The following is a 71,593-nucleotide window of genomic DNA, read 5'->3' on the forward strand; positions in this document are numbered from 1 at the left end:
GTGAGTGCTTGAAAACATTTTTTTTGTTGCCTGATTTTAAATGTAATATAATCGCGTTGCTAATTGATTGCATTTCATACATGAAGGGATTGGTTGCAGCGAGGAACATGCCACAGAGCTAGCTCATGTAAGGTATGAGGAGAAGAAGTTAGATGAGCATAGATTGCGAGTTGGTCGCACCATTCAATCACCGGTTATGTTGTCTGATGAGGGGGACAAGGATGAGGACGACATTGGTAGACTGAGTGAGCTCATTGCTCTAGCAGAGGTGGGCTTGCAAGCACAGGAGGCTGAGGACGATACTGGCAGACTGAACGAGCTCATCGCTCTAGCAAAGGCGGGGTTGTAGGTGGAGGAGGCTGAGGAAGACACTGGCAGACTGAGCGAGCTCATCGGTCTAGCAGAGGCGGGCTTACAGGCGGAGGAGGATGACGACACGTTCTTCACTCAGGTCGCAGCAGCCATAGATGAAGCGGAGGCCGCTTACTATAGGTGACAGGTAGGTCAGAGCAACACAGGTGAGCCTAGCCACAGCAACAGGGTTGTAGTAGAGGACTGGTATTCGGATGATGAGTTGCTTACTTAGTATGTTTTAGACTGAGGATTTGGAAGTGCATTTGCCTCTATGTTTACTGTTAGCACGTACTTCTAGTATTATTATGTTGTTTAATGTGGCATAGTATTGAACTTTTCATTATGTGGTTGTTTTCATTATTTATGGTCTCAATATTCCGCTTAACGTTAAAGACGTATTGAAATGTGAACACGTGCTGCAAATAAAACCTAACGACGTACGACATTATATAATTCAATACACGAAACACATGAAATGGCATGTGAGAACATGTACCGAACCTGGGTACAGAGTTTCCTTCGACTAAACTTAACATGCCTTAGGTAATTAAACCAAACAACAAACACATAGATGTGGCCTGTGAATAAGATAAAGTCATCCTAGTAGTGTGGCCACATAGCAAATTGTGTTGCACCATCTCCATAGTAGCCTCCCATTGTTGGTGGTGGTGGTGGCGGGGATGATGGGGGAGGCCCCTTGTTCTTGTGGTTAGGGTAGGTGCAATATGGATTATTGCAGAGTGCCTCCTGTGAATCGGCACCATTGTTGTTGTTGTCCTGCCCGTCGTCCTTGTAACCGCTGCTAACTTCCCTTTCTAGATCAAAGATACGGTCCTGTAGGTAGTAGATGTACTCCGCATGTGGATAAATAGGTCGAGGATCGACCCACCTAGTGAACCCACAGTTTTCTTCGGCCAAGGAAGACTACAATAAGTATGCCGTGTAAGTTATATAGAAGAGAAACATATTGAAGAAACAAATAGTAATAGCAATTACCCATGCTCGCGAGCATTTGAAGAAACGACGACCTCCATCTATTCCCTCGGTGAACATCTGCACTAGGCAGTCCTCACCATGTATGCATTTTGGCCACTCTTCTTTTCTTTCATCGTATCCTCTCAGTGGTGCCTCTTTGGTGAAATCACTTTTGCTCTCAACTGGGAACCTCTCATAAAGAGCTTCCTCAAAGAAATCAGGACCAAGAGGACCCTCCCACCTAATGGTAGTTCCCTTCCCCTTTCCTCTCCCTCTGGATGACCCTCCAGACATTGGTACTGCAACGAAAGAAAATGCTGAGGAGTGTTCTTCTTCCTTGTTGTGTGTGTGAATGAGAGGGAGTTAGTGGTTATTTATAGGTTGAGGGGAGGAATGGAGGCCTCTCAATGTGCCATGTCAGCGATCCGTGTGCCTCTTCACCTCAGCCCTTGGATCAAATAGTAATAAGATGGATGGTGGAGATTGAGTGGAGTTATGCTTCTTTGCATGCCAGTATTATGTCAGTGATGTGATAAAATCACTGATATCCTTGTATCTGAAAAGTCTATGTTTATTGTCTAAAAAGCATAGATTCGTTCACTGTTGCTTGGTAACCCTTGATTCATCTACAAAGCGTATGTACGATATGTTTGGATTATACATGTTCTAATAAATTTACAGTTAATCTGTGTACTACATTTGTGACTTTTTAGCAGTGTAGTATGATTAATGATTCACGGAAAAAATTCACAAGAGTTTCCCTTGTTTTAGGAGCATCCACAGGTAGAAACAGAGACATCATTATATATTTCAAACATTTAATCATCCAAGGAGCAAAATACAACCACAACGAACATCACAACCAACATAATATGTCCTGCATAGTCCAAATAGTCCACAATGTCCATACCCAAATAGTTACAGAAAAGTAAATATAAAATACATAATAGTGTATACTAACAACTACCACATCCCTCACTGCCTCCTACTCTTGCCCTTACCCTTGTGATCGAGAGCGCTCATACCTAGAGTGTAAGGGTCACGCGGACGACATCACCTAGTGCCTAGAGGCGGTGTAGGATGAGTCGAGGGAGCGGCATGGAGCTGAGAGGGGCCAAGCTCCTTGTGCTTCTTGTCCATGTCGTCGTCATCATCGTCTTCCTCGTCCTCGTCCCCTATAGCTGCTTGGCTAGAGGAACCCAAGCCTCCACTGCCTACAGAAGGAATGTACATGTCTTGCGTCGTGTCTGTCCTACAACCACAACGACCAGCCACACAGCGTAGATGACGTGACAGCCTATGTTGTACAAAATTATGTTAACTGAAAGAATCTAACGTATTAATGATATGTTTGAAAGAATATTTTTAATCTTACATCCAGGAAGCTAAGCATGTAGTCGTCCCTGGCTCTCGGCCGAATGCGCTCAATCTCTTCAACTGAGCATTTGAGTGTATTGCCCTGCAACAAAGTTCTCAGTAATAATACTTCTGAACAGATAGCAATAGGTTTTGTTTTCTTTTGTACAAGAATCTAACGTATTATAAGGGTGATACGGCTCGAAGGTGGCACTAACTAAAATAGATAACTCCTAATGTCGGTCCAAGAACGCCTAATGTACTGTTGTGCAACTTAACGTAGAAAAATAAGGCAATTGGCTTACCACTCTGTCCAAGATCGGTCCTGCCTCCACCTGCCTTCCTGCACGAGTCGATTGGCCACGGGTTCCGCCTCGCCCGACCTCTAGGGGCGGGCTCCGTCTCATCGACACCGAGGCCACAGGCTCCGCCTCGCCTGACCTCTAAGGATGGGCTCTACCTTGCCAAACCCCAAGGTCATGTGATCTGCCTCGCCTAACCTCTAGGGACGTGCTCCACCTTGCCCGACACCGAGGCCGCGGGCTTCGCCTCGCCCGATGTCTGAGGGCAGGCAATGCCTCACCTGACCACCAAGGCCACAGGCTCTGCCTCGCCCAACCCCAGGGTCATGCGATTTGCCTCATCCGACCTCTAGGGATGGGCTCTGCCTCACTCGACATCGAGGCCACGGGCTCTGCCTTGCTCGACATCTGAGGGCTGGCTCTGCCTCGCTTGATCCCTTAAGCATGGCTCCTAACGGAAGCTTACGCCGCCGCCAACCACTACGGGCTAGAAAGTACAACCCAAGGTCAAACTTCTAGCATCGTGCAGGGAGCAGTCATGTCTCATCATGACCCATCCCCATGACATGTCATTCTAGGGAACTCACATCACCCATAGTGACAAACGCGTGATCACTATGCTGCCTACTCCCTGTACGGCCACTGATCAGCACGCTGGTTCACCACGCAGCCCGCCGAGGCGGAGTGGGACGTCATGACCCACTGACAACACCAGGGCATGGCATCATCGGCGGACAAGCGCCCGACGTGGAGCTGTCCCTGTCACCACCTGTCATGTCAGCGGGACCCGGACAAAGGAAAAGAAAGGCCTGGCGACCCTAAAGGACTCTCTCTCTCTCTCTCGTTCTCCTCTTTTCTCCCACTATAACCCATGCTTTCCTTTGTCCTATAAAAGGGAAAGCAAGGCACCCACTAAGTGGCATCGCACAGCATCGGACATCAGACCAACGATCGCACCGCATCACACCAAAACCACTAGCATCGAACCTCAAGCACATAGCCGAGCAGCGACCGAGCTCTCGGCACCTATTCATTCTTTCCACCAGAGACATGGGACATGTCCCTCTCTCGCCCATTTGTAACCCCTACTATGAACTTTCAGTGCTAGTAACATGAGCAGCAGCAACAAACTGGACGTAGGGACATTCTACCCGAACCAGTATAAACCTCGTGTCCTCTTAGCACACCATCTGGGCCAGACGTGCAATAATACAAATTTACTCATTGGTGTTTACTCGAAACACCAAAACCATCCTTCCAGAGTAGATTCTTGACAAGGTGCCTAGTACACCAACGATGGTGCAAAGGTGCATACCCCTCTATCTACTCTCGCACAACATTAAGTATGCCCTGGTGCCTATCACATATGACGCCAACCTCCCTACCAGGCCCAACCACATGTATCCGGACTAGCCTCAAGAACCATCCTCAACTGTCATTGTTCTCCTTCTCAACCAAAGCAAATGCCAAAGGAACCAACTTGTTCACGTCACAGGATATGGCTATAAGAAGTGTGCCCTGGTATTTGTCAATCAAGAACGAACCATCAATGGAGAAGACAGGACGATAGTGCCTAAAGGCCTCGACACACTGAGGGAAGCACCAGAAAGTACGAAAGAATATCTGCCTCCCATCCTTCCATGCATTTGGTTTTGGGATGTACTCATAATACATGTCTGGATTCACCGCTTTGATTGCATTGAAAAGAACTGGTAGCAGCTTATACCCATCCTCCTAGTCCCCATATATCATCTTCCACGCTCGTTGCTTAGCCCTCCATGTTTTACCATAAGTTATCACATAACCTCCATACAATGCCTCAACGGTCCTGATAATTGTCCTCACCTTCATGTTGTGTTCTCCCTACAAAATTCCCATCAACCGCTTGGCAATGAGGGTAGATGTCAACTGCTAATGCCTTAGTGTTAGCTCATGGTCAGCACAATTGTGTGGCCCGACAACTTTTGTGATCTTCCATTTTCCGGTGACCTGTTGCTTCCTTGCACAAACCCTCCATGGGCAGCGTTCCTTGTCACACACAATTATGTAACGGCGCTCCGCATATGAATGCAATACCTTATAAGGTCTCTTTTGTATCACTACAAAAGCCTGCAACCACCTCTTTAAAGTAGGGAGGTCATTGAACACCCTCCCATTCTCAATTACCATGTTAGGACCGACCTCAAGAGCTTCTAGGAGCTCATCATCATGTCCTTCTGCAAACGCCTGATCGGAATGAGCAAGATCGCTGAACTCATGAACTCTAGGATCACGGTGGCCGGAAAAGATAAGCCTCAGCATCTCAACATCACTCTCCGTCAGCTCTCCAACAGGGCAATCATCATCAGAATCAAGAGCCCTAGCCATCTCATATGGCTCCGAATCATGCATAATTTCAACACTATTGGAGCCACGGAATCCATCTCCAAAGTGCACTTGCGCAGCAACAGGGGGCACATCCACATTCTCAGGAATGTCTCCTGCAACATAAGTAGAGAAGTGAGGAAAAAATGAAAGAAATAGATGTAAGGAACAGGGTAAGCTCCCAAAAACCATGCGGTTAAGACACTTACTCGGATGATTCTGTGTCAAAGGGATCTCATGAGGAGGATCTGCCACGAAAATATGAGTCTGACAACCATCTCCAACTATCGCATTGGGGGCAGATTGAGCATCGGGAACCATAGGTGCAATCTTCACATGCATATAAGGTTCCAGAACGGGAGGCTCAATGTGTGCCTACTGATCCATTGCTGGGGGAAACCCATGGGGATGGGATTAACTAACACCCGACGCACAACCACGTCCAAACATTGCAGCTGGCTCTTCATAGCCGATCTCACATAGTTTTTCCATTGATCCGCACAACCAATTGAGATCATTTGCTTGAAGATGTTGGGAGGAGAACCTAGGTGCAGTACATCATCAACTGCAATGCCATCATCTCCAAGGCAATGCAGCTCCCCCCGAGTCCTTGCAACCATCTCACTAAATGAAGGCCTATCATTGAATAGCACAGGCACGCTTTGCATGTCAACAAACTCAATGTATCCATAGCGATCGCTTTCAACGGTGCCTCCATGATATATGGTCACTAGGTTGTCCATCTAGTTCAAACATGTAACAAAACACATGTCCTTTAGTCCAAATTAGACGATAGATAGTACCTAACAAGTACTTTCTAACTACAAACTAAGTAAATAAGATAATAACTACGTATATATACAGTGTACTCACTAAATAGCTAGATCATATTTAGTTAACTAAATATATAACTACATATCTAAGTAGCTATCTAACTATATCTATATACCTATGTATCTATGTTTCTATCTATCTACATATATATCTCACTAGATCACTAACTAAATCAACTACCTGAGTCATCACATTAACTAGTAAATAACAAATGTCAACTAAGTAGGTACATTGCATATTCATAATTTTTACCTTTCCAACGACTGATCCACGGACGTCGACGGAGTCGTAGCGGACGATGGGCGTGGGTCAGGCCGACGATCCGGGCCGGCCACTGCAGGTGGTGGGGTCGGCGGTGGCGCGGCCGACGGCAGCGGTGGTGCGCGGCGGGCGCGGGATGCCCGGGGCTCCACGCGGCGAGTCTGGCTCGACGGGCGCGGGAGGCACGACGGACGCGGCCGAGGCCGGCGGTGGAGGGCAGCAAGGCAGGGCGAGGCCAAGGCGAGGAGAGGGCGCGGCGCGGGCGCAGGAACCGGCGAGGGGACTGGGGCGCGGGTGGAGGGGCACTGGCCGTGGCGTGGGCGGCCAGCCGCGGGGCGCGGCGGCCGCGAGGCGAGGGCCGTCCGCGGTGGCGCGGCGCGGGTGGCGGCGAAGCTCGGCTCTGCTCTGCTAGGGCGAGAGAGGGAGAGGAAGAGAGGAAGAGAGGGGTGGGGCCCATAGGTAATAAAGGCTCAGCGCCAGAGTGACTGGCGCCGAGCTCCCTGCCATGTCACCTTCCACGTTTGCGTCGAGCCTAGGAGTTCGGCGTCAGGGACGCTGGCGCCGAGACGTGTTAGCTCGGCGCCAGCTTCAATGACGCCGAGCTAAGGGTCCATATTCTGAAATCTTTTCTTCAGGGGTCTATTTATGAGAAACTTTTAAAAAAAGGGCTAAAATGTAAAAAATTCGGCCTTATTACGTCGTCGTCATCATAAAACTGATATACACTGGCATGTTTGTGATATCCAATAAATGCACGCCAAGTGGTGGTGGTCTCTTTCTTCCTTGGCGGTATAGATTCGAACCTTGACTCTATGGATTTGGTTCACTCTAATATCTCAACACTGCAAATCAAACACTGCTGCTTGTTTCAGCACTGCCTACCGGAATCATGTGAAGGTAACAGAGATCTATCTGTATATATACGGTTACAGCAGGCGATCAATGTCGATTATGCATAGAGAACGAAATGTATGGGCACGCATGCTATTTCAATTTGCAACAGACTATTCATGTGAGCTGTGTGAGCACGATGATTCCCAAATTCCAGTAAGAATCCTTCAACAGATGAGTAGCTAGCGCAGGTCGTGCAGGCCGACCAGCGGATCGGTACAAGTTTGGTCTCACCACAACTTCGGAGGGTTTCAACTTTCAGGCAATGCAAATTAGAGTGCCAATTTGACGGAACACCTTTTTATTAGCCACAAGATGCACCCAGCACCCCGCGTCCAGTAATCACATATGCCACGCTCACATTGCTGTGCCATCCACTCTGTTCACACGGCATCACCCGTCCTCTGTTTTTGTAAGACTGAACTTTAGGATCAGAGCTACCCCTTCTATCTCAAAATATGATATGTACACATATTTCAAGATTCAAGCTTGATCAATAATTAAAATAATTGGTTTAGTTATACAAAAAAAAGTTTGTCCATAAAGAGGTTACATTGGACAAGTCATTTATATCCCTCGTGGTGCAATATTCAACACATATCACGTAGAACACGCCAAAGAAATTTAGCATAAAGACGGTAAAAAAAGATATTGAATTGTTTCTTATTGATAACTAAAAAAACGAGTTTAATTCGCATTCCAGCTCCTCCGTGAAAGACTAGTTTTTTTAGGATAATTCCATATTATTTTTTTGCCACGTCAAGGCCCCACCACGTCCGCCCCATGATTGAGCGCCAGAGCCTAAGCAATGTGCCATTGCGCCCCGTGTTGACTCGTCTAGTTGCGCACGGCACAACGGAACTCCATTGTCGTTGCCTTGGACCATGGCCCCGTACTAGGCTGCCATTGTTGTGCTCGTCCATGGTGCTTGTGCGTCCTATGCCCCAGCCCCACCATGGGAATTAGCCAGCTCGTCGCCATCTCCTGCTCCCTCTTCCTCTTCCTCTCCTTTGTTGTTGCCAACGCTATCCAAGGCTCAGGCTTAAGCTCCTCCGCAGCACACCCTGAACCTCGCCATGCATCCCAGTCACCAGCGTGCTCGTGCTCTCCAGCCGCACTGCCATGAGGTAGGTGGCCGCGCTAGCCGACACATGCGCCGTGCTAGGACACTGCACCGTGTCATGAGCCACACACGCTCCTCCTCTTCTAGCGAGGGCAGCTGAAAGAGGATGTCGTGCTTGCCTCGTCCTGTCACCGTACCTAGCTGCCTTGCTCAACTCGTTAGGCCGGAGGGGAGGGTGCTGCGGATGGCAAGATGTACAGCGACCTGGCACATCCGTGTGCTGGACCACATGGTGGCGGAGGGCGCCATGATGTTCTACGGCAGAGCAGTAGGGGAGGTCTTCGGCCACGATGTTAAGACAGGGGGCAAGATTGTGACGGTGGATGACCTTGACGGCGGCAGACGAGAGCATGCAGGTGCAACACTTAGGCCACGTTTAGTTCCCAAAAAGTTTTCTAAAAAATGCTACAGTAGCCATCACATCGAACCTTGACGGCGGCAGACGAGAGCATGCAGGTGCAACGCTTACTTAGGCAATTCGCAGTGCACCTTGAGGTTGTTCTCTAGCATCACTGCTGTTTATTTCTATTTGCAACATGAGAAGGTTTTGTGTATATATATACTGTTAAAGCAGGCGATAATGTTGCTATGCATATAGAGAACAAAATGTATGGGCGGCACCCATGCTAATTCTATTTGCAACAGACGGCTATTGTGTCAGCACGATGATTCCAAATTCTAGTAAGAATCCTCAGTCCCAAATTCAACAGCCGACTAAGCTATCACCATTCACAGGTCGTGCAGGCCGACCAGCGGAAAAGGTATATTGCAAAACCCCATTTTTCTCCATGTTTTTTTATAAAATCAAAAGGTGATTTACCGTACTTTTAATGACTGATGACTAGCACCTCAACCGGTGTTTTCATAAAGTTACACTCTTAACTTTTTTAAAAATTTTGGAACATTTATTTGGGTCACATCCACTATGGAAACATCCCAATGTCTGAAAATAGAACAAAGGTTGACGATATTACTCATAAAGTTGTGTTAATATGGTAAAGACTAAAGAGTGCAGTGAGAAACCTCATCATCATGTATTCGAAGATAGAAGAAAGAATAATTAGTTTTTTTTAGGGGAGGGGAAGAAAGAATAATTAGTAACACAAGGCAGTAGGGATTATTTGGGCCAGTTATTGGCCCCGTTTGGTACAACTTATCTGGGAAGCACTTCCCAGATAAGCTGCACAAATAAAGTAAAAGCGGCGGTCAAAATAAGCAGCTTCTGCTTTTTAGTATAAATGGGAGCTGTGAGAATAAGCGTGGCCAGAATAAGCTGCTGAAAAATGTGGCGTTTGACTATTGATTTCAGCTTATTTTGATCATAAGCAGCTTATAAGCTGTACCAAACAGACCCATTAACGTGAGCCACTGGGCCGGACCACCCTAGCAACAAATAAATGACTTTCTTGGGCTGGGCCCTAAAGAAGCTCTAACATCAGTTGCCGTGCCAACACACACAAAAAAAAACAGTAATTGAGCTTGGGTTAGAGCTACTCCCTCTATCTCAAAACATAACATGTACAAAAATTTCAAGATTCTTGCTTTTTTTTATCTTTGGTAAAAAAGTTAGTTTAGTTATACAAAAAGTTTGTACCACAAAGTGGTTATATTGGACAGGTCATTTATATCCCTGGGTAGTGCAATATTGAACGCTACCTTCAATATTGAACAACACACCAAATGATTTTAGCATAAAGACAACCGTGCACTTGCTTCAGCTTCTTCCGGCTGTGCGTCAATGGCTGCACCTCCAAAGCTACCTTCTACCGTTCATAAGCTTATGCAGCCCTAGGCCGTAGCCCGCAGCCGAAAGAAGCATAAATGAACAAGTTGTTTAAGATGTTGAATTGTTTCGTATTGATTAACACAAAGGAGTTTAATTTGCATTCCAATTCCTCCTAGAAAGATTATTTTTGTGAGGATAATTCCATTTTATTTTTACCACATTAAGAGCTCAACGGTGTTTTCATATGTCAAATCTCTTTATTGATAAGTCAAACATACTTTATTGACAAGGAAACATTTTCTAATGATCAAACTTTGATTGCCTTAAAGATATATTAGAAGAGAGACATTAGCGGTCAAAATGTGATCTTTAAAACAAGACCAAGTCAAAATATGTCATATATATCTAAGTATAGAAGGATATTACAATGTGAATAATAAATAGATTACATAGTTAACAATAAGAACAACCACGCCAGCAGTCAAAAACATTCATTTGTAATAATGAAACAAGCCTCATGTACTTCGTTTGTTTCTTAATATCTTAGGGCAATGCTCACAATATGCACATTGTCTAAACCACAGCTTCTTTTTACAAAAAATAGAAACACTATCCAACAACCAATGTTGCTGCCGCGTTCTTGCATGTCAAGTGTTGGTTGCCTCCTTGTTTGTTGCTAGTATAGATTGAAATCTCAACCCTGATCCATGGATTTGGTTCACCCTAATATCTCAACAATATAAACGACACACTACATCTTGTTTCGGAACTGCCTACCAAAACATGTGAAAGGTAAGGTGATCGATGTTACTATGCATGCGGAATGAAATGCATGGGCACACATGCTATTTGCATTTGCAACAGACACTTTGTGTGAGCACGATGATTCCCAAATTCTAGTAAGAATCCTCAATCCCAAATTCAAACGACTATCTTGCACAGTTCATGCAGGCCAACCAGCTTATCAATGCAACTTCGGTCTCACTACTTCGGAAGGTTTCAAACACTACTAACAGGGAAGTAGGATTATTTGGGCCACCTATTGACGTGGGCTGGACCACACTAGCAACAAATAAAGGGCTTTCTTGGGCTGGGCCCTAAAGAAGATCTAGCGTCAGTTGCTGTGCCCATTTCGTCACTGGAATTCCACTCATGTTTTAACGGCTTGGCTTCCTTTTTCTTTTTGCAGAAATCATCATGATAGGGTTTCCTTTTTCTTTTCTTTTTTTTTGCAGAAATCATCATGATAGGGTTCTCTTTTACCCTACCTCCATGATTGATGTCTTGTTCTTCTTTGCGACCACAAAATTCGTAGAGTTCTAGCTAGTCGTCTCAACGGTGCATGATTTAAACACTGCACTTTATTTTGCTTCATTTTCGGCAACTCTCACACATTTTAATTCCAGTCATTTGCCCCCTCTTTCTCAAAGTTATATTCTCCTTATCCGGATTTCATGAATTATCTCAAAAGTAACCCGATCATCGTCACATCTTTAGCATGTGGACGATGCCATCTATATCACTTTATTCATCCATCCTTTGGCGTCAGAATTGCATGCCGTGACTGCTATATATGCTGGCTAGTTGCCCATATGGAAAAACAAGCACTATAAGTCTAAGACCTTAGGGGTTTTTTTTTTCTCACTTTCATTCAAAACGTCTGTGACAAAAAAAAAAAGATGAGCTAGTTGCCCATATGGAAAAACAAGCACTATAAGTCTAAGACCTTAGGGGTTTTTTCTCTGACTTTCATCCATCACTTTTGTCCCCTCCTGTTTACTTTTCTTCCTCTCCAGTCTTCACAGCATGCATGGACCCATCATCATCATCATTTGGAGCCCTGCCAAGTGCCAAGAACCTCAACATCTTGATGGCTCAGCATCTGCCAATTTTCACCAATGGAGAAAACACAGATGCAGAGACTTGCACATCCAGGACCAGGACGATGACAAAACAGGAGAGAGGACTCTGGACTTTGAACCTCTTTGGGTGCCAAGAATTTCAAACTAGTCCTGCACTGCAGCATTCATGGCTCTCCACACACCTGGTCATTCAGGCAGGCAGAAACAGCGATGTCACTGACCGGCTGATCAATGCAGGCTCTCGGTCTCTCCACAAATTGGGCAAGTTTCAAACATGGATGGAAAATTATGCATTTGCGATCTCTTTTTTTTAAATAAACAACAGGGTGGAACATTGTATATTACTTAGCTGTCATTTTCATAAAATGGAACTGATGAACGATGAAAAAAGACAGTATTGTTAGTATTCGCACTCTAATTTATGTGTGCCCACATAGTTCAAGACTCAAGTCTCTTCGCTTCGTCTAGATTGTTCCTCTTGGTTAGTTGACTACTGGATGGTTATGTTTTCGCCTAGGGTCGATCGATCATAGATGGAACTAAATGAGATGCGGCATGGTTTGACATGAGCTCCATGAACTCACAATAGTTTCCAAGGGAGTCATTTTCTTTCTCTATTTATTTTGGAGACAAATAAAAAAATGTTTTGTCACTCTCCATTTCTTCCTTTCCTATTTGTACCTTTTTATCTACTTTTAATGAGCGACCAGCAGTTATCCAACTGTTTTCAGAAAAGTTACACTCATTTAACTTTTTGAATTTCTTATAAATAAAAAGGAGGAAACTACAAGCCATAAACCCATAAAAAAACTTTTGGTGTCACATCCACTATTAAGAAAACAGATATGCCAAATGGTAACCTGACAAGCACACATCCCTGTTGTATATATCCAAAAGAAACGAGAGAATCAAATGGTTAGGAGGAAAAGAAAGAAAACCGTAGATTTTTTTGCGGTCTCCATCCTTACACAGGAGTAGACTTGTACATCACACACACACACACACAGCAGGGAAAAGGGTGTGCGAGAGTGGATGAGATGGATTGGAATTTCATTTGCAAGAGATGCCAAGGGCAATCGTTAATTCAGACCTAAGATAATAGACTTTGTGGGCGCTTGTCACCTCAACTCTTCTTTTTTTTTAGTTTCTTTCCTGGCTTTCTCACCTTGAGAGGTATGGCTGCTAGCGTCTTGCATAATCTATTTTGGCTCTAGTAAATGGGATTTGGTGCCATGTCTCTTTTGCATACGACGCTTCCAACTTCTAGATAAATGTCATGCCTCACGCGTACTTAATTTCCTTCCACTGTTCACACTGAAAGCTTACATCCTGACATTTTCTGATGTTATATTCCCATCCAATCAATTCATTTCTCCATTCCAAAAGAGTATCTGTATCATCATGAAAAAAAAAAACTTGTGACTTTTACTGCAGCAACAGTTGCCTGAGAAGGCAAAAAAGCAGTCACTCCAGAAATCTTAAGAAAATGTTATCTTTCCTGCCATTTGTTAAGAGTAGGGTAAATAAAAGGGTAGAGGCTGCTGATCAGGGTTCAGAACAACTAACGTCATGTAGTAGTTTGCAGAGATGCAGAGACAGAATGTCATGTTTTAACTGACGTCCAATACTAGTAGTAGATTGCTGCTTGCTTTACTGAACATAGGGTTCTTGGAACATACTCATCGTGGTGTTGGCCGCTGCAATGCAACCCGCACCAACTCTCGCACTAGGAGGATTAGCGCTTTTGTGGCCAGGCCAGGTTTCCTGTCGATCCATGTGAGAACATTGTCCACTGGGTGTTGCCTGCCGTGGCTACACAATCTTGAGCATCAAGTGACAGGCAGGCAGCAGGTAGTAATCCTTGAGGGAAAAAAATAAAGGGTGACTACAGCAAGTGGAGTAGCAGTGGTTAGTGCTCAGAGGTAGCTGGGATTTGAGGCTGGACACTTTGCAGTTTGCATATAGTAGATTAATAGTACATGACATTGCTTGCAGCTGGGTCCACTTGAATTTAGTTAGACTCATGTATGCATAAAGCAACTACTCAGGTATTTCTGAGTAAATGTTAATTTCGTAATTATAGATCCATATTATTCTGAACTGAATTTGTGTCAGTCAGTATATGAATAGTACAGATCACCAAGTCATAATGGTAAGAGAGGAAGACACAAAATAACATTTAGGCTAACTTTTCATCTAGCAATTCAGTTATCAGATCAGTAACTACTTACTCCATTTGTCAGCTTGTTTGTGGTACAAAAGGAAATAACATCCTGATAATAATGATCCCTTTTGGACATCACGTACATTTGTCAATCTCCTCTTCACTGAAATTTCAATGAGAAAAGATAAACAAAAGAGGACTATCCTATCAGCAGCAGGTACTGTTAGTACCGTACTAATCTTTTGGTTCAATAAAAAAGGTAATATGAGACTGGTCAGGTTAGGAATAAGATGAATCTCATTCTCACTAATAATGCTCCTTTTCTGCTGGGTCTCCCCAAATTCAGCATTGAAAAGACGGCAGGATATATATATATGTGTGTGTGTACAATGAAGCATTTTCTTTTTCTTTTTCGCCGTTCAAAAGGAGTTGGCGCCCTCTCACTTTGCTCGTGGGCTTTGATTTGATTAATGCAAAAGTGCATGCATGGTAAAGCAATTTGAGCACGGCCATCTTCAGAATCAAAAAGTGAGTACTGTACTACTCTGGTCAGAAACCAGAACCTGCAGTGGTACCTGCTAATCTTCTTAAGTGCAGTACAAATAGCATGGTTTTTTGTTTGCTAGTAAGTAGTACTTGCTTAAAGAACAATAATGAAGCAATTATAGAAATTGGTTAGAAAACACTAACTAATTGCTGGTCTATCCATGGAGAGAGGGAGGCAGGCAGGAATCTTGTGCAGTGTCAGTTGGAGGTTGGAGTTGGAGCCTCACTATCCTTGCAGTTTACAAAAGAAAGAAACAATAGCAAGCTACCATCAACAAGATAACACTTTCAGGCCTGCTTGGTTAGGTTAGGTTGGGCATATTAATTAGGTGATTAGGACTGCACCAAGTGCCATCAATTCCTACAGCCTAAACTGTGGACCAGGCTTCATTAACATGACGCTTAAACCTACCTACGGTACAGTGGTAGTACTAACAACAAATTGTTAGGTGAGAATTGAGATGATGGTCAACTCCCTTCCCTCGGCCTGCTGCAGCTAGCTAAGCCAACGCATGGGGCAGACAGACAGGAATCAGAAGTGGTCTTAAGTCTGCTTAACCTCCCATTCCCATGCATGATGCATCACATTAATCAGTGGTGTTTAAAGTGCGTCCTGGCACTCCATGGAAGCAGATTCCAACCGGCAACAAACGGCCGCACCCTGTTCGCTTTGAACTACTTCAGCAGTACATTTTATCGAACCAACAGTATTTTTCTCTCATATATTTCAGCGAAACGCCTGTTCGTTTCGCTGAAATTTGGCTTATATTGATGATTATGCTGATTTACTGTGGGAGAAAAATACTATTGGTTCGTTGAAATGTACTGGTGAATAACACTAAACAACATCAACCGCTGGGTTCTGTTAGGATTCACTAGTGCTAATAGTTAGATAGCTAGTAGCTAAAATGTTTCTAACTATTGGCTAGTTAATTATTAGCAGGGTTGTTCTGATCCACATGCTAATAGTTAGTTAGATGTGTATATGAACGTTAGCGCCTCTTCACATTGTTGCCACCTGCACTTGCTAATAGTTAGCAGGTTTATGTTTATTAGCAATGCATGTTTAGATCTTTACCTACTAATTTTAGCTGTAACTGCTGGTGCTAGTAGAATCCAAAGAGATCCTTAGCAGCTAGAGTAATAGACACCCGTTGCTTGCTGTAACACAATGCCACTATGCAAAATTCAGTGATGCTGCTTGACTGCTTGTGCTTTCCCAGAGGAGAGAGAGAATCATTAGGTAGCAGGAGACTAGTCGCTAATTATTAGTAGTATAATTACTCACTGTTCCTCCTATCTCTTTCTCTCTCTCTCTCTCCTGCACATGACACCCGTGCTGTGTCTTCTCTCTGCTCTCTCTACACATATGACCGTTGGGCCTGATGTGCTGGCAACTGGTACACAACGGACGGCTACACGTACATATGACCGTTTCCAGAAGGACGGACAGGAAACGGGTCAACGTTACGTTACTACGCTTCGACTGGAACGGGATTCGGTTCCTGTACTTTGTTTTGCGCTGGCTGCAGTTTTCGAAAGAACACCGTGCGCTCGCTCGCTGGTCGCTGCCTGCAGACTGCAGTGTCAATCAAGGCATCAACTGAAGAAGAAACTCGCCGTCCTCGTCGTTCGTCGTTCGTCGTCCTGCCCTGCTAGACTGTTGCACGCACTGCATCTCTCTCCCTCCATGGCCATGGCCTTCACCCTCCACTGTCTGTCTGTTTCTCTGAGCAGCCCATGCCTACCCCTCCTGCTCTGTTTGCTCAGCTCATGATGTGGTGACTTTTTTAGTAACCGTGCACATATTTTTCTTTCTTTTCTTTTCTCACATGTTATAACGAGAGACTGCAGGTCTGTCCATCAGGTTTCTTTAATCTTGGCGGATACTGTACTCTGCTATTTCTTTTTAAAAAGTGATTTTTAAAAAAAATAAAAATGCATTTTTTTTGCCTTGTGCCAAACGTAGTTCCTAGCTGAGACTGAAGTGAGTGCAGCGGCAGCAGCAGCTGGTTGAATGCAGCGGCAGTGCTGGCAACGGTAAAAAGAGGCCGAGGCCGAGGCCGCCTCTTTTGTCGGTAGCTTGTTTCTTGTGCACACACGCGCAGCAGCCGTGCCCTGGCCTTGGCTTTGTTTTCTCTATGACAGTGGGGCCCCTGCACTGCACTGCACATGAGACGGCAATCATCGTCCACAGCACAGCCATACCACGCCAGCTTAGGCATACAACAGTTTTTGTTGCATCCGGTTTTAAAAATAAAATCAAATACACACTATATGTGAGTTTAGGAAGTTAAATCTCACATATAGCTATAAATAAGGGTAATATCATAAGACAATGGTTATTACATAGCGTATTAGTATAAAGAATACAACCTCAGAGTATAGACAGCGGAAAGACAGCTCTGATCTTCAGGTGAAGTCTCCACTTCCACAGGGACAACTGACTGGTTGATCACAAGTCTAATTCCTCCAAACTCTAGCAATCTGGTACCCATCCGGGATTTTTATCCGAATAATTAAAAAATAAAGCAAGCGTAAGTACATGTTGTACTCAACAAATATATCATGGGGTTCGTGAGGTTCAAAAGGCCGACACTGGTTTAACTGCGATTAGCTTTTAATAAGTCATCTTTTAGCAATTGAGTGGCAACAAGTTTATTCACAAGCCCATATAAACACATGATCAGGTAAACATGAATAATAAATAGCATAAACAATAATCATTAGTGATCGTCTTCATCATTCGTAATCATCAGTGTTCATCATCTATTCCGTAAAGGTTCCAAGGCCGCTCGTGACCGTGAGCACAGCTGATATATCAGTTTTACACTCTGCAGAGGTTGTACACTTTCACTGTGAGTCGTGATTTACCCTTTTGCCTGAGACGACCAACCTCTTGACCCACTACCAAGGAAGGTCGGCAGGGTTCACTATAAAGCCTTTCAAAGGTTCATCTAACAAGTTAGGGCCGTTAGGTTTCTGTGCCCTGTGAATGTAGGGCTCTCCTTCCGACAGGCACAATGACGTGCAGCCTATACACTGACGCGCATCCTATACACTATATCCAACCCGAAACACACCCCTATTGCGCCATAAAGGTAACTTCTAACAAGCTAAAAAAGGTCCTTGTACTGAGCTAAAGTCAGAGCCATGTAGCCCTTATAGTTGTACTGTAAGTCCCGGATGATCACTTACAGATAAGTTCTTAGTGGGAGGAATCTAGAGCACCATAAAAACAGTCCAATGCTCTAGCCCCTTTATTCCATGTTGCTAAAAAGCATCTTTTAGTGTTTATTGCATATTACATTAGTCAAGTTATAAGATCATGGTTGTAGTTGAGCACTAGCAAAGCTACCCAATGCAATAACCCAAAGGTATCAAGGCACAAGGTACAGAGTACTAGGAAATCATTAGTGGTAATCAAAGTAGACACATGCAGTATGAATTAAATGATTATAGGTGTATAGGACAACAAGGAAGATCACATGCTATACTTGCCTTAAACTCAGATCATCTTCTTTTGATTCGTAGCCTCCAAAGAACTGCTTCTTGATCACCACGTAAAACTCACCGACTGGACATGATCATAAAGCACCACACAAGCATCCATGCAATCATACACGAAGCAAATAATAGATCTAAATTAGAACAATACACCAAATAGATGAAACAACAAGTAAAAAGGTTTTAAAGATGTTCTATACGTTGCTACAAACACACAGACGCAAAAAACACGCTAACCGGAGCTACGGTGAAAAAGATACATCTACCGAAAGATTTACTTCATACGTGGAAAAGAAAATTATAGTCTTTATTTATTTTATAAAAGTATATATAGAATATTCTATACAAATATCTAAAACATATTAAGTCAAATTAGTTTTGATTTAGAAAACCAAGAGAAAGCTAATCTTACTTTATTTAGAAAAGATTGGTGTGAAAAATCCGAAGTTGCTTTTAATTGGAAAAGTAACTACATATAGATTAATTACTATTTTATTCAAAAGATTTAAACATGTTAAACAATGCCAGTAATACATAGATTACGTCCTTACGAACCTAACGCAACTTGAATGGGTAAAATCAGAGTTAAAACGAAGAAACTACGCATAAAATAAGATCAATGGCAATTCTGTAAATATTTTGAAATCAATTTCATTTTAAAAATAATTAAAAACCGAATTAAAACAATCTTGTGGACCGGGCGTCATTTTTGGAAAAACACAGGGGCCATAACAGATAAATCAAGGGCATATTTTGAACTATTTCTGAAAGGCGGTGGACGGCGGGTTGATTTGTGGAAAACATAGGGTCTCTTTAGCAAAATGGCCGGCGAAGGGGTATCTTCTATTCCTGGCCCTTGATCACAGATCGGACGGTTGGAAATAAATCAGAGAGAGAGAGAGAGAGAGCGGGGTCACCGAAAAAGAAGGCCGGCGCGGCGGCTGCCATGAACGACGGCGAGAAGCTCACCGGCGCACATGAATCAAGGTCTACGAACCATCGTTTGGCGAATCAAGAGCACAGGGAGAGAGAGAGCGGCGCGGCGAACACGTTGGAGGGATCGGAGGGGCCTACGAAGGCACAGTGGCGAGCTCACACACGATTCGGTGGCTCAGAGCTCCAATGGAACTTCGGCGACGCGGCACAAGCGACAGAAAGCGTAGGAGAAGGAAAAGAGGGTACCGAGGCTTGCTTATCTCGCTTAGAAACTCGGCAAGGCAGTCGCGGAGGCGGATAAGCAGCGGCGCGACAAACCGATGGCGGTGGCGGATCTCTGAGCTCGCGGCGGTGCTGTTTTAGGGCACAGGGCGGCTGCGGCTTGCTTCTAAAGCTGGATGAGGAGGCAACGGGTGCAAGGCTCGGTATTTATGAGAGGGCCGTGTGTGGAGCGCACGCCAAGACCGGGGCGCGGCGGCGGGGCGGATGCGAACTCCATGCGCGGGACAGTCTGGCTCGGTGACGAGAGGAAGGGGATGACCCCAACAGGTGGGTCCCACCAGTCAGCGAGACAAGGAGGCGGGTCCGGCTGACAGACAGAGACGAGGAGGCGCGCTTGCGGGCTTCCGCTGCTGGGCCGGGGCGCTGTAGGCCCACGCGATAAAGGGTAGGGTTAGAGCAGGCCGGCTGAGATGATAGGCCACGCGGAGAAATGGGGGAGAGGAGCAGGCCTTCAGGCCGAGAAAGGAGAAAGGGGAAGAGAGGAGGAGGCTTTCTCTTTAAAAAAAACTATTTCAAACTTGTTTTCAAAGCAATTTAATTTTTTTTAAGTTTTGACCAAAACCACTCACTTCAATAAATTATATGCACCAGCATAAATGCATCGTCAATGTTGCTAAGCCCTATGATAAATTTTAGTTTAACGAAAAATATTATTTTTCTATGTTTTATGAGCACAAAAAAATACAAAATTAAATCATTTTAGCTATATTTCAAAAGGAGCAAATTTTAGAGGGTTACAGTTTTTTTAGTATGACAGCACATTACTAGTCCTTATCAGCAGCAGCAGGCCACGCAAATCATGAAATACCTACCCATTCTCTAGTTCCTCACACAAATATCAGAGGGCAACATGGAATGCAAAAACAAAGAGTGACAAGGGACAGCACAGCCCATCACTCATGCATCAACCACCCCCATGCCCCCTGCCGTGCCTTCCTGCCTACTATTAGCCTATACTCCGTATGGATATATATGATGATGTGATGTTCATTATGCCACCATCACAAATTCTTGTAGGTTAACCAAACAAATAGTACTACCATCCATTCCCCTCTTGCAACCCCATATCATATCCTCCTCTCAAAACATGACATAATGATGGTGTAGGACTCTCAGTGATACTACTTGATAAAAATAAAACATATAAAAAACAAAACTTATTTGCATATGAAAACTAACTAGATAGTCATGAGCTCCAAGTTTCCCAATAATATGAAAGAATATGAAGATTCCTTAATTTTTTTCTTGTACTGCTTGACATTTGCAGATTTGCCCCAAAGCAGGACCTGAATGTCCAAGTAAACGCTTTCTACAACCATCCCACCATCCAAGATCATAAAACCTACCACATCACTCTTTTTCCATTGACAAAGAAACATTATGTGCCACTAGCCCCTCTTAATTAATCACCCCTGTTTCCCCTCAGCCCTGTACTTTAGTCTTTGTAAACACATCATTAAGTCCAAAAGTCCAACCACCATCACCCATCAAAGCATCAACAATTGAATTATATAGCAAGGAAAAAAGTCGCACTTGTAGACCTCAAAACTCCAATTGCTAGTACTACATCTTATCCAACACGCCCCATAAATTCAGCGTCAGTTTCTTCTTGAATCTTGATGGCCACTGGGTTGTTCAGAGGCCATGAGAAAGCTACACTTTTGAAACGAGAGAAAACTGCACTTGGTCTGCCTGCCTCTCATGACCTCGTCTAGAAAACTGCACTCAGTTGACTCTAGCAAAAAACAAGTGAGATTAGAAATGGGATTATATGACCATTAACATGCCGTAATGCCGACGGCGAGACCTGCACTGGTCATGGCCGGATGTGAACGTCGAGGCGGCCTAGACGTAGACGTCTCCGTAGACCTCACTGTACTTTGCTACCGTGTACTGCGTATGCAACCATTGACCTATACCACTCGTCAGTATTTTTCCTTGTTGCTTTTAATTCCGGCGTAAAATTGACCGCAATTCGAGCGAATTGAATTGCAGTCTTTTTTGGTTGGAGTCGTCTCTTGACTTTTGAATTTTGATGAAGCTTGATGAGGCCAGAGATTCTTGGAGCAGGTGAAGACAAAAGAAAACAAGCGAATTTGGTAAGAAAAAAAATGGTGTCATGATGCTCCCAACAAACTGAGAGAGCTAGTAAGGCTTAATTTTGTCATGATGCTGTTTTATAGCCGTTGTGAACTTGTTATTATGCTAAGGGCAGCACAATATGTGTCAGATGCTCATAGCATATAAAAAAATGGAGCTTTTTTCTAATTCTTTGCTCTGACGTTTAGAGATTTTAACAAATGGGTGCAAGTACAATGATGAGCAGATAGTCAGAAGGAATTACATCACATGCTGTTGAAAGCACTCCAGGTGCACCCTCCAACAAGATTAAATTTTTTGGCTTTCATCAGCTATTTTATTTACAAAACGGCCTGTGCAAGCCTCATTGTTTGGTTAAAAAGAACTCCCAGGCTTTTCATCATTTGCTTCAGAGTTCAAGCCAAAATAACATGTAGTTTGGTCACGTTTAGAAATGGAACGGGGCAAGGCAGATCATGCATGAACTTTGAAGTTCTGAAGACAGATAGATATTACGACACTGGTGACTGAAATGCGTATGAACACCTGACTTTAGAAGGAATGATGGTCGCTACAACAGAGTTTATTTCTCTACACAATGTCACAATCACATTTTTTCGACAGAAATTGAATTATGAATGAAGCTTGACTGCTAGAGAATTTGGGCGGGTGAAGAACAAAGAACCATATGATCATCAGTTACAATTGTCTTGCAAGCAAAAGAGTAACACATTAACAACTAGCACACTCCTCTACCACTATGTCATCCATCATCATGCATCAAACGGGCAAAGCACTGAGATTAACAGTGTCACTGAAACATGGCCAAGAAAGAAACAAAGAGAACAAATCCTTCTCACAAACACAACTTCCACAGAATGCAATCTTTTTTCCCCTCCCAGAAATACACCTTCACGAATTGTCATCATACCCTCCCCCTGCTTTCGCCTGAATCCGCGACAGCACTGCCCATGCCTTCGCCTTTCTCCATCCCAAGACCGCCCATCCTCTTCTCATCGTCCATTCCCTTGAGGTGTCCAGCAGCCTTCAGCGCCCCAATGTTGCTGACATTGCCAAAGATGAGCACAATGATGCCCAGGAAGCTCCCAAGGAATGCGGCAGCGAATGATCCTCCAGCACGCCCAGGGCCAGCAGAGGAAGCAGCATAGCCAATCATGGCACCAGTAACACGTACAAACGCATACCAGACCGAGAATGCACCCTCCTTCCCCGGTGGTGAGGCATCGAGGAGCAGAATGCGGCCAAATGCGTACAATATGCCATTGGCAGTGCTCTGGACAAGGGCGATAACAATGATGTGGGCAGCTCTCCACCTGTGGCTCTTGAAGTAGAACCCAGCACCAGACACGAATAGGCAGATTATGAACCCAAGCAGCTGCATGCGAACAGCGTCAGCACGGATTATGATCTGGATTGGGTGGAGAATTGGAAGCGAGATCAAGGGGAACAGGAAGTAAAGGATCCATAGCACAAGCACAAGCACTGGCTTGATGCAAACACCACCAATAGCATAGAGTGTGCCGCTGGTGAAGATGCACATTGTGGCGAAAGAGGACAGGAACACAGCAACCAAGCTGCCAATGGCCTGCGGGTAACGCAGAAGGGTCATGCTGTAGCTGAGCTTGGTGAAGAAGTTGGGCTCAAATGCAGTGGTGGGTGATGAGCTGCTGGGCCTGTTTGTGAAGAGACCATGGCAAATGCCAATGAACCAGATAAGGCCACAGAAGATGGACACAACCCAGAGGCCAGTGAGCTGATCAGTGCGCCGCAGCATGTGGTACATGAATGCAGCCATGAGGGCCGCTCCAATGCCTCCAATGGCAGTGCAGTACAGGCTGAGCTGGCTCGCAGCAGCACGGCGGCGAAGAACAAGGTGCTTGCCTGAGTCATGCGCAGCAAGGCCACGGATCATCAGTCCAAGGTTGCGGGTATGCACTGCCTCGGCGACAATGATTGAGCCCGCAATGAAGAGGATGTAGAATAGGAACACCCAGACAGTCTTGAAGAAGCCTGTGAGCAGGCAGAAGAACGACCCAAAAGACGTGGCGGCAATGAGGATCAGTGACTGATACTGGCCACGGTCAAGATGGTGAGCAGTCTGAGTGAGGAGCGGTGCCACGATGAGGATGCCAATTGCCCATGATAGACCACTCCAGCCCAGTGGTGACATCCGGGAATTATCAATCACAATAGAGTGCTTGGTAAGCCTTTGGTACCTGGCCAATCAACAAATTTGGTGTGAGCATCATGTTTGGTTGCATAACATGAATTTTGAATGGTAGATACAAGAGAATGAACCCAAATGCAAATTTTACAGACTACCACATTCAGAAACAAACATTTGTGAGTTGGGGTGTCAATATACATGCATTTAATAATCAACAATATCCCTCTTTCCAATCAAGAGCAGTTGTTGGCCTGGTGGACTTTTAAGTATGACGTGCTGTAGCACCTACCAGTTGGCTGGGCCTGCAGTTGGCCACCAACAGTTTATTGGGGTAAAAGCAGAGAGCAGTCCTGTAATTGCAACGGTTAAGACCCTCTCTTTTCCTGTTCAAAAAGGAAAGGGGCCAAAGACCAAAGAGAAAGGGGCAAAGCATGTGGCCTGCTTTTACCCACTTTTTCTCTCGGTTCTATCAAAAGTGAGACAAGCAAATGTACTCCCACCCCCCCTATGCCAGCTAGATCTATCAGCCAACAAATGCATACTCGTAGATTGCAATAGAAAATTACTGCTAGGGTGAGTAGTAAATGCAAAAATTGTGGTGATTATTTCTGAAATATGGATTCAGGGTTTCTAGGCATTAATGAGATGCACAGGCCTCCTCTTGGCACCTCATAAATTTCCCATCCCAGTAGTACCCCCCATTTCGATTTCACCACCAAATGTTCAACGTTACAAAAATAAGTTTTACAGACACCCCTAACAACTCCTTGTTTGACCTTATCCTCCCAAGAAATACTAACTTCTATACCTTTCCGGGAAGCAGAGCAGAGGGAACGGAGCCCTCAACCTGATGACAGCTAAAAAGACAAAATGACAAAAAAAAAAACCAAGCCCAAGACCATCACCCTGTTTGCTTGGCTTGTGATCCGTATTTTTGTATGTTTTCAGCTAACGACCAGTATTTTCCTCAGACAACAAATCAGCTACTTTCAGCATAGCTTATCAGCATGTGTCCATGTCTAGGCAGAAAATCTGAATATACAAGAGTAATAACAAAAAAAAAAAGAGAAAGAAATGGGTGGGTATGAAATGCGTAGCTAAAACTGCTAGTACTCAGATAGATAGGGCCAAACAGTAGCATCTTTTGGAGCTTTGCTCTTGAATCTCTTATCTGCTACCAATAATTGAGACCACGGAAATGAGGAATCTCTGAGGAATCAGGGTCTTTTCTTTTGCATATACACCAGATATATCAACTAAGCCATGAAAAAAATCTAGTCTTTGTTCTTCTTTTTCACATTTACGAACGGGGCAGGGAAATAGCCTCGGCAAAAGAAGAGCAGAAATGTTCTACGCACATCACAAGATGAATAGGACCCAAAAAAAAACAAGCTGAAAACTTCAAAGCGAGAACCAGACGACACAGAGCCGGCAAAAAAGCAAAAAGTTTGTTTTTTTGGAGTGAAGGATGTAACGTATGCTTCCTTGTTTGCTAAACAAAACAAGATGTGTTTTTAAAGAAGACATCAGGTGGGGAAACCCCAAAACAAGACACCAGCTTAGAGCTCTTAAGCAAGAGAGGCAAGTGGGTAAACACTACACACTGGGGGAGGCAAAACTCACTACTCAATAGCTCAAAGTCTGAAAAAAGGAGGTAGAAATAAATCTGGAAAACGCATCTGGCTTGTTCAGACCTACTGTAACCCATGTACTATCTCGGTTCTTGGACAACGAAGAAGAGAGAAAAAAATACACCGAGAAAAAAACAAATCACTAAACCGCCGAGAAACTAACAAACAAAAACACCATCTAAAACCCCCCAAAAGAACAAAAATAACTCAAAAAACAGGGCAAGAACACCATCTAAAACCCCCCAAAAGAACAAAAATAACTCAAAAAAACAGGGGAAGAAGAAAGACAAAAAAAAGGCGGCAAACAAAGGGAAAAATCCCAAGATTTAAGGGAGCAAGGAGGAGGAGGAGGTGTGCGTGCGTCTCTTACATGGACATCTCATGGACGGAGCAGGTGGCGCCCTTGAGGGTGTACTTGGGGTCCGGCGTGAAGTCGGAGTTGGGGAAGGCGACCTGCGTGATGATGGCCGGGAAGAGCACCGGCAGCAGCAGGTGGGTGATGAAGTAGGAGCAGAAGCCGTAGATGTACCAGCCCACGAGCTCGACCATGGCCGGCGGCTCCTCGGGGATGACGTACGCCGGCGCGGCCGTCTCGCGCCGGTACGCCTCCCTCACCACCTGAATCTCCCGGGCCGTCTCCTCCCCGGACGGCGGGGCGCCGCCGCCGTTGCCGCCGCCCACGCCGCCGCCGTTACCCCCACCGCCATTCTTGCCGCCGCCGTTGCCGCCGTTCTTGGGGACGGCCGCCTTCTCCTTGGCCGCGGCCGCCACCGCCTTCTCCTTGTCCTCCTTCTCCAGCGCCTCCCGCATGCTGCTCCGAGGCTGCGGCAATGGCTGCTGCTCCGACATTGCTCCTCGCCCCCTCCTCCTCCCTCTTTAAGCGAGCAGCTGGTGGTGGCTGGAGCTGGGAGGAGTGAATAGGAGAGAGAGCGAGCGGGCGGGCGACGAGCTCACGAGCTATGCGGAGGGGGAGGGAGTGGTTCTTTTGAGGAGTCCTCGCTCGCCTCTTGGGTTCTCAGCGCTTGGGGAAAGCAGCTAGCTATGGGGAAGTGTGTGTGCGGGCAAAAGGTGGCGGATTTGAAACCTGGGATTGAACTGGGGTTTTGGGAAGGAGAGGACTGCTGCTGCGCTGTGCTGGGGACTGGGGAGGAGCGGTGCTCGCCATTCGGCCAATGGAGGGGTGCTTTTATGGGGTGGGGTTCTGCTACGGGGACCAAGGAAGAAGGACCGGGGTGCACACACTACACAATAGTTGGTGTTCATGAGTTGGCCTTTGGTTGGCTGGCCCGGTCGACGTCTCGTGATCTGTTCAAACTGTTCTACAGCCCCGGATGATGCTCACATGTGATTTTTTTTGTAAACATGTGAAATCCAGGCCAGGGTGTTCTTTTGTGTTTTATCATGAATCCATCTATCTAGAATGACACAATACTAGACGATTATTTGTACTGTAAGCCGTCACCTAAAATTCGATGTTACTATGCAATACCAAAAGATTTGGTGTGGTAGTGTGCGCTAGAACGGTGACCACATGAAATTGGCACTTGGTGAAAGACGCGCGGGGACAAGATAAGAGTTGGTTGGCTCTGTAGTTTTCGATCTCGCCTATAATACGGTTTGTTGGTTGCCATCACCTTTCGTTTTCTCTCGCGAGTACTACGACGCATCCAAAAAGAGGAATGTATACACTACACACATAATATCATTTTATTTATAGCGTTTCGGTTTTGCCACAAATACAGCAAATTTTAGAATACGATGAAACCGGGAGTACTTTTACCACAAGCGGGGCGTACTCGAGTGGGGGGGCCTATAGCAGTTCCTGACGGGGGCCTTTGGATACCTCACATTTCTCTTGCCCTACGCCCCAGGAGACCTGCTCCAGAGGTGGTGGTCACTGCTTTGAGAATCGTAAACTTTGTTCGCATCGGTTTGTTTTTACATTAAACACCTCTGGCCCTCCCCCTGTTCTTATCTCGGCATGGAGTGCAGTGCACTGCGGTCTGCGGTGCGCCGCGATACACTGTTTCTTCCCCATATTCCACCAGTTTTTTTAACGCATCGACACGTTTCATTTTCATGAGCCTCTCTCTCTCTCCCTCTCTCTCTCTCGCTCTCAGGTCTCAGTCTCTCTCTATACCGTCTCACTCATCTGCTTTCTCAGCCACAGATGTGCAGCTGTGCACGTATGGCCGTGGCCCATGTCCCTCGCCACATCCGTTGTTTCGCTGTCATGACATGCCGATCCTATCATAACAATACTACCAACTTGTGCATCGCAACTGCTACCACGGCTTGCCTTATACTACTAGTAGTAGCATTGTATAATAAGTGTTCGTTTTATCGTAAACGATTATGGATTATTTACTGTTGGCTAGTTTAGTATAAGAGAAAAATACTATTCCAACTTATAATCTACGATCATATACGAGTCAGCGAACAGGCTGATATATATACAGCAGCAGCAGCAATTATGGAGTAATGGCTGTCGTCAGGTCAGACCAGAGCAAATACTCGTATATCCAAAGCCCCCGCGGCCTGCTGCGTCGTCCATATCCAACTGCTACGGCCTACGGCGTAGACAGCGATATACACAGACGTGTACCGGCGTACGTGCGTTGCCATGCGCTCACCACCACGTCACAGCCCACGGTCGCCACTACTGAAAAGAAAACGCCGGTGGCGTGAACAACATGCAACCGCTGCAGATACATGTGTTTAGAGATCGTGTCAGGATTTGCGTGACAAAGACCCGGCACGAATCACAGACGATGGTAACAGGCACTCCGGTAACCCCGGCCGGTCGTTCCTACGTTTTTCATTCTTCTATGCATGTGTTTCCTTTCCAATTTCTTTTTTTTTTTCCTACGAAGCTGAGAGTCTGCAACGAACAGTGAGGTCCTACCACGTGTGTACATGCAGCTCCAAGAAACACAGTCACATGCATGCTAGCCGGGCTCTCAAACCTACAGGCTACACCTGCTCTCTATTGGCTTGGGAATGGCTTATAAGGACTTTTTTTAGCTAATAAATAATATTTTTTCTCACAATAAATCAGTCAATGATACTTTCAGTCATAGCTTATCAGCCAAGCGAACAGGGTAAAGAAACATAACAAGCAAGTAGAGGTGGACTGGTGGAGGCACAAAGACAAAAGGATCACCACCACCCTGAGTGAGGGACGCACAGAAATGCCACTCGTCCTCGTCAATCCATCGCCTCAATTATCACTGCAATTATCTAACAGTTTATTACACACCACGCAACGAAACTCTGGATCGATCAGCTTAATTAGCTAGCTGGCCAAGGCCAAGCAAGCAAGACAGCATGTCTGATGTCTCGCTTGCATGCATTAGTGCTAAATTCAGCTCACTACAGTGAGAGTGCCTTTTTCCCAGTACTGCAGTGTTGAGTCTTTGAGATGAGTCCTGAGAAGGACCTGGACCAGCAGCCCATGGCAACAGCTAAGCAAAGCCAGAATAGTAGTAGTGCAGTCATCAGTGAGACTCACAATGCAGGTAAACCACAAAACGCCAAGCTCAAGAGATGAATGAATGGAGCAGCATGCAAGGCACACACTGGAAAACAAAGAAAATGGTGGTTGCAGCGAACACGAGCAACCGATCAATGAGTGAGAGTCGACAGTTGTAGGTGGTTTAGGAGCTGTGTTTGAGTGAGAGTCGACAGTTGTAGATGGTTTAGGAGCTGTGTTTGGTGCTGCATCCATCCCCTTCCTGCATGCTTATTTGCGTGAGTGAGTGAGAGAGCGAGTGAGGGGGTCCATGATGTAAGAACTGAGCTTTGTTGTTGCCCTTTACAGAGAAACCGTCTTGGATTCCAACGAGAGCGGAGGGAGCAGAAAAGAAGATTAGGAGAGGGGGAGAGGGGCTGGGCGCGTTGCCGCTGCGCAATGATGCCGGCAGCCGGCGGCACGCCGCTTTCTCTTTCCCGGGCGGCCCTTTTGACCTGGAAGTTGGGATTGCAAAAACCTCCTCCCTCTCTGGCTGCCTTTGGCCATGGCCCCTCACAACTAGCATTATTTGGAGTCTTCATCTGATACCACTCTCATTCACAGGGATAGACAGGGAGAGGGCTTTTGCAATTTGCACTGCTAATGATATGCTGGCCATTGGCAAAGACAGCTGGTGTTGCTGTTCCCCAGGACCCCCAAAGCATCCATCCTCCCTCACATTGATGGTTTTGTTTTCTTTAGAGAAATCAAATGCAGTAGCATGTAAAAAAACAACTCACCCCTCGAGCCTTGACCCTCCCTCACCCAGCAGCCAGCATCTGCATTGCAACAATCGTCCCTGCAGCTGTCAATCTGCATGCATCAATGCCCTAGCTAGTACCGGTAGAACCATATTTAGGCCATGTTTGTTTCCTCCGGTGTCTCCTAAAATTTCTATCGTATCGAATATTTGATACATACATGAAGTATTAAATATAGACTAATTACGAAACTAATTGCACAACTTATGACTAATTTGCGAGACGAATCTTTTAAGTCTAACTAGTCCATGATTTGACAACGTGATGCTACAGTAAACATGTGCTAATGACAGATTAATTAGGCTTAAAAAATCATCTCGCAAATTAGCCTCCATCTATGTAATTGGTTTTGTAATTAATCTATATTTAATGCTCCTTATTAGCATCTAAATATTCGATGTGGTATGAATTTTAGGAGCGACTAACGAACCAAACACCCCCTTAAAAAGTTGGACGGAGTACTTTTAATTTTCTTCCACTAGTGGTTAATTGGCTAAGACAGGTTTGGTTGCTACTGCTGCTACCATGTGGCAGCTGGCGAGGCAGGTAATGTGCATGTGGGAGTTCGCTTCTTCCTGGGCTTTCTTTTATCCTTTCTGTTGGTAGAGATAAATGACTTCCTCGGCTTAGGTTTCAGGTTTGCACGTTCGTTGGACAAGAGAGGAATATATATAGTTATATCGCAGGGCTTGCTTTCGTTTTCTACAGAAACTCCATGGCATTTGAGAATAGAAATTCCACTAAAAATAAAAAGCATAGAAATTATTCCATGCCATTTGATTAAGCATTATTTCCAGTGTGCGAGTGTGCGGAGTTCCTCCCAAAAGCTTACGTCCTATCTCATCAAATGTGTTGGACAAATACATAAACTATTAAATATAGAATAAAAAATAACTAATTACACAGATTGCGACTACTTTGCGAGACGAATCTTTTAAGCCTAATTAAGTCATGATTTGACAATAAAGTGCTACAGTACACACATGTGCTATGACAGATTAATTAGGCTTAATAAATTCATCTCGTGGTTTACTTACGAATTCTATAATTTATTTTTCTATTAGTATTCAAATACGACACCTCTGTGACATCCGACACGATATACCAAACCTTTACGCCCGGAACTCATCAAGGCCTGAGTTGGACAAGCATTACATTTACATGCTCTGGCTGGCTGCAATGATGGCTGCTAGGTCATGCGGCAGGGCACGTATCGGTGTCTCGCTGGAACCGACCCAACCCAACCAACCAATGCAAGAAGCTGTGTGTGACCAGAAAGAACACTCGAAACACCCTTTTGTTGTATAATTTACCAGGTCCCGTTTCGCTGAAAAAATAAGCTAAAACTCTGATTTATTTGTCGTAAGAGAAAAACACTGTTTCAACTAAAAAAATAAGCTAAAAAGTATGGATTATAAGACAAACGAACATGATCAGTATAGAAGTATATATATTGGGAAAAGAGAAAATGTGTTGCTCGAAATTAGAATTAACAAGAGTCAAACCGATGCAACGGCCGTGTACGTACGTGTGTACCTCCTAGCTTGCAGATGACCTAAATGTGAGTGCACTCTCAAACTTGGAATCCAACAAGAGTCAAACCTACGCAACGGCTGTGTGCTACGTATCCTTCCTAGCGTGTGACCTGGCCCTTGTCTTATCGACCGTATCTTTTAGCGAAGTAATAGTATTTTTTTCTTCCAACAAATCAGCAAATATTATTTTTCAGCTTACTTTTCAGCGAAGCGAACATGAACACTCAAGAATAATCGGCAGGAAGTACAACCTGGCATTCTTTTTTTTATTAAAAGAGAGACGGAAAGAAAAAGGAAACTCAACGGATGTATTGTACATGGCCGTATTTGTCCTTTTCCAACGGCCACAACTGGCAGGAGAAGGGAAGGAAGGAAAGAGACGTTGTATTGTACTGTAACACAGCTCACTAGAGCTCAGCAGCACTCAGGTCAGGTCAGGTGGTGCAATGCAAATTAAAAGTTGGCCGAGAGAGAAGCTAAGCTAGGATGGGATTTCCTCCGCATCTCGTATATCCCCGTAGCCAGCGACTAGCATTGCAAGGACTGGTTCGTCCCGTCGGTCGGGTTGGCATTATTATCACATTATATAAAATCTCGAAATCCTTGTAGCAACGTACAGTGGCTGAATGGGGCCAAACAAGCAGTACATACGTATGTAGTACAGCACTAGCGAGAACAAAAGAAAGACAGGCAGACAGGTACGGTGGATGGATGCGATGCAATAGCTGTACGTTGCAGCATTGCGTTTGAACTGCATTGCAACGTCCGCAGTGGTCGTGTTTCGTATATGGCCATGGCTGCCGGCTGCCCAGCCCTGCCCTGCCTTGGAAGGAAGGTAGGTAGGGGTTTTATTTGTTTGCGTGGACGGGGGCCAGGGCATTGGCCCATGCGGGACACCGCGCCGTGTTTGTTTGCCTGGAGGGCGTCTGGGCCTGGGCCGCACGCTGCTCAGAGCAGCCGGGAGCCAGGCTCCGGGGAAACGACCCTCCCCTTCGTTTCTCGCGGGCGCGGCTCGCTCAGTTCACACGCGTCTCGTTCCGTTACCATCGGTGACTTTCCTTCTCACCCCTCCGGCTACATTTACGCGCTTCTTCTCGACGAGCGCAACGATGGGTATGGCGGCGACGGTGAGGGTGAGGCCTGTCCCGGCAGCGACCCCCGCTCGCGAGCGCAGCCGTGAGCACCGCCGCGCCCGCCCCTCCGCCGCCGTCTCGCCTCCTGAGCTTCCCAGATCTCGCGACCGAAGGCGTAGGCGACGTGCGTGGTGTTTGCGGCGAAGAAGGGCGCGGCGAGCACGGCAGACCTCGTGGATGTGGACCGCGAGGGAGAGCGCGCGGAGGAGGCGGTGGAGCAGCGCGGCGGTCAGCGAGACGACCATGGCAGCGACCCGTGCTCGCGAGCACCGCCGTACGCACCCGTCGCGCTCGCCCCTCCGCCTCCGACGCCATGCGCACCCGCTCCCTCCTGAGTCCTGGCGGCGCGTACTGCTGGACTCGACGCGCACCCAGCGGCGCCGGTTGCAATCTCCGCCGCCGGACTCGCCTCATGAGTTGCGCAGGTGCCGGCAGCGACACGGCGCGAAGACGAGCGCCGCGGCCGACGACGGCGGCAGCATGGCTACAGCCATGAATGGCATGTGCGTTCAACGTGTTTGTAGAAATGTGTGAAAGAAGAAGAGAGAAGGAACTGGATGGTAACTCTACCATGTTACACTCCAAGGGGACCACAAACCACCGTCAAACAAACAAGATCTCTATTGAGACTATAGTTGGCCAAACGGGCCGCACGGCACGGCCAGGCACGGCACTACGCGGCACGGTAGACTAGCCGTGCCGTGCCTGTTAGTGCCGCCGTGCTGAGGTGCCGGCCCAGGCACGGCACTATCAGGTCTTAGCCGTGCCGTGCCGTGTCACTAGGCACGGCGGCCCAGCAGTGCCGCCGCTTGCTGGGGCTGCGCCGTCGTGTCACGCGCATCCGCTCGCGCGCTGGAGCCGTGTTAAGCCCGCATCCTCCCCACGCGGATCTGCCGGCATGCTCATGCTCGCTGGATCCATCGCCAGCGGACTCCTCCGCGCCGGATCCGTCGCCAGCAGACTTCTCCGCGCCAGATCCGCCGCCAGCAGACTGCTCCGCGCCGGATCCGCCGACGGGCTCGTGCTTGCCGGATCCGCCACCAGCAGACTCCTCCTCGCCGGATCCGCCACCGGAGAGCTTCTCCCCGCCGGATCCGCCGCGCGGCGGGCTCGTGCTTGCCGGATCCGCCATCAACAGACGCCTTCTCGCTGGATCCGACACCGGAGAGCTCCTCCTCATCGGATCCGCCATCGGAGAGCTCCTCCCCGTTAGATCCGCCACCAGCAGACTCCACCTCACCGGATCCGCGCCAGGAGATGGATAGAGAGAGGCCGCCGCCGCGTCTTGCACTTGCGGCCTCCACACCGCCTCGCCGAGGCTGTCTCGCCGCCGCGTCGTCGCGCCGCCGTTGCCGTGCCCGGCCAGCTCCCCCACGCGGCCACGCCGAGGAAGTCGCCAGGGCTGAGACGCGAGGAGACAGGAGGAGCGGGACATGACCTCGAGGATCTGGCCATGGAGGCGGGATGTGAGGAGGAGCGCCGTGGGGAGTCGGGGAGAAGACGGGATTGGGAGGAGGAGCCGTTGTTGGACATGCTGGCTGGTGGAGTGTTGGGAAATATCTAAGCTAGGGTTTGGATGTGCTTATATATTCTCATCCAACGGCTAGAACATATCCTGAGATCATCCAATGGCTAGAAAAGATCGGGCCATATCGTGCTGGCCCATTAACCGTGCCGTGCCCATGTCGGCACTGCGGGCCGAACCTACGGCCCAGGCACGGCCCTACATTGTGCCCGTGCCGGCACTGGCACTATAGGCCTCGTGTCCGTGCCGTGTTAGTGCCGTGCTTTTTTGGGCCGGGCCCGTGCCTGGCCCATTTGGACATCTATAATCGAGACTGGCTCTGCTGGGAAATAGCCAAACAAGCAGCTTGGCTCTCCTGGTCCGGCCGGCCCGGGAACAACCAGGGGCCTGTTTAGTTCCCCTCCAAAACGTCAAATTTTTTAAGATTCCCCGTCACATCGAATCTTTGGACGCATGCATGAAGCATTAAATATAAATAAAAAATAAAACTAATTACACAGTTTAGACGAAATCCACGAGACGAATCTTTTAAGCCTAATTAGACTATGATTAGACAATAATTATCAAATAACAACGAAAATACTACCGTGTCGTTTTGCCAAAATTTTCGAGAAGTAAACTGGGCCCAGGAAAACAAGCACGCCCGGCCCTAGGTGACCCTGCTGGCACGTTGGGTACGACGTTAGTTTAAGACAAGTCAGGCAAGCAGTTAGAGCTTTTGGCGAAAGGGTTTGCAGTTAGAGCAAGGTAATGTCACGCATAATGATTGCAATTGCATTTGCACTCCCGCATTGGCTGGGGTAGAGTGCAGAGGCAGCTCAGCTGGCTGCCTTCAAGTGGGTGTTGTCCGGCTGGGAATCCACGACGCGGTCGTACTAATCACTACAGGTTGGTTAAAACTAGACGGGACGTGCTCGGTCGGATGGACACACACTGGGGTACGTACGACACACTGAGAGAGAGAGGGCTGGTACTGGGACGGCAGCAGCAGCGGCAGGTCTCGTGCACGCACGGCCTCAACCAATCAGCCTGTTCGCTTTGGTTTCAGCCAGTGCCAACAATATTTTTCTCTCACAACAAACCAGCATCAGTCGAGCTTATTAGCGTAGAACGAGGACGCCGGGATTGGACGAGCAAACCGTATTCCCCGCTCTGCCCGACCTCGGCTGGAATGCCATGCTCCCGGTCCCAACCCAGGTGTCGTCCCAAGGAAACGCAAGCTCAGCCTGTCTGATGACAAGAGGGTTTTGGAATTTCCAGGCCGGGGCTTGCTGGTGCACTTATGGGCTCTGGCTGGCTGGCCTCCGGCACCGGTGGCGTGATTCCGTGAAAAATGTCAAGGCTGGCCGCGACCCGAGACCGAAAGAGGGCCGGGGCCGGGGACCCCCACGGGAAACTGCCACGCGCGCAGGAGCGGGGGGCATCCGATGTGCGCGCGTGAGCGGCCGGGCGTCATGCTCTATCCATTGCGCCTCCTCCACTCCAGTCCAGGCAAAATATATCATGGGTATCCGGAATCCAACGAAACCGAAAACTAATGTAGTTTCCGTACCACGTTTTTCCAGAACCTAACAACATGAAAATCGTATTTGAGGACGACATAAAGCGTGCGTTTTTTGCTATCTACTGAAAACAGGTTAAGCGTGACGCATTCATGAACCACATGCATTGCCAAGTAGAGTGAGTGTCAAAGAGGCGACATGACATGCATACCTGGAGTCCTAGACGGGAACAGAAATTGGGTTGCACTTGCACTGCACATCCTCTTGGATTGCCCATTATTGAAAAGAAATCCGGAGCACTTTTGCCCGGTTAGAATCCAAGGACCGGTGAGCGTGACTAGCAAAGAAAGAACATTGGAACGGTCAAAAAAACTTGCAGGGGGAATCAGGCTTGCCTAGGCTAGGCACCAGAGTGCAGAGCTGGCCCATTGGCTTACCCAGCATACGGGTGTTCAGGGATTCAGGCTCTCGTCCACGGCCTCAACGACAACAACCACGCCAGAACTCAGAACCCAACAGTGTCTTTGCCACCGGTGCAGCATGTCCCAGAAATCCAAGCGTCCATAACGGCCACTTGTTCCCCGAACAAGGTGGTTTAGCTGGACAGGTCAGAAGATAAACGAGGGTAAGAACACAGCTACACGTTTTACTGAACTGAAGGCATCCGCATTTTGTGCAGGGAATTCAGCTTGAAGCCATTTCCTATCTAGCTCTAATGTTGCTCATTTCAAGGAGCTAAACGTCTTTCGTGTTTTTTTAAGGAATCAGGAGGAGCGAGGGGCTCCAACTGCAAATATATTAAAATAAAACACAGAGTACAAGAGAGTAAAACAAATACAAACAGAAGAAGAAAGCAAGCAGAGGCAAAACGTCTTTCGTGTTGCGCATTTCATTTTTCTTTTCTTATTTCAAGCAGATACAAGTGGAAGCAAAGTTACTCCGTTTAAAGGTGCCGACAGTAAATGTCATATGCACCGGGGGGGGGGGGGGGGGGTGGGGGGGGGGGGGGGGATAATAAAATGAAAAAATTGGTAACATATAGAAGAACATTTATAAAAATATTATTATGGGCGTTAGTCCATAATTTTAAAAACAGAAATGATCTATATTTATAGGTACCGGTAACCAGAACTCCATTATATAGTGGGGCCAATAATTCCACCAGCCATCAAGTCCACGTACTTTCCAGCACTATATCCATACTTCAAGTCGCCACTGGCAGAACCCCCTGATTGCAAAGATATTTTTCAGATCTTATATGCACAAGCTGCAAAACCCATCAACGAGAAGGTATTCGAACCTTATCAATGCTAAGTTGGTAGTGCATCAACTGCCGTTAACGCAAGCATCTTATTTGAAATCAGTTTAAGCAGATAGCTCAGAGCCTCTTGAAATCTCAATCCCAACCTACAGAAGGAAATATGATTTGTTAGCTGACCAACACGCATTTACAATATTTCACTATTTGGTGGCTGCAAACATTACTTAAACCTAAAGATAAACATGAACTGGTAAAATAATAGCTTTGATGAGTTTAGATATGATGACTCCCTTCTCCTACCTTCTGCTTATCATTCTCAAGAGATTCTATGATGGCATCAACTTTTGATGCCAGCCTCAAAATAGTAGAGCCATCATCAATGTCAATCCCCTCTGCAACAGCTGCCTAAGAAGAAAGCAAGTAGCAAATCAGCAACAGGAATTACTATATGCAAACAAAGCTGCTTAAATAGTTACATTGCTACAGCACATCAGGCCCCAGAAACTGAAAGCACAGCAAGTATGGTGGTTGAAGATGCCTTTTTTTTTGGGGGTGGGGGGGGGGGGGCATCCAGAGTATCTTCTTCCTTCCATCTATTTTCTGTCAGCCTAGTTAAATAGTTAATACATTTTCTGTAATCGATAGCTACAGAAAAGGATAGTGTGATAAACTAGCATCCTGAACCAGACATGACCGAATACAGCAAGTCCTGCTCAACTACTGTTTCTCATATTCCACCTCAGCAGCATGAAGAGTAAGGTTAACATAAACTTTTTATCAAGACATTCTTATCCTAGAGACAAACACAACAAAGAGGCCAAAACTTTATTTTCAAATAAAGATTCCTTCGTAAAAAAAAACAGCAAAGAGGATCAGAAAATGAGATATAGACACTCAAGCAAGGGCAAACAACCAAAAGAATTGGATGACAGAGCTCTGTCTTTGCCCTCAAAACAGAACTCTGTCTCAACAATGCTAAAAAAAAGAATCGAGTAAGTTCACATTGTAGAACATATCAAACTGGAGCTATGGAAAACCACAACATGCAGGTCACGAGATAAATATCAAGCAAATCATGCATTGATTGATTTCCTGATCTGCATGGCCCTTTTATTCACTTCTTCATGTTTGCTACCATCACCTGCTGTTTTATTATATATTCGGGAAGGATAACTCTTGCGAGTTGTTTGTTCCTACACTTTATCTAGGATTCTAGGCATAACCTGACTTCTGCTCTCATGACAGTGGTTGTACAAGTAATGAGTTTAAAGGTTAGGAGATTATCACCATTGCACTTTTCACATTATATATAAAATGAAAATCATACAGTTCCCAGTCAGAGTAGGTATCATACTGTTCTGCTGTTGAAATCAGAAACCTTGTTCTGCGGTGTGGAAGTGATTACTACAGAAACAAAGCCAAACGATAGGCATGCAGAAATCTCTTTAAGAGCAGAGCATATATATACAGAACATATTTTTTTTTAGTTCACACTCTTGAGCTTTCTCTATAATAACTATCTGCACCAGATTGCCTCTAACAGCAACTACCAAACCACCTGAAAAAACATAGGTTTTGTTTCTCTTTTATACCTATAGATGATACAAATAATGTATTGTCTTTTACCCCAAAACCAATCATCTCATCCCAGCGAAATCACTGATCACAGCAGCTGCTTGCCTGTAGCTCCAACATCTTTTTACTTGATTCTCGAGTTAACCCTATTGCAATGTGGAAATGTCCATTTTAAACTTCTGACTGGGATCACAGTTAGCTGAAAGATCTAATGTTTATCGGAAGTATAGAGGTTCAACTCAAATCATCATTATAGTAGCAACAAGCCATGATAGTACCACTTCACTCTTTAAGATAGACAGACATTCATTTCTAAAATTTAAAATAGATTTAGGGACACAATATAAGCAGAATATTTATGGAGAGATAAACCAAGAAGAAAACCAAACTACAAATGTAACTGATGCAACGCTATACCACAGTCAATCTGTAGCGACTCCAAATCGGTTGCTATAAGCCGTTATAGCGACCGATCATCGGTCGCTATAACTTTATAGCGACCGATGTATAAGTCGCTGTAAGTGGTGTAGCTATAAGTTTATAGCGACCGACAGGATTTATAGCGACCGATAGTTTGACGCAAATATTTATACCAACCGATGATCTGTCACATGTTTTAGCGACCAATGGTTCGAGGATATCAAACTTTTTAGCGATCAATAATCAGTCGCAATGAACTGGCACAATTATGTATAATATTAATTTCATATTAACCAGATTTCAAACCTAATAAACATCCATAACATGTCACAGTATTCATCAACCCCATACATATGTAAATCATAGCCGCCCACAACAATCATCAACCACATTACCAGATAAAAGTATCTCTCAAGTCTTCATTTAAGCCAACATTTAGGAATACATCAAGTTCTATCATCTTGATCCATGACAAGTCATCATTACAAAAGGCAAAGCACACATACAACCTAGCTAGGTCAAATGGCAGGCACAAGTCATATGTTTGCTTGCACAATCTAACTAGATTCACTACAAAATGCCTCATCTCCATCTTATCAAAAGCAAAATATCATATGTGCCTTCCTAGTGAGCATCATGTACACCTCCAAGGCCTCCCTCGACCTAAAACATCAAGAAGGTAAGGACACACAGTATTTTATATGAGTGGAATACAAATACCAGGCCAAACACTATAGCTAACATTGTTCATTCTAAATGGATTAAACCCATCCGTGGCAAATGCTAGACGGATATTTCGACTATCTGCAGAAAATTCTGGATGCCTCTCATCAAAGTCCTGCCATAGAGGTGAATCTACAAGATGCCTTAGCAGACCATCCTTTTTTCGGTCTTCATCATGCTATCTTGTTAGACTTGCTGTTTTAGAGGACAGAAATAACCTTTGGAGTGTTTTCTTTATTGGAAAGTAGCGGAGAACCTTCTTAGGAACCTTATACACATGTCTCCCATCTAGACTCTTCCTATCTGATTTCCATCGAGAAACCTCACATTTTGGACACTCATTTAAATCCACATTCTCTTTCCAGTAGAGAACACAATCGTTTGGACAAGCATGAATACTGTTGTAACCAACTCCAATGGATTTCACCAATTTCTTAGCTTCATGAAAGTTTCTAGGTAGATTTGAACCCTCAGGGAGTGCATCATTAAGTAGATCTAGTAGTAGGTTCATAGATCTATCAGACCATCCTCCGAGAAGTTTGATGTGGAGCAATCTAATTAGGAACCTTAGCTGTGTATATTTCTTGCAATTTGGGTATAGCTCTTTGCTATTTTCTGCTACCAACTTTTGAAGGGCAACTAGTTCAGGACAAGTCTCCAAAGTTGAACTATTGTCTTCAAAATCTCCTCTATCATCTAGACCGGCAGCTAAGTCTCTAAGCAAATCAGATATTTCATCATCCTCACTAGAATCCTCTATGACCTCAGCAGCATCACAATTCCCATGATTCACAGAAGAGCTAGCTTCTCCATGTAAGTTCCATGTTCTATACCCTTTTAGAAACCCATCACATATCAAGTGCTCACGGACTTCACTTGCCTCTTTCCAAAATGAGTTTACACACTTTCTACAATGGCATAATATCTTGCTGTCTACTGCAGAATTACTAAAAGCAAAAGCTAAGAAACCATTCACTCCTTGCAAATATGTCTAGGTGTGCCTATGTGAAAGTTTTAGGTTAAATACCATTTGGCATGTATATAGAACTTTCAATATTTGTGAAGTTATTGGTTTTTACCTACCTCGGCGGGTGCGAAGGGTAAGGAAGCTAGTCGAGCCAACTAGGATCCATTTAGGTAGCTGGAATATAGGGTCCCTTATAGGTAAGTTAAGAGAGTTAGTGGACACAACGGTTAGGAGGCGGGTAAATATCTTATGCGTCCAAGAGACTAAATGGAAGGGGCAGAAGGCGAAGAGGTGGACAATACCGGCTTCAAGCTCTGGTACACAGGGACAACTTCAAATAAAAATGGAGTAAGGAGTTTTGATTGACAAGAGACTCAAGGATGGTGTGGTGGAGGTAGAAGGCAAGGGGATAGGATCATCTTAGTTAAACTTGTCATTAGTGATATAGTCTTAAACGTAATTAGTGCGTATGTCCCCAAGTAGGCCACTGATGAGAGTGCTAAGTGACTTTTCTGAGAAGACTTAGATCGCTTGGTTAGAGCTGTCCCTAGTAGCGAGCTCTTTATAGGAGGTTATCTTAATGGCCGTGTAGGTACATCAAGTGCAGGTTTCGAGGCGGTTCATGGGGGTTTCGGATATGATAGTAAGAACCAGGAGAGGAGAGGAAGTCTTAGACTTCGCCATAGCTTTTGATCTGATGATAGCTAACACTTTCTTCCATAAGAGACAGTCTCATTTAATGACCTTTAGTAGCGGCCAGTACTCTAGTCAAATCGACTTTGTCCTTACAAGAGGAGGGATAAACGAACATGCGTGGACTGTAAGGTGATACCTAGAGAATGTGTGGTCGCTCAACACAAGTTGGTGGTGGCTGACTTTCGCTTTCTGGTGCAAGCTCGTGGGAACAAACAAGCTAGGGTTGCTAGAACGAAGTGGTGGAAATTAGAAGGGGAGGCATCAAAGGTCTTTAAGAAAAAGGTCATTGAAGAGGGCCCTTGGAATGATGAAGGCGATGCAAACAACATGTGGGAGAAAATGGCAACATGCGTTCGGAAGGTTGCTTCAGAGGTGCTTGGAGTGACCAAAGGGAGCGGATGCGACTCGAAAGACACTTGGTGGTGGAACAAAGATGTGCAAAAGGCTATTAAGGAAAAGGAGTGCTATAAGCGCTTGTATCATGACAGGTGTGCAAACAACATAGATAAGTACAAGGTGGCAAAGAAGACTGCAAAACGAGCGGTGAGTGAGGCAAAGGGGCGGGCCTATGAGGACCTTTACCGACGTTTGAGTACGAAGGAAGGAGAGGGATAGCTAGGGCTCACAATAGGAAGACAAGGGACTTCAACCAAGTCAAGTGCATAAAGGATAAGAGGGAGCAGCTCTTGGTGAAGGATGATGAGATCAGACATAGATGGCAAGAGTATTTTGATAAATTGTTCAATGGTGAGAACGAGAACACCACCGTTCAGCTAGACGACTCGTTTGATGACACTAACAGGCGCTTTGTGCGGATGATTCAAGAATCGGAGGTCAGAGATGCCTTGAAAAGGATAAAAGGGGGCAAAGCGATGGGCCCTGATGGTATCCCAATCAAGGTGCGGAGATGTCTCGGGGATATAGTTATAAGGCAAAGCGATGGGCCCTGATGGTATCCCAATCAAGGTGCGGAGATGTCTCGGGGATATAGTTATAGTATGGCTAACCAAGATGTTCAACAATATATTTCTATCGAACAAGATGCCTGAGGAGTGGAGAAGAAGCATAATGGTACCAATCTACATGAACAAGGGAGATATCCAAAGTAGTACTAATTATCGGGGAATTAAGTTGATGAGCCACACTATGAAGTTATGGGAGAGTCATCGAGCAGCGCCTACGAGGAACGACGCAAATATCAACAAACCAATTTGGTTTCGTGCCCGGAAGGTCAACCACAGAAGCAATCTTCTTAATAAGACAGGTTACGAAGCAGTTTAGAGAGCAGAAGAAGGACCTCCACTTGGTTTTCATTGACTTGGAGAAGGTTTATGACAAGATACCAAGAAATGTTATATGGTGGTCTTTGGACAAACATAAAGTCCCATCAAAGTACGTGACCCTCATCAAGGACATGTACAACAATATTGTGACTAGTGTTCAAACAAACGATGGTAACACAGATTACTTCCTGATTAAAATTAGACTTCATCAAGGGCCAGCCTTAAGCATGTATCTCTTTGCCTTGGTAATGGATGAGGTTACCAGGAACATACAAGGGGATATCCCTTGGTGTATATTGTTCGTTGATGATATAGTGTTAGTGAACGAAAGCCAGGCGGGAGTAAATAGAAAACTAGAGTTATGACGGCAGACCCTTGAGTCTAAAGGTTTTAGATTGAGAAGAACTAAAACCGAATACATGAGATGCAACTTTGGCAGGAGTTGTACAGGAGGAGGAAGATGTGAGTTTGGAAGGTCAAGTAGTGTCCTAAGAATGGATACCTTTCAGTATCTAGGATCAATGCTATAGAGGGATAGAGATATTGATGCGGACGTTAGCCATAGAATCAAAGCAGGGTGGATCAAGTGGCGACAAGCTTCTGGCATTCTCTGTGACAAGAGGGTACCACAAAAGCTAAAAAGGCAAGTTTTATAGAAGGAGCGATTAGATCGGGTATGTTGTATGGAGCAGAATGTTGACCTACAAAGATTAGACATGTTCAACAACTGAGTGTTACAGAAATGCGTATGTTGCGATGAATTTGCAGGTCACACAAGAATGGACCGAGTTCGGAACGATGATATACGTGATCGCCTAGAGGTAGCACCTAATTGAATAAAAGCTTGTCCAACATCAGTTGAGGTGGTTTGGCTATGTTCTAAAGAGAACCTCCAGAGGCACCAGTGTATTATGAAGTCCTAAGCCAAGCTAATAATATGAGGAGAGGTAGAGAAAGACCGAAATTGACATAGGGGGAGGCAATAAAAAGAGATTTGAAAGTTTAGGATATACCTAGAGATATATGTTTGAATAGGAGATTACGAGTACTTGGAAAGCAGCTATTGAAGTGCCTGAACCATGACTTGGGGCTCTTGGTGGATTTCAACTCTAGCCTACCCCAACTTGCTTGGGACTGAAAGGCTACGTTGTTGTTGTATTGGTTTTTACCTATTATTATCATCAATCCATGCTTTATCCATGTTCAACCTTCACGCAAGACATCAAGCAGATTTTGATATGAAATAAAAAACATATCACAACCATTGAAATAGTCGCATACTTCCACAACATGAAAAAAAGAGAGCAACAGCTAGGAGAAACATAAACCTACCGATTTAAACAAGTAGAGCTGCTGCCAAGAGCACGTTCAAATGTCTTCCCAAGGTGTCCAACCACACGTGGAGCAGCTGCAATTACAATACGGTGAGGTCAGCCCGGTGCATATATATTAGAAAGATCATGTCCAGCACAGTCCCATATAAGTCATAATATAATTGATGAAAGCTTGGTTCTTGTTTAACCTATTTCACCTAAAAATGCACCAAGGTTTTTTATATGTAAAATTAGAAAAAAAAAAATACGAATCAGAAAAAATTGGGATAACAATCCTAGTGAAATTGGGATAACAATGCTAGTGAAAAAACATCTTAATTTCTTCAGCTATACCATCCTAGTGATGCTGGACGCCTGGACCTACTCCATTTAGCATTTAGTAATCGAAAATTGGGAAGCAGTCAAGCAAAGCTCAAAACTGGAGTACTGGATTCGATTTAGCAATCATGGATTCACCGGTCACCACTCCAGTAGCCAGCAGGATCGATCGGATTGGGGCATTGCGGATTTGATTTGAGAGTTGAGACTGGAGATGGAGAGCAGGGCAGCCATATGTAATCAGGATGGAAGGGAAGGGAGCAGCGGATGGGGATGGAAGGGAAGAGAACGAGTACATGCTCGGGGACGCTCCTGTATTCGAGCTCGTGGACGGCGGTACAGGGGACGACGGCTGCGACGACGGGGGTGGGGACGACGGCTTGCGGCGGCTCAGGCGAGTACAGCGACACCGACGAGCGCGCAGCAGGATGGCGGCCCGGACGATGGCAGCGGCGCCGGGGACGGCGGCCGCGACGGCGAGGACGGCGGCCGCGGCGCTGGGGTAGGCAGCCGCGACTGCGAGGACGGCGGCCGTGGCAGGGAAGGCCCCACGAGAGCTCGCGCGCTGGCGGTGGAGACGAGCTCGGCCGTGGCGGTGGTGACGAGGTCGACCGTGCGGCGTGTGGAGACGAGATGCGGCGCGCTGCTGGTGATAGTGGCGGCTGCTGGGTGGTGGGAGTGGCCGGAGATAGGGTTTTGGCCTTTTGGGTGACACGCTGACTGGTGGGTTGCGCCAATTTCACTGTGCGCGAGTGGGCCAGGCCGAGCGCGCCAAAATGAAAATGGGCTATACTAACCGATGGTCTATGTTTTTAGTGACCCATGGTTTGACGTAAATGGCTATGTTCCGTCGAAATAAATAAAAATAGCGACCGATGATTTGTTATAAATTTATAGCGACCGATTGTTGGACGTTAATACTACGTTTTAGCAACCATTGTCCGACGCTACAGATTGGTTGTGGTATAATGCAATCTCAGTGTCAAGACTCAAGAACAATTCAATTGTATGAAAAAAAATGAAGAATTCATGTACATTGTCTCACCCTGGATGGTCATCTCTACAATTGAACAACCCAGTAACCGACCAATGCTCTAGTGAGTAGTAAATTAAACATAATATAGCAACATGCCCAGAAGTTGCGGTAATATTTAGCTATTGTGGAAGGCATACCACCCTATGTACAGCGTGTCCTATCAGAAGAGCGCATAACTTTTTTTTTTTTTACACTTTACTTTGAGAGGGCTAACTAGCTAACTGCTAAGCACAACATGCTTTTCAGCATGATCTAAATACCTCTTTTGTTACGGTAACCATCATCAACAACCTTAGGTAACCATTGCACGCGTTCGCTGGTCTGGTTTACCAGACCAACCGGCTTGTCCTCCTCACATCAACCAGCCAGTTTCAGCCGCTACAGTATCTCTCTCACAACAACCAGTCAGTTTCAGCCAAGTTTTATATCAGCGAACGGAGCCTTAGGTCTGCAAGCTTATCGCCACCAGTCTAACATCAAAACAAACCATTCAATTTCAGCATAGCAAACCAAAGTGCTGTAGTCATCTGATGAATTAGTATGCCATTATAAGAAACATCAGGTTGGTTAACTCACAGGCAGCTTCTTGACAGCTAACCCATCCGTGTTGAAATGCTATTCCTTATCAGCATTGACTAAGAGCACTTGTAATAACCAGGGCAAAGGTTAAAACTAATGATTCTTGCCCTATTGCAGATAATGCCAATTAATAGCTGCAGATTCAACAGCATGTAGGAGAAAAGTCAGGGAGCTGCATTGGGATGGCCTACAGTAGCAGCTGAAGAAAGGATTTGATACTTGCAATAAATGAAAGCACTTATCTCAATGGTTAAACTTAAAAATTCAGTGATCACGGGGAGAATACTCTTCCAAAATGTATTTGGGCATGCAAATGTATTGAGAAAGAAGAGAATAAAACCAAGCTACATAATCGAATTTCAGGGCAAGTGAACAATTTGACAAAAATGTAAGCAAACTTTGCTGCATTGCCTCACTCTAACCAAGAACAGTCATCTCAGCTACTGGACCTGCTAATGAGGTAGTACCAGTATAAGTCAATAATACTCCAAATTTTGTTCCAAAAAGAAAGACACTATAGCCTAACATGCAGGTCCCACCTAAGTACACTCTGGTCCAACCAAACCAACCATCTGAATTTCCATCCACTTTTTGTATGGTTATTTTGATCATTTGCCAATAGCATTGATCTATCCTCAACTTCTACATTGATTTTATTTGTGGGATCACAGAAATTGATTTTATTTGTGGGATCACAAAAATTGTAGATACACGGTAGCTGTGGCAGGTTTCCGATCCAAGAGTGAATCCAACTTTCTCTCAAGTATAACATGGCACCCTTAGTTACGATCCAAGAGTGAATCCAACAAGTACAGCAAGAAAATTCACACAAGCATCACATAAAGGCAAGCCAATCAGCATTTCTTCTAAAAAAGAGCAAGCCAATCAGCATAGTAAACTGTAACGCTAGACTCACTCTACCAATATGAGAACGATCACTAGTAGCTTCTTGATAGCCGGCATTTCCCTTGTTGAGACGCAATTATTTAAATTAGCCACGCTACCTGTCTTAGTAAGGCCGCACGAGGGGGCAAGGCAGGCAAAGCCAAAGGCCAATTCATAACTGTCGGACTGTTGCAGATAGTATCAGTGAAACGCCATTGCAGATTCAAATTTGACAGCACATATTTGTTCCAGAAGAAAAGGTTAGGATCCACACTTGGCTTGCCCGAAAATATGAAGCGTGCATCTAAATGCCTAAACTTAAACATCTCAGTGGTTACTGGCGACAACACAAGGGATATGCAGGTGAATGATCCACAGTTAAATCATGTTCAGAAGCACACGGACACCAACTCATACAGTAACCGCCATGGCATTTCTCTGCTTACATGGGTCAGCCAGCGAATCAACAAGGACGGGACAATCCAGCGCATCCATTCCAACACCAGGTATGTAAACCCAACTTAGTGAAGCTAATGAAGAATCGCGCGGTAGCAGTACAGCGGCGGGAATGCATATGCACCCTCCAATCAAACGATGCCGCTTGGACCTCCAAAATCCCCTGAAAAAACCTTCAGCCAAATCTCACGCGCTAGAATGAGCTGCGCTTACCAAATAGCCACAAGCCCACAACGAACCGATCGGCCGCGTACTCGCGGGCGACTCGTGCATCCGATTCGAATCGCAACTGCATGCGAGACCACAACTCGATGGAACGCAAATTCACGAGAGTCCAGGGTGTTAAGGAGGGAGAGGGGGTACCTGCGCCCGCCGCGCGATGAAGCAGGGACGGACGAACTAGGGTTTGCAAGCGCGGGGGGAATGAGGAGGCAAGGGAGAATGGAAGGAAGACGCGGCGGGAGTTTTCGCGGGGTTCCTCCTTTCCTTCCGCGACAAGGATGACGGCTTCCCCATTTTTTCACTGACAAGTGGACCCGGAGAACCTCGCGCCTACGACTGACAAAAGAGGGACGTTCACGTTCGAACGCTCTCAAATGTGTGGGCCCTCTCGATTCCTCTTGTTTGTCAACAAGTTTTGAAGGCTCTCTGTTTCAAATTCAAAATATAGGACGCGTGACTAGCACTTATTTCAAATTTATCCTATAGAAAAAATATTTCAAATTTATACATGTTTTGCCACAGATTTTTCTAATTTATCCTATAAAAAAGTATTTCAAATTGATACATGTTTTGCCATCAGTTTTTTTTTGTACAAAACTGATCCCATTTCAAATTATACATGTTTTTCCACAGATTTTTTTTTTTTTTACAAAACTGATCCGATAGCCATTGGTGATGTATCGTAAATCGGTACTGACATATTATAAAAAGTGTAATTTATGGTCACAAAATAAATACTTCTATACTGACTTTTCCCAATACTAATACTGTCTTTTAAAAACAGACTTTTCAGATCCTAATCCATCTTTTAAAAACAAACAGACGGAGTTGTTCATCAAATCTAAAAAGCTTGGAAAATATGTAATGCTCCCCGAGACGGCTCCAGGATACCAGTTTCATGATCAGTTTCGAAACTTTCGATGCAGCACAAACTCATGTATTGACAGACACATTTTAAATTCGTGTTTTAGTCGTGTGCAAACTGCATTCAACATAACAGCAATCAGTTACAAAATCTCTCAGCAATTTCTGCTTGATCTGGCTGCAGTTTGTCTCCAGTCTACATCACAAATTTGGGCTACAGATCCTCCACTTATTTTCGCCTTTTGGTTCGTACAACTCACTATTTTTTTTATCTGAAAACTACCTCGACCCGACTTCTCGCCTACCAAAAAATAATGGTGATCACCTTCGTCCCATGGGGCAACTGCGGCTTGGACATATCATCTCATCAGTATCCATAGCCTGGGCATGGCAGACACAGCAAACGGTTAGAACATGCAACGGATGTGGAAAGAACTAGCATCAATGGCAGTGTCAGTTACCAGAGTTGTCCATTGGGTTAGCGAGGGGCGCGGCCTCCGGCTCCTTGATGTCGACGACCACGACATCTGATGTCAGGAAGGTCTTGGCTACCGACGCGGCGTGCTCCAAGCAGCATCTCACCACCTGCGACAGTTCATGGCGGTTTGAGGTTTTATTCCTCTAAAAGAAGTTACCAAAGACCGGTTGGGAAAAGAGATGTAACAATCATAGCGCCAACATCGTGCAAGGACTGCTGTTTTCAGTTTTACCGGCTATTGCTGCTACTTTACCTTTGGCAGTTCTCAAGTTCTTTTAGATCCATTTGAGGTTAGGTTACATTAAAGAATTGTGCTATGAGCTAAAGGTAATGAACTCGACAAATTGGTTATGACAATGAAGCACAATGGTAGGGAACAAGCATTGATGACTGAAGTTGCAAGATCAACCAACTACTAGTATTCCAGCAGACAGATAGGAAAGCCATAGGGCTAGGGCCACAAACCTTGGTGGGGTCAATGATACCAGCAGCCATCAAGTCCTCGTACTGTCCAGTAGCAGCATTGTAACCATACTTGAAGTTATCGTTAGAAAGGACCTGGTGCAGCAAACATTTTACATAAGATTCAGATCCATGCCGTGAACTCATGCGTGAGATTTTCGGCAACAAACTGTACCTTCTCAGTGACAACACTGCCATTGACACCAGCGTTTTTAGCAATCAATTTAAGTGGGTAGCTCAGGGCCCTCCTTACTATTTCAGCTCCAACCTAATGACAGTTCAGCATGTCAGTTCGGAATGCCCAATGGTTCAAGTATAGCAAGGCTGTGCTCTGTAGCCTCCTCCTTCAAATGAATTAAGGGATTACTGATTATGTTTTCACCTTCTGCTCATCGTTCTCCAGTGTATCCTTGATGGCATCGACTTTAGCTGCAAGCCGCAAAAGAGTGCACCCTCCACCAACAACAATACCTTCCTCGACGGCAGCCTGTGAAGAGAAAGAAGCAATTTTAGTGATATGTAACCAAAAGAAAAATCGGCAGAAAATGCAGAATGCTTCAGGAAAGAATATGGACTAATTCTTACTTCCTCCAATCACAAATATAAGCCCATCTAGGTCTTTTGTAAGTAAACTATCTAAACATTAACCATGGTCCATATAATATCAAAAAATTTACATAGATTGACAACAAAATTCGTCTATTGTGAAAACTACTTTTTCAATGTATGTTTTTTTTTTCAATTCAAGATTATATATTATTATACATTTTGCCTGTCAAAGTTACAAAGGTTGGACTTAGAACAAACCTAGATCAGAGGAAGTATTCCTCATGAAACAAATACAAATCTGGCAGCACAAAATGGTTAATAACTCTGACAACTTACCTTAGTTGCATTTAGCGCATCCTCAACTCTCAACTTCTTCTCTTTTAGTTCAGTTTCTGTTTGTGCTCCCACCTGTCAGGCAACACCAGACATGAATTACAGCTATCCACCATACTTACAACACTGAATCGATGATAATAACGTTGAACAAATAACACAAACTTTGTGATCCATGTACTTGATAATACCTGAATGACAGCAACACCACCAGCAAGCTTTGCTATCCTCTCATTGAGTTTTTCCTTTTCGTATTCTTGTTCTGCTGCCTGCAAATTAGGTTGATAAAAACAGAGTTTCAGACTTTCACCTGAGCAGTAAGTCAAATGAGCAAAGAGAACAGGAAAAGGTCAGACCTCAATCAGATTTTTAATCTGCGCAACCCTTTTAGTCACTTCTTCCTGGGTGCTGCCGTCACCAACAATTGTTGTCGACTCTTTGGTAAGAACAACCTTTGCAGCTGTTCCAAGGACTGATTTGTCAGCCTTGTCAAGTGACAGCCCAACTTCATCTCTGATTACAGTTGCTGCAGACACGAAGAATGCTTATAAATAAGGAGCATAGATGATCATAAGGATGCTCTAGAACAGAAGTTTAGCTGACCTCCAGTAAGGATGGCAATATCATCCAAGTACTGAGTCTTGCGCTCTCCAAAACCAGGGGCTTTGATGGCAGCAATCTTCAATGATCCTCTAAGCTTGTTGACAACAAGGGTAGCAAGAGCCTCCTGCTCAATATCCTCAGCAATTATCAGGATTGGGTATGCACCTCTGATGGCTTCTTCCAAAACGTTGATAAGATCCCTTGCGTTGGTGATCTTCTTGTCAACCAAAAGCAGCTGAACAATGAAGATGAAAGACAGTAGCATTAATAGTCTGAAACAGGAAAGCAATAAACAGGCAAAAAAATCAAATTGATATCTCAGATTTCCCATGTTACCTTGCAGTTCTCGTACTCGGCAGACATTTTCTCACTGTCTGTTACAAAGTACGGAGAGATATAACCACGGTCAAACTGCATTCCCTCCACAACATAGAGAAAGTTCTCAGAACTCCTCCCCTCTTCAAGGGTAACCACACCCTTCCGACCAACCTTGCTCATGGCCTCTGCTATCATGTTACCGATTTCATAGTTGTTGCCAGCACTAACTGCAGCAACATCTGCAAGCTCACTATCTTCAACATCCTTAGACAACTTACGTAGTTCTTCAACTAGTGCTTTCGCTGTTTTCTCGATACCACGAGTAATCTGGACAGGATTAGCACCAGCTGCCACAACCTGGAAAAGAGAGTATTTAGCTTCGAAAACAATAATTCAACATTCAATACAAGTAGCAACAAATTTCAGCTAGTGGCACACCTTAACACCCTCAGCAATCAGTCCCTGAGCAAGGACCACGGAGGTGGTTGTCCCATCTCCAGCTAGATCATTGGTCTTAGCTGCAGCTTGCCTGACCAATTTAGCTCCAATGTTTTCCACAGGGTCCTCCAGCTCAACCTACAGAATAACAATTATTACTTAAGTGCAACATGAACTTAAAAAAAATGATACTACTAGCATGATGACCCATAAACCTTCAGAACAGACTCAATTCATTAACAAAAATCAATATTTTTGCAACAATCATTATGACATTATGGTAAAAATTAAATGGTGCATCATCAATATTGTATATACAACATTTAACAAGTATATGTTTATGTTGATCTTCTAAAGTTTATGCATTAAATGGGTCATAAGAATATGACCTGCAAAACACATATGACAAGAATGAAAAAAATTGACAGCGTTATGTAATTTACCAGCTAGCAAGAAAATTCTAGGTGCAACCATGATAACATTGCACTGTACCTCTCTTGCAACTGTAACACCATCGTTAACAATCCTAGGAGAGCCATACTTGCTCTCCAAAACGACATTCCTTCCCTTTGGTCCGAGTGTAACTCCAACTAGGTCTGCAAGCTTATTGACTCCAGTCTGAAATATAGAGAAAACCGATTAGCGCCTGGTTAAGGGTCAACAGCACATTGTCATATCATAAATAAAAAGAGCGGCAGATGATAAATGTGAAGCTCACCTGGAGCTTCTTGATAGCTGAGCCATCCTTGTTGAAGTACAGCTCCTTGGCTGCTTTTACTCTGAAGTTAGTCCTCCTCTGAAGGCGCACATTCTTCCCTGTTGGAGCAGCCATAAGGCCAACTGTAGAAGTGGCACCGAATGTCGAAGCCATGTCTACATGTGCAGCAGGAGTCACATTAGCATGAGAAAACAATTGAAGCAAACATATAATCCATAACCTGACCATGTCGCAAGCATGAACTAACAGAAGCACATTTTTTTTTTAATTTACTGAACAATAGAACGCAGCATCCTTTGCCTTCACTGCATGTAATGAGGTATCAATACCTAACCAAATTGCATGGTGGATTACACACTGCTGCGGACAGACGCTACCTCTGATGCAAATGGAAAGGACACACACACATACACACTGACGCACATGACCTCAGAACTTCAAATTCAGATGCTATTCACACACTCCAGCAATTTTGCCAGCTTGTGTAACAATTTAATGGTAGCCTAACATACATACATACAATTGCTGGAATTTTCGTTTTTACACTACCCAAGTGGCAATGCACAAAGCATGTACATATACAGTGTCAGGCAAATGGAACAGGTGAATCCCAATCCACCCCACCAACAGTCAATCCACTGATTGAGCATGAACCGTAGAAACCTCTAAAACGCCATGTTTTAGAATTGAAACTAATGTGGCAATTCCATCAAGCTAACAACAGCAGCACGTCGCACGAGTACAGACCCCGCGAGATTCACGAGCCCCAAGCCCCCAAAACTGCCCACAGCATTTGGGTGAAACTAGCTCTAGACAGCAACACCTCCATCCCCATCCCAAACCTACTCGCCACCAATCCAATCTATCTATCTACACGGACGAACACGAACCACCTCGCGACGAAACCCATGACCCACCGAACTGGAGCTGCGCGGGAATCCAGTTCCAGCTCCACCGAATCATCAGACCACGGCAGCTAAACCCCCCGAGAGCGCGGAGGGCCTCGAATTAGAGGGGGCGGGGAAGGAGCGCGGGAGCTCGGGCTGGGGACTCACCTTGCCGCGCTTGCGGATGGATTGGAGCCGGGGGATCGCGGAGGCGGAGGAGAGGATAAGGCTGGCGGCCTCGGGAGGGGGGCTCGGGTTGGGGTTGGGGTCGCAGCTGCGTGTTGCGAGGGGCGGGGTAGAGGCGGAAGGGATGAGGTGTTAAATAACATACCGCGCCAGGGTTTAGCAGCCTCGACCGCTGTGGAAGTGTCTAGAAGCGAAGCAGCACCACAATGCGTTTTTCTTTCTTTGATTGATTGAATGGGCCAAGATGAAGGTATGGCCTGCCTGCTCACTAACTAATAATAAAGCTTGGGCCTGGGCTGAGAAGCTACAGACGGCGACAAAAGATAAAATTTAAAAAGTAAACGCCGTTGCCGGGGATCGAACCCGGGTCACCCGCGTGACAGGCGGGAATACTCACCACTATACTACAACGACCTGGATGCTAGGGTGCACTGGCTATGCATAGATATCGGATGTAATTCCTTCGTTTGAGATTGTGCGAAGCCAACAGCTCGAAAGCTAGCATTGACCACCAAAATCATTTGTTTTTAGTTGGGCTTGCCATTATTATTATTTTTAGTTGGGCAAGAGTTAGAAGTCAAACAAGCATGCCCTATAAAGTTGTGTTTTTATGTGTTTAAGTTCCAATCTGTTTGAAACCGATACACAAGTGCATTTGTTTTTTTTGGACAATGTAGTTTATGAAAAATATGACTATGTTATATTTTATAGATACATAGACGTATATTAGAGTCAAAGTAGCAGCTAGGTTTTAAAAACCACTAACTTCAAACGACTTAAGAGCACAAAAAAATTATGACTAGAGTAGTATGTGCCAAACATGTTTTTACACTACCTTTTTAATATACATAGAGGACAGTGTTTGTGTGCGTGTGCGTGCAGGCCCGGCCCTGGGGCAGGGCGAGAGGGGCAGCCGTCCCAAGTCCAGGGAGCCCATGGGCCCCTCTCGGCCTCCCCAGATATTGTATGCATACATTCAGCGTATCTCAGCCCAGTAAGGGCCCGCAGCAGCGACTCGTCTCCGTGGTCCGTGCGATTCGGCACGAGCGCGACGGCGCTGTTCGACTTTCTCTCATCCTCTCTCCTCTGCATCGACTGCGAGTTGCCGGCTAGCTAGGGACGTCCGCACGACGTACGGCCGCATAGGGCGAGGGCAACTCGGCAACGGCGCTTCCAGCACCAGCAGGCAAGCGGTAGCCACCAGGTATCTCTGTCTATGATCCCTAATCATCTCTAATCATGTACAACCGACGCTGCCCTACTTTATGTAATTATATATTTATGTTGAATCTGATAGTGTTTTTGTGATTGATTACTCAGTGATTCAGAGACCCGGACGGATGGACATCATTTGAGATTTGCAAAAATTGCGATTTAATTGAGTATTCAAATATTCAATCTGCTAGCCACTTGACTCCCTAAGGTGATTGTTTAATCTTTGTGAATTCTCTCTTTATATAATTGTTTAATCTTTAACTAATTATTTCTCTAAATTTTAACAGTACCATATCATCAATAAAGTATGCTTCTGTTAATAATAAAATAAAGAAGAACAGACGAATAGATAATTTGATATAATCACATAGCTCTTCACAAGAGAGGTTAAATGGATTGACAACATTATGCATTGAGAAACAATTATTGAATGAGATTGATATTGACACCATCAACAATGACTTCGCATCGAGGAATGTTAGAAGAAAATTTTCAGGTAGTTTAATAAATATACAAATTATTTCATATGAATATTGCGTTTGCATTCAGCTAACCACTTACTAGTAACGTTGTGTATATATGTGTATATATACTAGCAATGAATAGTACTAGTAGTATATTGTTATGTTTATATAAATAGCCCAAAATTTCAGTTTCGTTCTAGGCCATACAAACTCAGGACCGGTCCCTGTGTGCGTGTGCGTGTAGGAGTGGCCAAGTGGCGCGTATGTCACTAGAGTGAGCTCTGTTATAACAACCTGGAACTGGTGATATGACGACACCAGAACTAGATCTACATTGATGGTCGACTAGCATATCAGAATCTAAATGTATTACATTTGGGATTTGTGTTTTTTTTTGTTCACGATAATTCTCAATAACTTTTACTAAAATTTGTGATCCTAGAGTATTTATATTTATCCAATTTCAATGAAATTTAGGCAACCATGCCCGTGTTTTCTTCTGAATTTAAACATAGTTTTCTCCCAAATTCTTTCTTACTTCATGTCCAAGCTCCTATAACAGCTTGATGTGTACAAATTCAAGAAACTAGTTGCACCTTATTAGGACATTATGCAATTTTGCTTTAAACTCTCGGATCATTTTGCAATAAAGATGTCGATTTTGTAGTAAGCACTATAACGAATCACTGACAAGATATAATATAAGTAAACATATCCTGACATACTTGTAATTAACATTCGATTTTGTTGTGACAGTTACTAGCTAGCCTGAATAGATATTTATTACTTGGAGTTTGAAACTACAAATCCATGAGGACAAGCCACAACTATGTTTTTTTTATCGCTGTATGTCACCACAGCTATATATTGGCCTTGAAAATAGGCTTGTAGATGAAGACACCATGGTCAAACCATATAGGTTAAGCGTAGCTAATTAGGCTTGGGCTAAAAGGCCGTCTGAGAGGAAGAATCACAGTGGCGCCTAAACCGTGGCTAAGCACAACCAAAATTGAGCCTCGCTCTAAATGAGAAAGAACTCAAATATAAACAGGCCGACATACGGGCATTTGACACAAACAACTAGGTTATAATGAAAAGTAGACCCCATTCCCGGCGATGATCTTCAGAGTTATTAAGATCGGTACATGCAGTGCAGGGCAGAGCAATGCAAGTAGAGAGACTAGCATGTAAAATGCATGTAAGAGAGGGACGGACGGAACCACACACCAATCGGTACTTGATGGAGACTGGAGAGGGATCACCAATGCAACATACACACCTCGGCGGAGACGATTATGTACAGCCAGGAAGATGAAACAGAGGAGCAGCACCGCCACCTAGTTCTTGGTGGCTATACCGTTCATCTGCTGTGCGGCGGATCGGAGGTCGGACAGCCGGGGAGATTTGAGGGACACACCATCGCCGGACGGGGATGGAGGACTATAGGAGGTGAGAGGGATGGATGTTAGGAAGGAGGTGTTTTACCGATGGACCTCTACATCTACACGAATGAGGGCATATTCTTTCTTTAAAAAACTAGAATTTGAGTGGGGGCATATGCCCCCGCTCCTCCTGCTGCTGCTGACGACGACGACTCCGCGCTCGGCTAGTGCACAATGAACGTGCGCATACTGTCATCGCTGCGGCCCGGGCTGTCTCCGCTGCTGCTAGCAGCGCGGAGGCCACCGAGCTCCACCTCCAGTTGGTACCGACGACGACGAGAACTGCAACGACGGCGACTGCGATTGCAGCTCCGACTATGATGACGACTTTATCTTCCTTCGTGAATGCTGCGCTGGTACTATCTTGATCTTGCATATGCATAGATGCCGTCGGCGCTGGTGCCTCCATCTCCCTCATCCGCTCCCTCTCCTCGGCGTGTGCTCATGCTCGCCTCCTAGCTTAGCTCTGAGAAAGCAGTGTGCTATTATAGAGGAGCATGCACTGTACAACACATGATCACTCGCTATATTGACAACTATATTTATCACCCCAGCCAGCTAGAGATCTCTTAGTGCTCGAGAAAATCATGGTTGTGGGATACCAAACTTATGAATAGAGGCAAATTGGAAAGAAAAAATTGATTAGTGCTAATTAGAATATAGTGTTCCTAGCTTGTTAATATGAGTAGTAAATACTGCATCCATTTTTCTTTTCTGACCCTATTTTATTTAGTTAGGACAAATAGATATGATTCGTCTATTAACATTTCATTTACATGACATGTGATCCAAAAGTATAGTCATATGCAAGTATTTTTTTAATACGAGCCTATTAACACCAATTTTGTGTCACATAAATTATGTATCACTCTGCCATCCTTAAATATTTCTAGAAAATTTATGTATCACACCCAAAATTTGAGTGGGGGCACGTGCCCCACTCCTTGTGTACTGGGTCCGCCTTTAGTCGTACTGCTGTTGTCGCCGACTATATTTAACTTTATTATTTATTTAAGGAAAAAGTCTATTTTTGGCCCTCCAACTATGGCTGCAGTTTGTTTCTAGCCCTCTAACTCGAAAACCAGATACGCGCAGTTTTTTAAATCTCTAAACCACTTAAAATTGGCCCTAGACACGACGCGACTACGGTTTCTGCCCAGTCAACCAACCACGACCGCTGTATCGGCCCACAGATTAAACTAAATGTGGACTCCGCCTGCACTCGTCGTCCTCAGCTAGCTCGCCAGGACGGCTGATGGGCGTGTTAAAGTGTTTAATGCGACGACAGGGACAAAGGCGCGCTGATAAGATGCGCATGATCGAGAATTTGGGCAAGGCTTCATCATTCTTTGTGTGCCAGTACATTATGATTTTTCTAAGTTTTTTACAACCAAATGTTTTTGCTGCTTCAACACAAGCAGGACGATCTATTTGATTCCAGCTGCAATTGACAGAACCACACCGAGCTGCTATATGCTGCAGCGTCCTCCCTCCCATGCCATCAGGCTCCGTCCAATAGTTTTTTAATCTACATTTTAGTTTGTATCCCTTAGCGCTGCAGCGAGATAGATCATCAAAATAGAGAGAGAGTTTATGCAGGCTACCCATTCAGTTAATCATCATGCTCAGTTTCATCTGCATTTTAGTCTGCATACCTTAACTGCAGTGAGATCATCAAAAAAGGAAAGATGGTTTAGGCAGCACCCATTGAGTTAATTTTTTTTTGTGTTGCCTTCCACTTATTGGCTTTCCTGACGGGTGCTGCCATCGTATCGAGGAAGACTCTCACTGTTCCACAAGGGCGTCCTCAATGGTAATTTAGCTAGCTAGACGAGACTTAGAAATAATAAAAAATGAACACTTTAATGTAGGGTTATGTGAGCTGTGAGAGAATTGTTTCCAGGAGATCGTGCTAGACTAGCTATTTGGGAGTCGCTAACTATTTGATTTCTCTCCTTGATAGCCAATAAAATTTTTCCTAGACTAGCTATTTGGAAACCATCGGAGGCGGTCTAAAACTGGTTTGGTCAGTGCTTATATATAGCAGTGATAGCAGTAAATTATTGGTTGTCTGATGCCGGCTGTCTTTGGGGAATAGAACCGTGTTGGTAAAATGCATGGTTTCAGCGTGCCAGTTTGGTTAGTGCTTAAGCAATGATGTTTATCTCAATTAGCGCCTGGATACTTTTCTAAATTGTTATGGTTCTGTATCCTTAATCCTAGGATTGCTGATTTTTACGCCCAGCAAATACGAATGTACCTTATGCTCCGCTTTTCTTGCTCGTACCAAGCATCATCTCTCTCTCTCTCTCTATAGGCTTTTGAAATCGTGGGATGGCACGCCCTTGCCGGCTGCAAAATTCGTCCGGGAAACTCATGCCCCAAGACGTGTTCAGTTCTTCATGTGTTGGCTGTTGGGTCCAAGGCAGGATCCCGAGCAGGTCCAATCTCCTGAAAAAGCATGTTGCGATCTGTGAAGTATGTCAGTAAGCTGAGGAGACAGCAGATCATGTGATCCTTGGGTGCCCGTTTGCATGTGAATTCTGGGATAAAATCGGCCTGCCCTTGCCTTCTCTCAGTTCCGGGGCGATAAGTAACATCCATGGAGTCCAATGTCCGCACAACATTCCTCGAAAACATTTCGCGATATTCATAGCTCTCTGTTGTCGGCAGCTTCGGAAACGCAGAAATGGGGTGGTTTTCAGATCAGAAATGGCTGGACATCGCCAAATGTTAGCATCCTGTGTTTCCGACGCAGTGCTCTGGAAACTGACTAGCTGAGATTGCCCCCAAAGAAAGATAAGGGATATTGCAGACCTATGGGTTGGTGTTTTTACGAATGCTATGTAATTGCTCTGTAAACGCTCTGAGAAAGTTTCTTCCCTTCCTTCCTCCTATTATGATCACGCCGTGAACAAATGATGTAATCTTAAATATTCATGCCAGTTTGGCACTAAGCAATGGAAATGCAGGTGAACTTGTCAAAAAAAAGAAAAAAGAAAAAAAGATATCTCAGCTACTGAATTCAGTAGACTGTCTTTAAAATGTGCAGGGCCAAGACACAGTTTAAAAGCACATTGCTACAAGAAGACAAGGGATTCAATAGACAAAACACTTGCTACAAGAAGACAATGGATTAATATACTATTATTTATCAGTTTCACAGAGACAATGGATTAATACATTGGTACAGTTCTCAAGCAAGCCTGACTCTACAACTGCATCAGCAACGTCGTTTGAATCGCCTACCTCCAGCTCCACTACGCCTGTAACTCCGACAGCGAGGCCCAGCACTTCATCATCAAAGAAAAAACTCAACAGAGAAAAAATTTCATATTCATTAGTTTTTCCAGAGCAGTAACACCACAGCCCGATCCACGCCGGGTGAGAGAAAAATCTCCACCCGGACCTCGCCTCGAGTGGTCCTCCTCGCGCCGCCGCCTCTCGCCGTCGTGCAGCTCCTCGGTCGATCCAGGTGGCAAGTCCCCTCCTCCATCTCCTCCTCGACGTCATCTCATTTCCCTTCCCCTTCTCCTCATCCATTTTTTGTTGCTAGTGTTCCACGCCGGCGGCGGCTGCTGCTCCCACGCCGGCCTCAGTCGCCTTCTTCCAGGTGCATCTCTCCTCCTCCACCTTCCACCCCTAAATGTTTCTATCTTGATGTGTTCTCCTATCGAAACATTTTGGTTGTACATATGTTCTAGTCAGTTTAGTCTTACTGAATGCCAACATGTTAATTGGTAAGCTCTCAATTACAGCGAGCCGAGGTCATTCACTCATTTGTGGTTGCGAGTTTTGCGACTCAGGGCACGGTTGGAGCCGGTGATTTGTGTGTGTGTTCAACCCGTTGTATGCCAACGGCAACTCGCCGTCGTGGCCTTCGGGTCGTGTATCTATTTCTCTAACTTCCCTTAATGAAGCACGTGCTACACGCTTTCTAAAAAAAAAGTTTTGTGACTCAGTATTACGAAGGATTGTGTGAGTTTTGTCTTGAATTTTGTTTGAGCAGCATATAATATAGCTCATAGTCATAGTTTCTGCCTGCTACATGCATGATACACTACCGACCTCGTTTTCACTTCAATATATCTTTCCCCCAATCGACCTTAGCACTGGAAGATCTTGGATGGCGCTAGAGTTTGCAGTGAAGACTTGCAGAGTGTCTTTAAACTGCTTTAACGCTTTAGCCAATTACTAGCTACACTTTCCGAATTTCCCAACAAGTTTGAGTTTCAGTGTTGATAACTTATATGACAGAGAAAACAAGCGTCATCAAAAAAAAAAAAAAAAAAAAAAAAAACTGCTCCGACCTCCGGTCATCTTTATATGACGTTTTGGACAGCAGAGTAGTAGAACTGCAACCAAACCAAAATGGCTGTCAGAAACGTCATTCAAAGTTGACTGGAGGGAGTATACATGAGTCTAATTCATTGGGCAAAGTTGACTGGTGGAGCACAACTTAGTATTTCTCAATTTTTTGAATAATTACCCTATTTCTAAGATAGACAGGCTGCAACTCAATTTTTTTCCATAAAGTACTTGATGTATATATGCCCAGCTTTGATAAAAACTCTGTTTTTGAACTTTCCAGGTTAGAAGAAAGAAGGTGCAAGAAGGAGAAGCTGCTCGTCGACCTCTACCCAATGTTTTCAGATCGGACGACTAATCACGATTAATCACGTTTAGTCGTCTTTATCGTAACCAGGTGCTCGATAAGGGCTCTCGATTAGTTTAGACCGATTAGAAAACTTATCGTCCGATAAGTTGCGACTAATCACGATTAGTCGTCCGATCAGACTAGCCGGACGACTAGTTCGGGAGAGGGAGAATTTGGCCCAGCTAAAGAATTCGGCCCACCTTTAGCTAGCCCATTAGGGTAAGAAGAAGAGTGAGCGAGTGACTGAGTGACGGCACATTTCCAGCTCCCGCTGCTCTCTGCCTCTCTCTCGCAGCCGCCGGCGGCCTGCCTCTGGATCTCCCTCGCCGGCGTCCGCAGCTCCGGCCGCGCCCCTCGCTGGTGTCCGCAGCTCCGCCCGCACGTCCGTCCGCAGCAGCTCGCCCGTCCGTCCGTCCGTCCGCAGCTCCGTCCGAGCAGCAGCTCCGTCCGTCCGTCCGCAGCAGCTCCGCCCGCTCCGTCCGAGCAGCTCCGCCCTTCCGTCCGTCCGAGCAGCTCCGCCCGCCGTCCGTCCGTCCGTCCGCAGCAGCTCCGCCCGCAGCTGCTCCGCCCGCAGCTGCTCCGTCCGAGCAGCAGCTCCGTCCGTCCGTCCGCAGCAGCTCCGCCCGTCCGTCCGTCCGAGCAGCTCCGCCAGCAGCAGCTCCGTCCGTCCGTCCGCAGCAGCTCCGCCCGCAGCTCCGCCAGCGCCTCCACCTTCGCTCGCTCCTGTCTCCTCCCTTGCTGGGACCCAGTAGCTCCGCCCGCCTCTGAGGCTCCTTCCTCGACGCCTGGAGGACGGACACGGGAGGCCTCAAGCATCAAGATGAGCCACCAGTCCCACCACTCTGCCTCCTCTGAAGGTTATTGTCTCTGTCTGCTACTCCGCTGCTGTGTATTGCATGTTGCCACCAATTTGTGACACATTTGTGTGGCTGTGCCGCTCTGCAGAGGATGCTCGACGGCGTGCAGTTGTTGAGGTAATTCTACCTGAGAATGAAGCTGTCTCAGGAGGGGCTGCCTCAGCGTCGTCAGCTGCTCCAACTGAAGCATCTCTGATAGCTCAAGCGTTAGCTAAATTGCCGCCAGATCTTGCTGCCATGGCTGAAGATAAGAAGAGGAAGGCAAAATCATCAGATCCTGGATGGAAATATGGGTTTTGGCCAGACATAGGGAAGAAAGAGTTCATCCAATGTATTTTCTGCAAAAAGGTTGTCCCTTCAGGCATTAAAAGGTTCAAGCAACACCTTGCTGGGGGCTATTCTGATGCAGTGAAATGTGGTGAAGCACCTGAACTAGTTAGGCGTGAGATGAATGGTTACTTGGTCACAAGGTCAAGGACTCAGGTGCAGGTACCTGCGGGCACTGGGGTGGAGACAGAAACAGAAGAAGATGGAGGTGGTGCTTCTGCTGCTGCTGAAAATGAACCAAATGCTGGGACAAAGTCAAACCAAGTTCCAAGTTCTGGGACAAAATCAAAGCAAGCAAAAAAGATAGCTCAAGCATCAATCACGAACTTTGTGGTTTCTGCTCCACCAAAACCTCAAACACAGAAGCATTCCAAGTCAGTGAGTTCTTTGCTTTGCAAGAGTCTAGAAGAAGTGGTTGCAGAAAGGCACAAGTCCAAGATGTCACAGCCCACTCTTGAGTACTCCACAAAGAGCAAGGAAGCAAAGCAAATTGTAGATGACCATGTGGCTGATTTTTTTATGAGAATGGAATACCATTGAATGCTATTAACTCAAGAAGCTGGGAGATTATGCTTGAGTCCATTGGGCAATATGGTCCTGGGTATCGCTCACCTTCATACCATGAGATTAGGAATCCACTACTTGATAGGGCAGTGAACAAGACAGAGGAGTTGAGAAAGAAGCATGAGGACGCTTGGAAGGAATATGGCTGCACAATCATGTCAGATGGATGGACTGACACTAGCCACCGTCATCTCATCAACTTTCTTGCGAATAGCCCAGCTGGAACATTCTTCTTAGGTTCAGTTGACGCTTCAAGTGAGATAGCCAATGCTTCTATGTTAGCAGACTTGTTAGAGAAACAAATTGACAAGGTTGGGAAGGAGTATGTGGTGCAAATTGTCACAGATAATGGATCAAACTACAAGGCTGCTGGAAGAATTCTTATGGAGAGGATCCCAACTTTGTTTTGGACACCATGTGCTGCCCACTGTTTGGATTTGATGATGGAGGACATTGGGAAGATACCTGAGTTTAGCTCTTGCATTAATTCGGCTAAGAAGGTGTGTAGGTTTCTCTACAAGCATGGGAGAATTCTGGATCTTATGCGAGAAAAGATTGGTGGTGATCTTGTGAGGCCTGCTGTTACTCGCTTTGCTACTTCCTATCTCACATTAGCAAGCATGCATAAGAACAAACAGGGGCTGAGGAGTTTGTTTGTGAGTGAGGAATGGCATTCCAACAGCTTGTCAAAAAGTGCTGAAGGGCGGCAGGCTGAGAACACAATCCTTTCCATACCATTTTGGACAAAAGTGGAGTACTGTATAAAAGCAACACAACCCCTTCTCATCGCTATGAGGATAGCAGATGGTGATGAAACACCAGCAGCTCCTGAGATAATGGCAGCAATGGATGTTGCAAAGAAGACCATCAAGGAAACTTTGCGAGACAAATCATCATTACTGAATGATGTAATGGAATGCTATGACAAGAGATGGGAGAACCAGATGGAGCAAAAACTATATGGAGCAGCCCTCTTCTTGAATCCTGGAAAGTACTTTGCCATAAAGGAAAAGGATAGGAGACAAGCTACAAAGCTAAGATGCATGTTTAATGACATTATATGGAAGATGGTGCCTGATGAGAGTGAAGCGAGGAAAATAAGCAAGCAAGCTGATGATTATGACAGGGCTGAGGGTGAATGTTTCTCAAAGAGATTAGCAATAGTAGAGAGAAATAGCAAAAATCCTAGTAAGTAATGAGCAGTTCAGCAGTCAACACTTTCTTTTAATTAAGCTATAATTCTCTATGTGATGAGCTACTGATTATATTATTGTTTTGCTTGTAATCTACAACTACAGTTCTATGGTGGGATGCTTTTGGTGGCCTTGCATTCGAGCTACAGAGTTTAGCAAAACGAATTGTAAGCCTCTGCTGTTCGGCGTCTGGTTGTGAGCGCAACTGGAGCGCTTTTGCTCATGTAAGTGCAATTTCTATGGCTGCAGGTGCATGCTAATGCATTCTTATATGCTGCAGCCATCTAATGAATTTGCTCCTATTTTCTATGGCTGCAGGTGCATACTAAAAAGAGGAACCGTTTGGAGCACATTAGGTTGAATAAGTTGGTATTTGTTAGCTACAATCGTAAGATGGCATTCAGGTTTCAGAAAATTCGTGAGCTCGGTTCTAAAGGCAAGAAATCCAACCCATTGCTGCTAGAAGAGTTTCAATGGGAAAATGAGTGGGTAGACATCAACTGTGACCCAGTTCATGCATCTAATGGCAGTGATATGCTTTGGACACATGTTGATGAAGCTGTTGGTGCAACCGACCAGCTTAGAGGCCGCAATTTGCCTAGGGCTGCTGCTGCTCGTGCGAGGAATACTGTCACCCGCACATATGGGAGGAATAACAAAAGGAAGTGTCCAAGTCCAAGGTCAGATACACCAGCAACTGAAAGCAGTGATCATGAAGAAGAGGAAAACAGAGTTGCACCAGAACAACCACAAGGTGCAAGTGCAACAGATGAAGAAATGGAGGACCAGGGAGGGGAGGAAGACTCAGGCGGACCTGCAACAAATGATGGAAATGAAGACTTCCATGTGGACGCAGATTTACTTCTCTAGATGGCTAAATTGCTGGTTCTATGGATCAGTGGACTGGATGTTGTGTACTGCTAGTTTACTTATGGCTGAATTGCTAGTTTACTTATGTTGTGTACTGCTGTGCACAGTGTGCACTGTGCTAAACTGCTGTTAGTTCCTATTTGTTACATTTGTGTACTTGGTTAAGTTGTTTTCCCATGCTCTACTGTCTACTACTCTTGTACATTTTCTTTAGTCTTTACAGTTTTGTTTTTCTGCTATTTTGCCTATTTAACTGATTATCTTCTTTCTTTGTAATTTCAGATTCAGAGTTTCAGAGTTCAGACATCAGCAAGCGGCAGCAAGCAGCTAGTTTTTCTTTGGTCAGAGCAGTTTCAGAGTTCAGACATCAGATTCAGCAAGCAGCAGCAAGCAGCAGCTAGTTTTTCTTTGGTCAGCAGTCAGCACTCACCATGACACCATCAGGCATCAGCAAGCAGCAGTTACAGGTAAGTGGCCAAATCACCATGATAATGATTCATTGCAAACATGATTACATGCCAAACTGTGCTTGGTTGCTTGCCTCTAACATTTACCTATTTATTATGGCCATGTTTACATATATTTACATCATATATATAGTATATACATGGTCGATCAGGTCATCTAGGCACAAGGACGACTAAATATCCGACTAGCCGATTAGACCGATTAGGACCGACTAATCGACCCTTATCGATGACTAATCACGATTAGTCGTCTGATCGGTGGTCATACGACTAGCCTCGATAATACGATCTGAAAACATTGCCTCTACCCCAAGAAAACTGGATTGTGCCGCCTGACCAAGTATCAAGTTCGAATTTGTATATTTTCCTTTTTTTTTATTAGTGACTGATGGATGGTGTGGACTGAATTTTTGCTGTTTGGTAGGAGTATTGCTCCTTTTTCGTGTTATTACTGCTCTGGAAAAACTAATGAATACGTTAATTAGTTCTATGAAATTGATGAATAGCTCATAGATGAAGCAAAGCTGTTGTTGATGCTTCGGTCTTAGGTGGCTGCAGTAAGCTGTTGGGGCTGCATGAATTGAGCAATGTGCTTTTAAACTGTCATCTTGATCCTGCACATTTTAAAGACATAGTCTACTGAATTCAGTAGCTGAGATATCTATTTTCATGTGAACCTCAATCAGGTCCTGTGTTTCTAAATTGTTGGAAGTCCAAACATATCTATTATCTACTATATTTATCTATCCACCTTTCCCGGCACTGCACTGTTGTGGGAGAGGAGAATCTTCTATTCATGAGAGCAGCATGCATGGGAGTGTGTGTGGTGTAGTGTGTGTGGTGTAGTAGTTTCTTTTTCACCTCCCTGGAGGCTGCAAGATGGATGGATGCCTCTGTCCAGACCAGTCCATATTTATCTGAAACTTAGTCTTGCTGCCTTGTTTCAATATTCTATTGCATAGTTGTGACCTTGACTATGAAGGAATGAGAACAATGAAGTGCTTGTGCATAGTATGGAACCCAATTTCTAGAGCATCTATATCATCATTATTTCACAACACATACCAGTGACTTGTTGCAGATTGGTTTGCATTTTGTTTGGTCCATTTACATGTCTAGCATTCAGGTTAGACTTCTAGCTTTCATTAAACCTATATTATTGAACTTTACTGGTGATCCAGGAGGAGGATGCTTTGAAAGCGCCGAAAGCCTGTGTTGTTTTCTTGTTTTCAAGCTTGTGGGAGAATGAGTTTGCGGCAAAGGAGAAGGAAAGAGAGTACTTTAATTATAATTAGCACAAATGGTCCTACGCTGGTGGTATGTCTCTAGTTGTTCAGCTTCACTATAAACTATCCTTTCTTTAAGTAGAGGAGCTCAGGTTCTTAAATTAAATTGTATCATTATGAACCTGTTTGATGGATCTTGCCTGAGAACTACACTGGAAGGTTTGAGCTGTTGGATGGAGCAACTGTTGGATTTGATGATTCATCAGGCTTTGAGATTATTATTGATTTGGTTTGTCAACTCCGCCTATGGTGGGGCGCCTTTGGTGTCCCAGCATAGCAGGTCCCAAGCCCTGGTAAAGGAGGAGGGTTCACAACTGGAACGAGGTTCTTTGCCGAGGGCCAGATACGCTCGGCAAAGAAGCCTTTGCCCTCGGCAAAGGCTTTGCCAAGAGTTGCTCTCGGCAAAGGCCAGTCGGCACAGTACCTCACGGCAAAGGCTACTTTGCCGAGAGCCGCATCTCGGGCTCTCGGCAAAGGATTTGCCGAGGGTTAGCCGGCCGTCGGCAAAAATTTTCGCCGTGACGGCGAGAGGTCACGGTAAAGTTGATCTTTGCCGAGAGCCTTAGCAAGCTCTCGGCAAAGAATTTCTGAATTTTTTTTCCAAAAAACTTTGCCGAGCGTCTGTCAGAAGAGCTCTCGGCAAAGAATATTGACAATTTTTTGTTAGACATTTTTTTGCCGAGAGCTATGGCTCAGCTCTCAGCAAAGGCTTCCTCTTTGCCGAGCGCTATGGTCATGCGCTCGACAAAGCTGGGATTCTGTGTGTTCCAGAATTCCCAGCTTTGCCGAGGGCATGACCATAGCCCTCGACAAAGCCACAGCCAGTTTTAATTTTTTTTTGTTTTTTGCATTTCCAGTCAACAAATAAACATATATATGACATATATATGACATCCACATCACAATAAGCACATCCACATATCAATAACCACATCCACATCACATAATTCACATCCACATCACATAGAAGTCTTGAAGTTCGAAGTCACAAACAAATCTCGACACATAGACAACCACAAGTGTAAAGTTCGACAAGCAACATAAACAAGAGGCATAGGAGGCGCCAAACTGGTCACGGCGATGGTCCGGGCTGAGAAGGCGCCGCGTGCGATCCTGGGGAGTTGACGAGGAGAAGGTTAGGGTCGTTCGATGCCGCCGACTGACGCTACACAAACAAAGAAGATGCAGAACGTGTTAGACAACATAAATAGATAACCAAGCACTACATGTACTTTTTACCACCACCACCACACCACCACCACCACCACCAACCACGCGACACCACCACCACGACCACACCACCACCACCACCACGCCACCACCACACTACTACTACCACCACCAACAAGCACACCACCACCCACCACCACCATCACCACTAGCACTAGGTTTCACTAGGTTTTACTAGGTTTGACATTTAGAGAAACTAAAACATTTGTCATACTCACCGGAGCAGAATCAAGCTAAGGTGGAGGTGTAGCCTGCAGCTGACCGAGCAGGAACTGTGGGATTGTTCCACCTTGGGTCATCGCAAGACCCCGCACGTAGGAGAGCACCTCTGCCAGCTGCCGCTGATCCTGCTCCTGCTTGGCCTCTAAAGCTGCCATCCTCTGCCGCTTGAGCTCCCGCTCGGCCTCCAAAGCTGCCAGCCTCTGCCGCTACTGCTCCCGCTCGGCCTCCATCGCCTGCAGTTGTGCCTGCAACATTTGACGCCAATGTTTCAAGATTGCGGAGCTAAGGTATGTAAAAGTCAAAGAACTAGGAATGGAAGAGAACACTTACCTGGAGTGTCGACACCACGGTCGGGCGCTGGCGTATGGCCGGCATTGAACTTGTGCTCGCTGCTCGGATCTGGTGCAGCGGAGGAATAGAGGTCATGTCGAGGACACCGTCGCCAAGCCAGAACCGCCCGTGCTTCTTGCCTTGCCCCACCCTCATCACGAGTTCTGGATCAAGCCGCTCCTCGGTGGTCGGGTCGTAGTCTGGCCCGTGGACTGACCTTGCCATCTCTGTGTACGCAGAGATGCGAGGGGCAATGCTGGCGTTGGTGAACGACTTGGCAGGGACTTCCGGGGTCCAGTCGGTGGCGGCCGTCGCCTTGCCCAAGTGGGACAAGGCATATGCCTTGAGGTGACCACAAGGGCGGCCACCATGTGACGCCGACTGCGAGAAAGACAATAACATTGTTAGAGTTGTTGCAGAATTGAGTGTTAGGTTAGAGAAATGGTTTCGCCTTACCCCAGCTTCTGAGAATTCGGAGAGGTTGCGGCTGCCTTGATGGTGTGGTACTCCTTGCATCAGCAAACGGCGCTCGCGTGCTTCATCATGCTCCTTCTTCCAGTCCTGGCTGAGCCACATGTCCACAATCCTCTCCCAGGCATCCGGATGCCGATTGCACCAGTTTGGAATCGCCTACAGGCCATCAAGCAAATGATATATCAGAAGATCAAATTAAGGAAACTTAATCTCAGAAGAAATCAATAGTAATGTTCCGTATTTACCGTAAGGTACTCCTCCTTGGTCAGCACCACCTGTCTTGCCTCATCCTTTTTGATGCTACGCCCTTTGACCTTCGCGTAGTGCCAAATGTGTGCTTGATGACGCGCGTCGTGAATCATGTCCGTGACGCACTTCTTACAAGAAGCGACCGCCACCTGGTACGCCCTGTGCTCCTTGCCCTCCTCGATTCTAAAGAAATCCTGCATAAAGGCGCGAGGTATCAATTACTTATTAGAAGAATGCCCAATGAATACGATGTATCTGTGGCTAAAAGAATACAATGTGTGCCTAAAAGACTTACCGACAGGTCCCTGATGACCCGCTCCACCTTGTTCCTGTATCTGTGGCCACTACGATCCATGGCATCGGCGGCCAATTCATAGTGGTCGAACTGAGTGGCCGGCTCGAACATGTCTGGGCTCACCTCCACCAGGCCAGGGTAGTGCTCCCTGCACAGACCTCCTAGGATGCCATTCACTTTGCGTGCCTTGGCTCCAGTCTCCACAAGTTTCCAGTTCCTGCACAAGTGATTACAAAAAGTATTAGTTTGTATTTTTGATTTTCAACATTTCAAATGAAGAAGTTTCGAGCACATCTTAAGTTACTTACCTATCCCCATAGGGTGTGATCAGCGGGCGGGCCGCTTCAGGTATTGATCGACGCGGGAGCTTCGCGGGACCACACAAGTACACCGTCCACACACCAGAGGAAGTGGATCCCCCTGCAGTTGCCTCGTCCCCTGTAGTCGCCTCATCCCCTAAGGTGGAGGAGGACCCCCCTACATCCGCATGCTCCATCGCGGCGGCAAGCTCCTCCACGGCCGCAGGCTCCTCCACGGCCGGAGGGGTAGTCGGCTACGTCCTGCTCGGACGCCTACGGCTCCTCCGCCTCGGCACCGGCTCCAGAGGCTGAACCGATGCCTCCGGCTCCTCCTGGCTGGCGTAAAGAGACTGGACGGACCTCCTGGGTGGCATCTCCTACATTAAAAAAGAACAAAACAATTAGCATATATAAACGATACATAATTATAAAGAGATGCAAAATGAAGATAATTACATGCAAAATGAATATAATTACAAAAACAGATAATATTACATGTATTAGAAATGATCTCCATGATCGGGATTAGCTGGATTGTACATATCGTCATCGCTATCAACCATGTCCAAATCTTCATCCGCCTCCTCATCATCACTATCAACACCTAAGTGTAATCGGTCAAGGAACACTATGTCCTTTGGATTTTCCACCTCATCTCCAGAGTCCTCGTCCACAACCCTTTCGATGTCTGTCTCCATTTTGACTAGCCCGGTTAAGTCTATCTCAAAGCTCCCTTGTAGCCCCTCTTCGTGTTGATAGAACTCTCCGTCACGTGTTTCTGGGTTCAAGTTGTAATCTTCATCGTTTGGGAGAGGTAGTCTACCGTGCGGCAATATTGTGTGAACAACATACCAACCCTTAAGGTTTTCCTCGGTTTGGCAAGCATATGGACTATAATAGACTTGCTTGGCTTGTGTGGCCACAATCCATACATCATCACCTTCATAAACGGAGTCCTGTCGAGTCTCGACTAGCCCAAGATGAGGGTACTGTCTCGATACCTTAGGATCAAACCACCGGCATTTGAATATGACAGGACTAAAAGGTTCGGCTCCACGAAACTAGAGTTCGTATATTTCTTCAAGTATCCCATAATAGTCCTTGCCATCAGTTCCAGGCATCATAACTCCGGTATTTGTGGTCCTTCGATGCGGCCGACTCTGCTCGTAGCTTGTTGTGTGAAAGCGATACCCATTGACATCATAAACGTTACATGACATGACCCTAAAGTTGAAGCCATCGGCAACCTACCGCAATTCAGCACTTATAGACGCATCCCTGTAGCACTGCAAAGTCAGGCTAGAGCGTTATGTTATTCACACAAACGTCCAACTTGAAATCAAGAAACAAGGGGGAAGTTGGACGGTACCTTCTTTTGGAACCAAGAAATGAAATCCCGCTCCTTAAGAATGGTATCAACTTCATGAGGGCGAGGTCGCCTTGATTGACGCCAGAATAGATTAACAAATTCCCTATGTAGACAAGAAACATAACAGGGTTGGATGCAGAATAGTGACGGTGTAAGTAACAAGTTCGTTGAGAACTTACTCGATATACGGCGCCACTTCATCTAGGTTGGCCAACAAATATAGCATGATACTGCGCCACTCTTCATTGCTCAAGGTCTTTGGGCTCAATGCACTCGCTCTTCCGAGTGACCCTTTCAAAATGCTGAGGGTAGATTTATTTTCGTCCTCATTGTAACGAGCCGGTCGATTATGCACGCTAGGAAGGTTGCCCTAATAGTATGTTGTTGTGAAGTTTGACACCTCCTCGTTAATGAACGCCTCTGCCATGGAAGCCTCAATTCTGGCTTTATTTCCACATTTCTTGCGAATAGTCTTTAGACATCTCTCGATTGGATAGCACCAACGGTTCTGCATGGGCCCCCCCATTCGTGCCTCGTACGGGAGGTGCACAATCAAATACTGCATCGACAGGAAGAAGCCGGGTGGAAATATCTTCTCCAACTTACAGATCAACTCAGGGGCTCTTTTTTCCAAGTCAGCCACCACGTTTCGAGATAACTCCTTGGCACAAAGCTGGCGGAAGAAATAGCTCAACTCTGCCAGCACGACCCAGACATGCTCAGGGACGAAGCCTCGAACCATCGACGGAAGAAGGCGCTCAATCCATATGTGGAAGCCGTGACTCTTCATCCCTAAGACTCGGCCAGTAGATGGGTTGGCCCCCCTCTTAAGATTGGCTGCAAA

General features: G+C 45.4%; 3 protein-coding genes, 1 long non-coding RNA gene, 1 other non-coding gene and 1 pseudogene across 6 annotated transcripts; 2 read left to right on the forward strand and 4 right to left on the reverse strand.

The window, feature by feature from the left end:
• Positions 1-6,483: 6,483 nt before the first annotated feature.
• Positions 6,484-6,858, forward strand: LOC136523258 (uncharacterized). Its single transcript, XM_066517000.1, has one exon. It carries the CDS (start codon positions 6,484-6,486, stop codon positions 6,856-6,858), a length of 375 nt encoding a protein of 124 aa, XP_066373097.1.
• A 15,255-nt stretch (positions 6,859-22,113) lies between these two features.
• On the reverse strand, positions 22,114-26,539 carry LOC136520397 (uncharacterized). The gene is made up of 2 exons (XM_066513898.1): positions 25,752-26,539; positions 22,114-23,799 (listed from the first exon to the last, which is right to left on the reverse strand). The coding sequence occupies exons 1-2, from the start codon at positions 26,228-26,230 to the stop codon at positions 22,488-22,490; spliced, it is 1,791 nt and encodes a 596-aa protein (XP_066369995.1). The 5' UTR covers positions 26,231-26,539; the 3' UTR covers positions 22,114-22,487.
• An 8,793-nt stretch (positions 26,540-35,332) lies between these two features.
• LOC136519555 (uncharacterized) lies at positions 35,333-44,611 on the reverse strand. The gene is made up of 7 exons (XR_010774951.1): positions 44,222-44,611; positions 43,606-43,681; positions 36,910-37,014; positions 36,649-36,755; positions 36,468-36,576; positions 35,786-35,947; positions 35,333-35,685 (listed from the first exon to the last, which is right to left on the reverse strand). It is a non-coding gene; the product is annotated as an uncharacterized lncRNA (long non-coding RNA).
• A 3,432-nt stretch (positions 44,612-48,043) lies between these two features.
• Positions 48,044-53,042, reverse strand: LOC136519552 (ruBisCO large subunit-binding protein subunit beta, chloroplastic). 2 transcript variants are annotated; one of them, XR_010774950.1, is made up of 15 exons: positions 52,922-53,042; positions 51,867-52,021; positions 51,641-51,766; positions 51,149-51,286; positions 50,729-51,067; positions 50,393-50,627; positions 50,146-50,315; positions 49,981-50,058; positions 49,793-49,864; positions 49,290-49,394; positions 49,083-49,175; positions 48,911-49,003; positions 48,429-48,552; positions 48,228-48,348; positions 48,044-48,197 (listed from the first exon to the last, which is right to left on the reverse strand). XR_010774950.1 is itself a non-coding variant. In XM_066512941.1 (14 exons), the coding sequence occupies exons 2-14, from the start codon at positions 52,017-52,019 to the stop codon at positions 48,335-48,337; spliced, it is 1,740 nt and encodes a 579-aa protein (XP_066369038.1). In that variant the 5' UTR covers positions 52,020-52,021; positions 52,922-53,042; the 3' UTR covers positions 48,044-48,334. The 2 variants fall into 2 exon arrangements, 1 of the variants encoding a protein (XP_066369038.1); XM_066512941.1 differs by having other exon boundaries at positions 48,044-48,348.
• Positions 53,043-53,281: 239 nt separating this feature from the next.
• TRNAD-GUC (transfer RNA aspartic acid (anticodon GUC)) lies at positions 53,282-53,353 on the reverse strand. The gene has a single exon. It is a non-coding gene; the product is annotated as a tRNA-Asp (tRNA).
• Positions 53,354-61,393: 8,040 nt separating this feature from the next.
• On the forward strand, positions 61,394-65,302 carry LOC136522446 (uncharacterized; annotated as a pseudogene).
• Positions 65,303-71,593: the final 6,291 nt, after the last annotated feature.

The sequence above is a fragment of the Miscanthus floridulus genome, chromosome 18 (assembly GCF_019320115.1).
Source record: "Miscanthus floridulus cultivar M001 chromosome 18, ASM1932011v1, whole genome shotgun sequence".
Lineage (NCBI taxonomy): Eukaryota > Viridiplantae > Streptophyta > Magnoliopsida > Poales > Poaceae > Miscanthus > Miscanthus floridulus.

What these genes read in the sequence shown, in the direction of transcription:
- LOC136523258 (XM_066517000.1), top strand. Translation starts at nt 6,484, where the DNA reads ATGGGCGTGGGTCAGGCCGACGATCCGGGCCGGCCACTGCAGGTGGTG.
- LOC136520397 (XM_066513898.1), bottom strand. Translation starts at nt 26,230, where the DNA reads ATGTCGGAGCAGCAGCCATTGCCGCAGCCTCGGAGCAGCATGCGGGAG. An exon ending in TCCGTCCATGAGATGTCCAT is followed by an intron (nt 23,800 to 25,751) that starts GTAAGAGACGCA and finishes TTGATTGGCCAG; the next exon opens with GTACCAAAGGCTTACCAAGC.
- LOC136519552 (XM_066512941.1), bottom strand. Translation starts at nt 52,019, where the DNA reads ATGGCTTCGACATTCGGTGCCACTTCTACAGTTGGCCTTATGGCTGCT. An exon ending in CCGAGTACGAGAACTGCAAG is followed by an intron (nt 50,628 to 50,728) that starts GTAACATGGGAA and finishes TTCATTGTTCAG; the next exon opens with CTGCTTTTGGTTGACAAGAA. An exon ending in GCAGTGTTGTCACTGAGAAG is followed by an intron (nt 49,004 to 49,082) that starts GTACAGTTTGTT and finishes TTGCTGCACCAG; the next exon opens with GTCCTTTCTAACGATAACTT.